Raw genomic sequence first — 72,089 nt, 5'->3', positions numbered from 1 at the left:
TTAAATAATTACTGATTTCTTGCAAATGAGGGCATTGCAAGATCTTAAGTGTGGGAAGGGGTTAAATTCTTTCGGATTTTAAAATTTTTTACTTTATACACTTGGTTACCATTAAAAATACTAGTAAAGCAGTAGTTGTATTAGAATCTAGTGCTCTCTGGTAATAAAGAACAGCCCTAGTCTTATATACTGACTACCCAATTCTAGTAAAATTTTTCAAAATTTTCAATTAAATGAACTCAAAATCATGTTTATACATATTTATGAACGATAAAACTAGGTTTTAACACCGAAATTATTGTTACCTCGGAAAGGACATAAATTGAGAAACAAACCAAAATGTTAAAATTCATTTAAAATGGAATAGAGGACGATAAAAAGGAAAATAAAAGCCAAGTGTGGGAAAATTTACCAAGTTATCTTAAACATATGTCACATATATCTGTAACAAATAACTGAAAATACTTTTGCTTTGGACTAAACTAAACTGTTTTACCCAATGAAAGAAAAGAAGAGATGGATCTACACGATGAATCAATTCCATCATTAAAAGGAAGTAAAGTCTTCCGAAAAAGAAACGCGCTTCTTGATTTAGGTCATGAAGTTGTCGTCCAGACCAGCTGTAGGTTGACGAAAAATCTAGAAAAGTCATCACTAAAATCAGCAGGAAATCCACGGACCTCAGCATTAAACAGGGTCGCCAAGTGGTCAGATTTATCCTAACCATGAGAAGGATTTATCTCGTACAATGGGGGGGCGCCATGTAAATTAGCTGGATAAGACTAATGAATCAGATCCCCAGAAAGGATAATCTCCTTAAAGATTAAAAATCAGCTTTTAAGACTGATATTATTCAATCCTAGAGATTGACCTTAAAGATTGAGAATTACAAACTCATGGAATTCAATGATATCTAAACTCGAGCTTGAACGAGAAAATATTTTGATCAAAATTACAAACCGATTTGTTTTCTGGAAACCCTATTTTCAATGCGTTCATTACCATTGAACGTAAAATCCTAGGAATTCATCTGGAATTCATTAGGTCACCTGAACCAAATCGGGTGTCAACCGTAAGAACGGTGGTTGCATAGTGGTCAAAGACAGGACCTTGTGCCATACCGAAAAATCATAAGGGTGAGCTTTACTATTGCTCCTACCAAGGATAGTAATTGCGTCCGACACGTTATAGACCATAATTAAAAGAATGTCAGGGGACATTGCCTTAACAGTTGCTTGTTCAACGCTTTCCTTTACAACCGGACGGTAGTTTACCGAAAGGTAATATACGGGACAAGTAAACTGGACGTGTTGATTTCCAAATACAAGGTTAGCAAGTGGGTGACACAAAACCATAAGTTTTGAGCTAAAATTTTCAAATCTGAAACCCACCAAACCCACAAAAATATTTTGCAAACACCGGTAAAGGGTTATTCCGGAAAACTTATCTAGGGTAAAAACTAGATTTAATTTCAAAAGATCAAATGTTTTCATAAAGATCCAATTTCCTTAATGGATCTAAATTTTTATAGTCATGTGGGACTGTAAACCATATCGTTACTACCATTGTTTATATCACCGTATAGAAATCACTGATGTACAAAGTGTGAAGAATAAAGAAGTGATTCTAGTATTTCAAGACGATATTGCTTGAGGACAAGCAACGCTCAAGTGTGGGAATATTTGATAATGCTAAAAACGAACATATATTTCATAGCATTATTCCTCAAGAAAGACAAGCTTTTAATTGCAACTGTTCTATTTACAAGTAATATTCGTTTAAATAATAAAAGGTGAAGACAAAAGACAGATTCGACGAATTGAAGACGCAAACGACCAAAAAGCTCAAAAGTACAAAAGACAATCAAAGAGGTTCCAATTATTGATAAGAAACGTCTCGAAATTACAAGAGTACAAGATTCAAAACGCAAAGTACAAAATATAAAATTGTACGCAAGGACGTTCGAAAATCCGAAACCGGGACCAGAGTCAACTCTCAACGCTCGACGCAACGGACTAAAAATTACAAGTTAGCTATGTATATAAATATAATATAATATATAATTAATTATATTAATTATATATATATATTATATATATATTATAAACCGTCGGTAAACAAAGAGCCAAACTCCTCTGAGCTGTAAAAGCAAACTCCGCGACTCGCGGAGTTTGAAGGCCAAAAAGGCCGCGAGTCGCGGAGCCCCCAGTTTTGAAACTCCCTATAAAGCAAACCGAATTCTGATCATTTTCATGCATCTTTTTCTTCTTCTCTCATATATACGTAAAATATATATATATATAATTTATATTTTAATTTTAATTTTAATTTTAATTCTAATAATAAGGATATGTTAGCGAATGTTGTAAGGGTGTAAGTCGAAATTCTGTCTGTGTAACGCTACGCTATTTTTAATCATTGTAAGTTATGTTCAACCTTTTTACATTAATGTCTCGTAGCTAAGTTATTATTATGCTTATTTAAAATGAAGTAATCATGATGTTGGGCTAATTACTAAAATTGGGTAATTGGGCTTTGTACCATAATTGGGGTTTGGACAAAAGAACGACACTTGTGGAAATTAGACTATGGGCTATTAATGGGCTTTATATTTGTTTAACTAAATGATAGTTTGTTAATGTTAATATAAAGATTTACAATTGGGCGTCCCTATAAATTACCATATACACTCAATCGGACACGATGGGCGGGGTATTTATATGTATGAATAATCGTTCATTTAACCGGACACGGGAATGGATTAATAGCCACTAGAATAATTAAAACAGGGGTGAAATTATGTACAAGGACACTTGGTATAATTGGTAACAAAATATTAAAACCTTGGATTACACTCAGTTGACAACCTGGTGTAATTATTAAACAAAGTATTAAAATCTTATTACAGTTTAAATCCCCAATTAGTTGGAATATTTAACTTCGGGTATAAGGATAATTTGACGAGGACACTCGCACTTTATATTTATGACTGACGGACTGTTATGGACAAAAACCAGACGGACATATTAAATAATCCAGGACAAAGGACAATTAACCCATGGGCATAAAACTAAAATCAACACGTCAAACATCATGATTACGGAAGTTTAAATAAGCATAATTCTTTTATTTCATATTTAATTTCCTTTATTTTATATTTAATTGCACTTCTAATTATCGCACTTTATTTATTGTTATTGTATTTAATTGCACTTTTAATTATCATACTTTTTAATTATCGCAAGTTTATTTTATCGCACTTTTATTATTCGAAATTTCATTATCGTTATTTACTTTATGCTTTAATTCAAGTCTTGTATTTATTTTTAATATTTTACATTTGGTTTTAACTGCGACTAAAGTTTTAAAATCGACAAACCGGTCATTAAACGGTAAAAAACCCCCCTTTATAATAATAATTTTACTTATATATATATTTGTATTTTTATAAAAGTAAACTAATATAGCGTTAAGCTTTGTTTAAAAAGATTCCCTGTGGAACGAACCGGACTTACTAAAAACTACACTACTGTACGATTAGGTACACTACCTATAATGTTGTAGCAAGGTTTAAGTATATCCGTTCTCTAAATAAATAAACATCTTGTGTAAAAATTGTATCGGATTTAATAGTATTTTCGCACTAAAAATAATACTATTTTGTATACACCCCCTACGACACCAATATTGAAATGTCCCGTTCTTATTGATTAAAAACGTTCCATATTAATTGATTTCGTTGCGAGGTTTTGACCTCTATATGAGACGTTTTTCAAAGACTGCATTCATTTTAAATCAAACCATAACCTTTATTTCATCAATAAAGGTTTAAAAAGCTTTACGTAGATTATCAAATAATGATAATCTAAAATATCCTGTTTACACACGACCATTACATAATGGTTTACAATACAAATATGTTACAACAAAATAAGTTTCTTGAATGCAGTTTTTACACAATATCATACAAGCATGGACTCCAAATCTCGTCCTTATTTAAGTATGCGACAGCGGAAGCTCTTAATAATCACCTGAGAATAAACATGCTTAAAACGTCAACAAAAATGTTGGTGAGTTATAGGTTTAACCTATATATATCAAATCATAATAATAGACCACAAGATTTCATATTTCAATACACATCCCATACATAGAGATAAAAATCATTCATATGGTGAACACCTGGTAACCGACATTAACAAGATGCATATATAAGAATATCCCCATCATTCCGGGACACCCTTCGGATATGATATAAATTTCGAAGTACTAAAGCATCCAGTACTTTGGATGGGGCTTGTTGGGCCCGATAGATCTATCTTTAGGATTCGCGTCAATTAGGGTGTCTGTTCCCTAATTCTTAGATTACCAGACTTAATAAAAAGGGGCATATTCGATTTCGATAATTCAACCATAGAATGTAGTTTCACGTACTTGTGTCTATTTTGTAAATCATTTATAAAACCTGCATGTATTCTCATCCCAAAAATATTAGATTTTAAAAGTGGGACTATAACTCACTTTCACAGATTTTTACTTCGTCGGGAATTAAGACTTGGCCACTGGTTGATTCACGAACCTATAACAATATATACATATATATCAAAGTATGTTCAAAATATATTTACAACATTTTTAATATATTTTGATGTTTTAAGTTTATTAAGTCAGCTGTCCTCGTTAGTAACCTACAACTAGTTGTCCACAGTTAGATGTACAGAAATAAATCGATAAATATTATCTTGAATCAATCCACGACCCAGTGTATACGTATCTCAGTATTGATCACAACTCAAACTATATATATTTTGGAATCAACCTCAATCCTGTATAGCTAACTCCAACATTCGCATATAGAGTGTCTATGGTTGTTTCGAAATATATATAGATGTGTCGACATGATAGGTCGAAACATTGTATACGTGTCTATGGTATCTCAAGATTACATAATATACAATACAAGTTGATTAAGTTATGGTTGGAATAGATTTGTTACCAATTTTCACGTAGCTAAAATGAGAAAAATTATCCAATCTTGTTTTACCCATAACTTCTTCATTTTAAATCCGTTTTGAGTGAATCAAATTGATATGGTTTCATATTGAACTCTATTTTATGAATCTAAACAGAAAAAGTTTAGGTTTATAGTCGGAAAAATAAGTTACAAGTCGTTTTTGTAAAGGTAGTCATTTCAGTCGAAAGAACGACGTCTAGATGACCATTTTAGAAAACATACTTCCACTTTGAGTTTAACCATAATTTTTGGATATAGTTTCATGTTCATAATAAAAATTATTTTCTCAGAATAATAACTTTTAAATCAAAGTTTATCATAGTTTTTAATTAACTAACCCAAAACAGCCCGCGGTGTTACTACGACGGCGTAAATCCGGTTTTACGGTATTTTTCGTGTTTCCAGGTTTTAAATCATTAAGTTAGCATATCATATAGATATAGAACATGTGTTTAGTTGATTTTAAAAGTCAAGTTAGAAGGATTAACTTTCGTTTGCGAACAAGTTTAGAATTAACTAAACTATGTTCTAGTGATTACAAGTTTAAACCTTCGAATAAGATAGCTTTATATGTATGAATTGAATGATGTTATGAACATCATTACTACCTTAAGTTCCTTGGATAAACCTACTGGAAAAGTGAAAAATGGATCTAGCTTCAACGGATCCTTGGATGGCTCGAAGTTCTTGAAGCAGAATCATGACACGAAAACAAGTTCAAGTAAGATCATCACTTGAAATAAGATTGTTATAGTTATAGAAATTGAACCAAAGTTTGAATATGATTATTACCTTATATTAGAATAATAACCTACTGTAAGAAACAAAGATTTCTTGAGGTTGGATGATCACCTTACAAGATTGGAAGTGAGCTAGCAAACTTGAAAGTATTCTTGATTTTATGTAACTAGAACTTGTAGAATTTATGAAGAACACTTAGAACTTGAAGATAGAACTTGAGAGAGATCAATTAGATGAAGAAAATTGAAGAATGAAATTGTTTGTAGGTGTTTTTGGTCGTTGGTGTATGGATTAGATATAAAGGATATGTAATTTTGTTTTCATGTAAATAAGTCATGAATGATTACTCATATTTTTGTAATTTTATGAGATATTTCATGCTAGTTGCCAAATGATGGTTCCCACATGTGTTAGGTGACTCACATGGGCTACTAAGAGCTGATCATTGGAGTGTATATACCAATAGTACATACATCTAAAAGCTGTGTATTGTACGAGTACGAATACAGGTGCATACGAGTAGAATTGTTGATGAAACTGAACGAGGATGTAATTGTAAGCATTTTTGTTAAGTAGAAGTATTTTGATAAGTGTATTGAAGTCTTTCAAAAGTGTATAAATACATATTAAAACACTACATGTATATACATTTTAACTGAGTCGTTAAGTCATCGTTAGTCGTTACATGTAAGTGTTGTTTTGAAACCTTTAGGTTAACGATCTTGTTAAATGTTGTTAACCCAATGTTTATAATATCAAATGAGATTTTAAATTATTATATTATCATGATATTATCATGTATGAATATCTCTTAATATGATATATATACATTAAATGTCTTTACAACGATAATCGTTACATATATGTCTCGTTTAAAAATTATTAAGTTAGTAGTCTTGTTTTTACATATGTAGTTCTTTGTTAATATACTTAATGATATGTTTAATTATCATAATATAATTTTAACTATATATATAACCATATATATGTCATCATATAGTTTTTACAAGTTTTAACGTTCGTGAATCACCGGTCAACTTGGGTGGTCAATTGTCTATATGAAACATATTTCAATTAATCAAGTCTTAACAAGTTTGATTGCTTAACATGTTGGAAACATTTAATCATGTAAATATCAATCTTAATTAATATATATAAACATGGAAAAGTTCGGGTCACTACAGTACCTACCCGTTAAATAAATTTCGTCCCGAAATTTTAAGCTGTTGAAGGTGTTGACGAATCTTCTGGAAATAGATGCGGGTATTTCTTCTTCATCTGATCTTCACGCTCCCAGGTGAACTCGGGTCCTCTACGAGCATTCCATCGAACCTTAACAATTGGTATCTTGTTTTGCTTAAGTCTTTTAACCTCACGATCCATTATTTCGACGGGTTCTTCGATGAATTGGAGTTTTTCGTTGATTTGGATTTCATCTAACGGAATAGTGAGATCTTCTTTAGCAAAACATTTCTTCAAATTCGAGACGTGGAAAGTGTTATGTACAGCCGCGAGTTGTTGAGGTAACTCAAGTCGGTAAGCTACTGGTCCGACACGATCAATAATCTTGAATGGTCCAATATACCTTGGATTTAATTTCCCTCTTTTACCAAATCGAACAACGCCTTTCCAAGGTGCAACTTTAAGCATGACCATCTCTCTAATTTCAAATTCTATATCTTTTCTTTTAATGTCAGCGTAGCTCTTTTGTCGACTTTGGGCGGTTTTCAATCGTTGTTGAATTTGGATGATCTTCTCGGTAGTTTCTTGTATAATCTCCGGACCCGTAATCTGTCTATCCCCCACTTCACTCCAACAAATCGGAGACCTGCACTTTCTACCATAAAGTGCTTCAAACGGCGCCATCTCAATGCTTGAATGGTAGCTGTTGTTGTAGGAAAATTCTGCTAACGGTAGATGTCGATCCCAACTGTTTCCGAAATCAATAACACATGCTCGTAGCATGTCTTCAAGCGTTTGTATCGTCCTTTCACTCTGCCCATCAGTTTGTGGATGATAGGCAGTACTCATGTCTAGACGAGTTCCTAATGCTTGCTGTAATGTCTGCCAGAATCTTGAAATAAATCTGCCATCCCTATCAGAGATAATAGAGATTGGTATTCCATGTCTGGAGACGACTTCCTTCAAATACAGTCGTGCTAACTTCTCCATCTTGTCATCTTCTCTTATTGGCAGGAAGTGTGTTGATTTGGTGAGACGATCAACTATTACCCAAATAGTATCAAAACCACTTGCAGTCCTTGGCAATTTAGTGATGAAATCCATGGTAATGTTTTCCCATTTCCATTCTGGGATTTCGGGTTGTTGAAGTAGACCTGATGGTTTCTGATGCTCAGCTTTGACCTTAGAACACGTCAAACATTCTCCTACGTATTTAGCAACATCGGCTTTCATACCCGGCCACCAAAAATATTTCTTGAGATCCTTGTACATCTTCCCCGTTCCAGGATGTATTGAGTATCTGGTTTTATGAGCTTCTCTAAGTACCATTTCTCTCATATCTCCAAATTTTGGTACCCAAATCCTTTCAGCCCTATACCGGGTTCCGTCTTCCCGAATATTAAGATGCTTCTCCGATCCTTTGGGTATTTCATCCTTTAAATTTCCCTCTTTTAAAACTCCTTGTTGCGCCTCCTTTATTTGAGTAGTAAGGTTATTATGAATCATTATATTCATAGATTTTACTCGAATGGGTTCTCTGTCCTTCCTGCTCAAGGCATCGGCTACCACATTTGCCTTCCCCGGGTGGTAACGAATCTCAAAGTCGTAATCATTCAATAATTCAATCCACCTACGCTGCCTCATATTCAGTTGTTTCTGATTAAATATGTGTTGAAGACTTTTGTGGTCGGTATATATAATACTTTTGACCCCATATAAGTAGTGCCTCCAAGTCTTTAATGCAAAAACAACCGCGCCTAATTCCAAATCATGCGTCGTATAATTTTGTTCGTGAATCTTCAATTGTCTAGACGCATAAGCAATCACCTTCGTTCGTTGCATTAATACACAACCGAGACCTTGCTTTGATGCGTCACAATAAATCACAAAATCATCATTCTCTTCAGGCAATGACAATATAGGTGCCGTAGTTAGCTTTTTCTTCAATAACTGAAACGCTTTCTCTTGTTCATCATTCCATTCAAATTTCTTCCCTTTATACGTTAATGCAGTCAAGGGTTTTGCTATTCTGGAAAAGTCTTGGATGAACCTTCTGTAGTAACCAGCTAGTCCTAAAAACTGGCGTATGTGTTTCGGAGTTTTCGGGGTTTCCCACTTTTCAACAGTTTCTATCTTTGCTGGATCCACCTTAATACCTTCTTTGTTCACTATGTGACCGAGGAATTGAACTTCTTCCAACCAAAATGCACACTTTGAAAATTTAGCGTACAATTCTTCCTTCCTCAATACTTCTAACACCTTTCTCAAATGTTCACCGTGTTCTTGGTCATTCTTTGAGTAAATAAGTATGTCATCAATGAAAACAATGACAAACTTGTCAAGGTATGGTCCACACACTCGGTTCATAAGGTCCATGAACACAGCTGGTGCATTAGTTAAACCAAACGGCATGACCATAAACTCGTAATGACCGTAACGTGTTCCGAAAGCAGTCTTTGGAATATCATCTTCTTTCACCCGCATTTGATGATACCCGGAACGTAAGTCAATCTTTGAATAAACAGACGAGCCTTGTAGTTGATCAAATAAGTCGTCGATTCTCGGTAGTGGGTAGCGGTTCTTGATGGTAAGTTTGTTCAACTCTCGGTAGTCGATACACAACCTGAATGTACCATCTTTCTTCTTGACAAACAAAACAGGAGCTCCCCACGGTGATGTGCTTGGTCGAATGAAACCACGCTCTAAAAGTTCTTGTAATTGACTTTGCAGTTCTTTCATCTCGCTGGGTGCGAGTCTGTAAGGAGCACGAGCTATTGGTGCAGCTCCTGGTACAACATCTATTTGAAATTCAACGGATCGATGTGGGGGTAATCCCGGTAATTCTTTCGGAAATACATCGGGAAATTCTTTTGCGGCGGGAACATCATTGATGCTCTTTTCTTCAGTTTGTACTTTCTCGACGTGTGCTAGAACAGCATAGCAACCTTTTCTTATTAGTTTTTGTGCCTTCAAATTACTAATAAGATGTAGCTTCGTGTTGCCCTTTTCTCCGTACACCATTAAGGGTTTTCCTTTTTCTCGTATAATGCAAATTGCATTTTTGTAACAAACGATCTCTGCTTTCACTTCTTTCAACCAGTCCATACCGATTATCACATCAAAACTCCCTAACTCTACTGGTATCAAATCAATCTTAAATGTTTCGCTAACCAGTTTAATTTCTCGATTCCGACATATATTATCTGCTGAAATTAATTTACCATTTGCTAATTCGAGTAAAAATTTACTATCCAAAGGCATCAATGGACAACTTAATTTAACACAAAAATCTCTACTCATATAGCTTCTATCTGCACCCGAATCAAATAAAACGTAAGCAGATTTTTTGTCAATAAGAAACGTACCTGTAACAAGCTCCGGGTCTTCTTGTGCCTCTGCCGCATTAATATTGAAAACTCTTCCGCGGCCTTGTCCATTCGTGTTCTCCTGGTTCGGGCAATTTCTAATAATGTGGCCCGGTTTTCCACATTTATAACAAACTACATTGGCATAACTTGCTCCGACACTACTTGCTCCGCCATTACTCGTTCCGACACCATTTGTTCCTTTCGTTCTATTAACCCCTGGTCCGTAGACCTCACACTTCGCCGCGCTATGACCATTTCTTTTACTCTTGTTGCAAAATTTGGTGCAGAACCCCGAGTGATACTTTTCACACCTTTGGCATAGCTGCTTCTGATTGTTGTTGTTGGGATGATTGTTGTAGTTGTTGTTGTTGTAGTTGTTGTTGTTGTTGTTGTTGGGCCGTTTGTTGTAGTTGCGATTGATGTTGCGATTGTTGGGATAATTGTTGCGATTATTGTTGTAATTGCTGTTGTTGTTGTATTGGTGATTCTTATCACCGTTTTCCTCCCACTTTCTTTTGACTTGCTTCACATTGGCCTCTTCAGCAGTCTGTTCTTTAATTCTTTCTACAATCTGGTTCACTAGTTTGTGAGCCATTCTACATGCCTGTTGTATGGAGGCGGGCTCGTGTGAACTTATATCTTCTTGGATTCTTTCCGGTAATCCTTTCACAAACGCGTCGATCTTCTCTTCCTCATCTTCGAATGCTCCCGGACACAATAGGCACAATTCTGTGAATCGTCTTTCGTACGTGGTAATATCAAATCTTTGGGTTTGTAACCCTCTAAGTTCTGTCTTGAGCTTATTGACCTCGGTTCTGGGACGGTACTTCTCGTTCATCAAGTGCTTGAATGCTGACCACGGTAGTGCGTACGCATCGTCTTGTCCCACTTGCTCTAGATAGGTATTCCACCATGTTAACGCAGAACCTGTGAAGGTATGTGTAGCGTACTTCACTTTGTCCTCTTCAGTACACTTACTTATGGCAAACACCGATTCGACCTTCTCGGTCCACCGTTTCAATCCGATCGGTCCTTCGATTCCATCAAATTCCAAAGGTTTGCAGGCAGTGAATTCTTTGTAGGTGCATCCTACACGATTTCCTGTACTGCTAGATCCAAGGTTATTGTTGGTATGTAGCGCAGCCTGTACTGCGGCTATGTTTGAAGCTAGAAAAGTACGGAATTCCTCTTCATTCATATTCACGGTGTGTTGAGTAGTCGGTGCCATTTCCTTCAAAATAGTCAAATGGAACAAGTTAATCATACAGAATATTAAGAGTAGTTAATAGTATTTCGTAGCATAATATGAACTCATTTATAAAAGCTTTTTCTTCATATTAGCATTTTATAAGTTTAAATTCGGGTAGTACCTACCCGTTAAGTTCATACTTAGTAGCTAATATACAATTCAACTACTACAATTCTATATGAAAAACTGATTATAATAATATTTCGCGTTCAAACTTTTATACAATATTTTACAAACTTACAATACCGCTTATTTTACATAAAGCATGAAATATAGCACACAATAACTTTGATACAAGATAGTTGTGAAGATAATTCTAGCTAGTACACAAGTCGTTCAGCAAAGGCAATAAAGACACGTAATTCATACGTCCAGAAACAAGTCATGCATTCTGGTTTTACTATGACTACTTCCCATCCTTGGTCTTGTGGAACATAACCGTTATGGCCGTTGATAAGACAACATGTTGTAATGTCGTCAAAGGGACGAGGGTTACGTAATGTCCAACAGTCCCGTAACAATCTAAAAACCTCATTTCTTACCCCAATTACCGACTCCGTCACTTGTGGGAACGTTTTGTTTAATAGTTGTAGGCCGATGTTCTTGTTCTCACTTTGGTGAGAAGCGAACATTACTAATCCGTAAGCATAACATGCTTCTTTATGTTGCATGTTAGCCGCTTTTTCTAAATCACGAAGTCCAATATTCGGATATATTGAGTCAAAATAATTTCTTAACCCATTGCGTAAAATAGCATTTGGGTTCCCCGCAATATATGCGTCAAAGTAAACACATCGTAACTTATGGATTTCCCAATGTGATATCCCCCATTTTTCGAACGAAAGCCTTTTATAAACCAAGGCATTCTTGGAACGTTCTTCGAATGTCTTACAAACTGATCTCGCCTTAAATAGTTGTGCCGAAGAATTCTGACCGACTCTAGACAAGATTTCATCAATCATGTCTCCGGGTAGGTCTCTTAAAATATTGGGTTGTCTATCCATTTTGTGTTTTTATACTGTAAAATAGACAAGAGTTAGATTCATAAAAAAATACTTATTAATACAAGCAATTTTTACATATATCATAAAGCATAAGCACACTATATTACATATATTACACCACACGAATACAACTATCTTATTCCGACTCGCTTGTTTCTTCTTCTTCGGTTTTGGTTCGTTTTGCCAAGTTTCTAGGGATATATGATGTTCCCCTAATACGAGCCGTCGTTGTCCACATTGGTTTAGAAAAACCTGGTGGTTTAGAGGTTCCCGGGTCATTGTTACAACTTAAGGACTTCGGGGGTTGACGATACATATAAAGTTCATCGGGCTTGGAATTAGATTTCTCTATTTTTATGCCCTTTCCTTTATTATTTTCTTTTGCCTTTTTAAATTCAGTTGGGGTAATTTCTATAACATCATCGGAATTCTCGTCGGAATCCGATTCATCGGAGAATTGGTAATCCTCCCAATATTTTGCTTCCTTGGCGGAAACACCATTGACCATAATTAACCTTGGTCGGTTGGTTGAGGATTCTCTTTTACTTAACCGTTTTATTATTTCCCCCACCGGTTCTATTTCTTCTTCCGGTTCCGATTCATCATCCGGTTCCGATTCTTCTTCCGGTTCCGACTCTTCTTCCGGTTCCTCTTCGGGAACTTGTGAATCAGTCCACGAATCATTCCAATTTACATTTGACTCTTCATTATTATTAGGTAAGTCAATGGGACTTGTTCTAGAGGTAGACATCTATCACATAATATCAAACACGTTAAGAGATTAATATATCACATAATATTCATATGTTAAAAATATATAGTTTCCAACAAAAATGTTAAGCAATCATTTTTAAAGAAAACACGGTCGAAGTCCAGACTCATTAATGCATCCTAACAAACTCGATAAGACACACTAATGCAAATTTTCTGGTTCTCTAAGACCAACGCTCTGATACCAACTGAAATGTCCCGTTCTTATTGATTAAAAACGTTCCATATTAATTGATTTCGTTGCGAGGTTTTGACCTCTATATGAGACGTTTTTCAAAGACTGCATTCATTTTAAATCAAACCATAACCTTTATTTCATCAATAAAGGTTTAAAAAGCTTTACGTAGATTATTAAATAATGATAATCTAAAATATCCTGTTTACACACGACCATTACATAATGGTTTACAATACAAATATGTTACAACAAAATAAGTTTCTTGAATGCAGTTTTTACACAATATCATACAAGCATGGACTCCAAATCTCGTCCTTATTTAAGTATGCGACAGCGGAAGCTCTTAATAATCACCTGAGAATAAACATGCTTAAAACGTCAACAAAAATGTTGGTGAGTTATAGGTTTAACCTATATATATCAAATCATAATAATAGACCACAAGATTTCATATTTCAATACACATCCCATACATAGAGATAAAAATCATTCATATGGTGAACACCTGGTAACCGACATTAACAAGATGCATATATAAGAATATCCCCATCATTCCGGGACACCCTTCGGATATGATATAAATTTCGAAGTACTAAAGCATCCGGTACTTTGGATGGGGCTTGTTGGGCCCGATAGATCTATCTTTAGGATTCGCGTCAATTAGGGTGTCTGTTCCCTAATTCTTAGATTACCAGACTTAATAAAAAGGGGCATATTCGATTTCGATAATTCAACCATAGAATGTAGTTTCACGTACTTGTGTCTATTTTGTAAATCATTTATAAAACCTGCATGTATTCTCATTCCAAAAATATTAGATTTTAAAAGTGGGACTATAACTCACTTTCACAGATTTTTACTTCGTCGGGAATTAAGACTTGGCCACTGGTTGATTCACGAACCTATAACAATATATACATATATATCAAAGTATGTTCAAAATATATTTACAACATTTTTAATATATTTTGATGTTTTAAGTTTATTAAGTCAGCTGTCCTCGTTAGTAACCTACAACTAGTTGTCCACAGTTAGATGTACAGAAATAAATCGATAAATATTATCTTGAATCAATCTACGACCCAGTATATACGTATCTCAGTATTGATCACAACTCAAACTATATATATTTTGGAATCAACCTCAATCCTGTATAGCTAACTCCAACATTCGCATATAGAGTGTCTATGGTTGTTTCGAAATATATATAGATGTGTCGACATGATAGGTCGAAACATTGTATACGTGTCTATGGTATCTCAAGATTACATAATATACAATACAAGTTGATTAAGTTATGGTTGGAATAGATTTGTTACCAATTTTCACGTAGCTAAAATGAGAAAAATTATCCAATCTTGTTTTACCCATAACTTCTTCATTTTAAATCCGTTTTGAGTGAATCAAATTGCTATGGTTTCATATTGAACTCTATTTTATGAATCTAAACAGAAAAAGTATAGGTTTATAGTCGGAAAAATAAGTTACAAGTCGTTTTTGTAAAGGTAGTCATTTCAGTCGAAAGAACGACGTCTAGATGACCATTTTAGAAAACATACTTCCACTTTGAGTTTAACCATAATTTTTTGATATAGTTTCATGTTCATAATAAAAATTATTTTCTCAGAATAATAACTTTTAAATCAAAGTTTATCATAGTTTTTAATTAACTAACCCAAAACAGCCCGCGGTGTTACTACGACGGCGTAAATCCGGTTTTACGGTATTTTTCGTGTTTCCAGGTTTTAAATCATTAAGTTAGCATATCATATAGATATAGAACATGTGTTTAGTTGATTTTAAAAGTCAAATTAGAAGGATTAACTTTCGTTTGCGAACAAGTTTAGAATTAACTAAACTATGTTCTAGTGATTACAAGTTTAAACCTTCGAATAAGATAGCTTTATATGTATGAATTGAATGATGTTATGAACATCATTACTACCTTAAGTTCCTTGGATAAACCTACTGGAAAAGTGAAAAATGGATCTAGCTTCAACGGATCCTTGGATGGCTCGAAGTTCTTGAAGCAGAATCATGACACGAAAACAAGTTCAAGTAAGATCATCACTTGAAATAAGATTGTTATAGTTATAGAAATTGAACCAAAGTTTGAATATGATTATTACCTTGTATTAGAATAATAACCTACTGTAAGAAACAAAGATTTCTTGAGGTTGGATGATCACCTTACAAGATTGGAAGTGAGCTAGCAAACTTGAAAGTATTCTTGATTTTATGTAACTAGAACTTGTAGAATTTATGAAGAACACTTAGAACTTGAAGATAGAACTTGAGAGAGATCAATTAGATGAAGAAAATTGAAGAATGAAAGTGTTTGTAGGTGTTTTTGGTCGTTGGTGTATGGATTAGATATAAAGGATATGTAATTTTGTTTTCATGTAAATAAGTCATGAATGATTACTCATATTTTTGTAATTTTATGAGATATTTCATGCTAGTTGCCAAATGATGGTTCCCACATGTGTTAGGTGACTCACATGGGCTACTAAGAGCTGATCATTGGAGTGTATATACCAATAGTACATACATCTAAAAGCTGTGTATTGTACGAGTACGAATACGGGTGCATACGAGTAGAATTGTTGATGAAACTGAACGAGGATGTAATTGTAAGCATTTTTGTTAAGTAGAAGTATTTTGATAAGTGTATTGAAGTCTTTCAAAAGTGTATAAATACATATTAAAACACTACATGTATATACATTTTAACTGAGTCGTTAAGTCATCGTTAGTCGTTACATGTAAGTGTTGTTTTGAAACCTTTAGGTTAACGATCTTGTTAAATGTTGTTAACCCAATGTTTATAATATCAAATGAGATTTTAAATTATTATATTATCATGATATTATCATGTATGAATATCTCTTAATATGATATATATATACATTAAATGTCTTTACAACGATAATCGTTACATATATGTCTCGTTTAAAAATTATTAAGTTAGTAGTCTTGTTTTTACATATGTAGTTCTTTGTTAATATACTTAATGATATGTTTAATTATCATAATATAATGTTAACTATATATATAACCATATATATGTCATCATATAGTTTTTACAAGTTTTAACGTTCGTGAATCACCGGTCAACTTGGGTGGTCAATTGTCTATATGAAACATATTTCAATTAATCAAGTCTTAACAAGTTTGATTGCTTAACATGTTGGAAACATTTAATCATGTAAATATCAATCTCAATTAATATATATAAACATGGAAAAGTTCGGGTCACTACAAATATCATGTCCGAAGGAGGATCCCGGAATGATGGGGATATTCTATATGCATCTTGTTAAGGTCGGTTACCAGGTGTTCAATCCATATGAAATATTTTTGTCTCTATGCATGGGACGTGTGTTTATGAGAAATGGAAATATGAAATCTTGTGGTCTATTAAAATTATGAAATGATTATTTATGTTAAACTAATGAACTCACCAACCTTTTGGTTGACACTTTAAAGCATGTTTATTCTCAGGTACGAAAGAGATCTTCTGTTGTGCATTTACTCATTTTAAAGATATTACTTGGAGTCATTCATAGAATATTTCAAAAGACGTTGCATTCGAGTCATTGAATTCATCAAGATTATTATTAAGTCGTTGATAGTCTGATATATTATGAAATGTGAAGCATGCATGTCTTTCAAAAACGAATGCAATGTTTGTAAAATGTATCATATAGAGGTCAAGTACCTCGCGATGTAATCAACTGTTGTGAATCGTTTATAATCGATATGGACTTCGTCCGGATGGATTAGGACGGGTCTCTACATGATGGCCGTAGTATCATGTTTTATCGCTTTCTAAAACCAGACACAAATATTGATTATGGATTAAAAGCACTAGGTGGTGATATTGATGTAATCAACATGATCCAGTATGTGCATGAGCATAAGAAAATATGGGTTTACATTGAACATGAGACCACCAATTTAAAAACTTATCAGAGCCCCAACAAAAAAAAAAATTTGTATTGTAAGAGATTGAAGAGGATGTAATTATGCATGTATTGACAAAGAGAAAAAAGTCAAAGATTCAGAAAAGATTAATGTTGGAATGGCATGTAGGTGAAGCTAGTGAAGAAGTTATTTTTGATAATAGTCAACAAGTTACACAAAGTATTGATGATGATGTTAACATACCTACTGTTAATGATGAATCATTATTTGAGAACATTCAATCAAGTATTGATGATGATGTTTACATACCTACTGTTAATACTGAATCATTATTTGAGAACATTCAACCAAGTGTTACAGTGAATTATGATGAAGACTTTGACCCATTTGTTGCACCAAATGTTGATGAAGATAGACTAACTGATGAATATAATGTAATAGAGGATCTTGTAGTGAATATGGGTGGATTTAATTACAATGGTAACCAAGAAAAGAAAACTGATGTGCCAGTTATAGAAGTGGAAGACTTAGACAATGAGGAGTTTGAAAGTAATTTTGAAGTGGATAACATTGAAGGTGAGTAGAGAAGAAGAATTAGGGAGTTAGAGAAAAAAGAAATTGAGAGAAGAGGTGTGAGTCAAACTTACTTTTTTGTTGGGCAGACATTTACTAGTGCAGAAGAGGCTAAAAAGACCATCAAGGTACATGCAATTGAAACTAGAAGGGATATTTTTTATAAAAAAAAATGACAAGAATTGAGCGCCCTTCTTCATTTCTAGGACCAAACCCAAAGCCCTCATGGACTCCCTCGTAACCTTCTGCCTCCGCTCCTAAGTGTCCATTCAGATCACCCCCTATAATCAGTCGATGGTCAGCTGGGCACCTCCTCACTACCTCATCTAACAATTCCCAAAAACTCTTCTTTTCCCCATCACTTAAACCCGCGTGAGGTGCGTATGCGCTAATGACCGTGAAAGTCTCCTCCTTAATATATAGACTAACCGACATAGTCCTATCGCTAAACCTACCCACGTCAACAACGTTATCCTTATGTAGTTTTCCCAAAAAGATACCTACCCCGTTCCGTGCTATCCTAGAACCCGAGTACCACAACCTATAGTACTTAATATCCATCGCCCCTTCACCCTTTCATCTAGTCATTTGAACACACCATATGTCCACATTACTCTTAAGAAAGGTATCAACGAGCTCAATCCTCTTTCCCGTCAAGGTTCCTATATTCCAACTACCCACTCTAATCCTATCAAGGGTGGCTACTCTACTACCGCTTCTAACCCCTCTAGGCCTGCCCACTCCTAAAGTAGGAGGACACGATCTCAAGTAACCATAAGTGTAGGGTCTATATTAACCTATATACCAAAACAAGCTAAAAAAAAGAATATGTTAAATAGTATAGATTTGTTAATTAAAATATTTAAAATTGAAAATGAAATAAATAAATAAATAAGTAGAAACACTGATAATATGAATATGAGGTATATATACGTAGATGACAAGTAGCACACATAATCAGTTAACCAAAACAAATAAAGGGAGTGGTAAAAGGTAACAGCCGGCGGCAATTGACGGGAAACGGTGAGGCCGGCGAGGACAAAAGTGGTTGTTTCTTGTGAGGAAAAACGTTCCTGAGCCCGATCCGTAGAAGGTGGTATCCCACTTGCCGGAAAATGGCGGAAAAACCCAGTTTATTAATGAATGTTAAATTAGTGAACATTTTGTAATAACCCGTCCTAATCCATCTGGACGAAGTCTTCAACAGTTGGTCCCATTGCGAGGTTCTGACCTCTATATGCCATGAACGACTTCATGTAATATGAGCAAATGCACAGCGGAAGATTTCTTTAATACCTGAGAATAAACATGCTCTAAAGTGTCAACTAAAAGGTTGGTGAGTTCATAGGTTTATCATAACAATCATTTCAATATGTTAATAGACCACAAGATTTCCGTTTATAAATATATGTACAATCGCAAGTGTATAAAAGTACTCTATAAGTTGTAGGCACCCGGTAACAAGCCTTAACGTTCATGTTTTACCCTCTGAAGTACACCAGACCAGGTGTGTTTAATATAACTTCGAAGTACTAAAGCATCCCATAGTCAGGATGGGGTTTGTCAGGCCCAATAGATCTATCTTTAGGATTCGCGCCTACCGTACATAGACAAGTAGTTTAATGTTACCAAGCTAAGGGTATATTTCTGGTTTAAACCCACGTAGAATTTGTTTTAGTACTTGTGCCTATTTTGTAAAACATTTATAAAACAGCGCATGTATTCTCAGCCAAAAAATATATATTGCAAAAGCAATTAAAAATGGAGCAAATGAAACTCACCATACTGTATTTTATAGTAAAAATACATATGACGACATTTAACAAGTGTAGGGTTGGCCTCGGATTCACGAACCTATATCATTTATATATATATATATATATATATATATATATATATATATATATATATATATATATATATATATATATATATATATATATATATATATATATATATATATATATATAAACACATATAATGGTAATCGAACAAATTTATATATTATTATGGATTAAATTTTTTTTTATTTTAATTAGGTGTTTCATTAATAACCTAATTAGTTATATTCATTAATATTTATTGTAAAAGTATTGATAAAATTATGTTATATGTAGTAGATATGGTTTTATATATCTAATAGTTATTTGATAAAATAATATTGATAATAAATAAAGAGTTGTTTTTATTTTACAATAATATTAATAATAGTTATTATGACAATAATATTGATACTAGTATTAATAATGATAATAATAATAATAATAATAATAATAATAATAATAATAATAATAATAATAATAATAATAATAATAATAATAATAATAATAATAATAATAATAATATAAGAATAATAATATTATTGTCAAAATAATAATAATGATAATAATAATAATAATTTTGACAGAAATGATAATTTTTCTAATATTGATAATGATAATAAAAATGATACTTTTAATAAAAATGATAGTTTTTAATAAAAATGATACCAATAATAATAATTAATAATAATAATTTTAATAATAATAATAATAATAATAATAATAATAATAATAAAATAATAATAATAATAATAATAATAATACCTTTAGAAGATAACAATTATGTCACAGGTTGGGATCGAATCCGCGACTTTTCGTTCAACAGACACACGCTCAACCACTGCTCCGCTAGTTTCTTTCTATTATAACCCACTCGATTAATTATTTATTAATTACGAAACTGTTTTATTTTCATCAATCTTTTATTATCATTATCATATTCATACCCAGTATCTTAACATGATTATCATCAACATTATTCTTATTAGCATCATCATCGTCATTAATATCATAACTAAACCATCATCATAATCATCATTATTAAATCATGATCATCATAATATCAATTTCATCATCATCTAACATTATTTAACTTAATTCTCATTATGATTCTTATCTAACTTAGCGGTTTCACCGTCACACATCACAATCATAATCATGTACTCATCTTGATCGACCTCATCTATAAACCGTAACCTTCATACTTATACTCATCTTTTTGGATCAACAGCAAAACTGCAGCCCAGTTCGTGACATAGCAGCCCAATCGGCCCAACAACAGAATACGGCCCAAGCTTTAAGTCCATGGGAAATCTAAGTGGCCCAAGGTAGTTTTTCAGTTCATAAAAAAAAAATAAACGAACAAGAAGCTGGAGACAGGAACATGGCAGCCCCACCTTTGATATACTTGTTTAATTAAATCCACCCACTGTAGCGTAGCAGCAACAATTAGTGTGATATAATAATGGTGTTTGGCTTCAGTTTTGCAACGGAAAAAGAAACAACACATAGGCAATGGTTCTTGATGACGCTTAGTGGTGTTCTCGAAACAGGAAGTAGAACCAAAGGTGGTGGGTTTCGATAACAAGGGAATGGTTTAATGGTGGTGAATCGTGGTTATGGTAGTTTCACTGCTACAACAGAAGTAGTAGTAGCGCACTACGAGCAGCAGCAAGAACTAGTAAGATATGTTGGTTGTAGTGATCGATGAAGTGGTGGAGTAGGGTGATGGTTTATAGTGGCGTTGAGTTATGGTGGTGATGGTTTCCGGTGAGAAAACGAAGATGGTGGTCGAAGAAAAGGAAAGAGGATGGTGGCTTGTCTTAATGAAGGTGATGGTGTTATTATGATGAAGAAACAGAAAACAAAGTGCAGTAGATAACTCAAAGGTGTTTGATTCTTGGCCTCGGTTCCACAATAGCAAGTGGGTTTCCGATTATAGATATGAAACCGTGATTGAGCAAAGTTTTTGTGGTTGGTTACACAGGTTTAAAGATGGTGATCTGGGTGGCCGACGGTTTCAAGTGGTGAGGGTTGAAGGTGATTGAAGGAGATGAAGTGGGTATGGTGGCGGAGGTCATGGTGTTTGAGGATGGTGGAAGGTGGTGATGAAATGGGATGGTTGATCGAGCAATAGAAGTGAAAACAAGTTGGTAGTGAAATATGGTTAGTGTATCTTTTATTTCTATATGTAATATGTATATATAATAAAGTGGTTAAGAATGAAAACAGTATTCTATCGATTCAATTCATTTGTATGGTGACAGGTGGGGTCTTGTATAAAGTATGGATAGAGATATAAAACACTAATGTGTACTATCATTTCCTAAATTGACGGGATTTCTTATATCATAAAATCTTTAAATTGAAAGGCATAGTATACAAAAGAAACATGACAAGTGGTATTTGACTTTGGGTGATGAATTGATGAATGTGGTACAATATGATTTATATAAAAGAGCTATATATCAGCCTAATTTACGGGAATGGTGATTGTTACTCATTTGTATGCATATAATATATAGATGTAGACATGTAATATAATATAATAATTATATTATTATAATCATAATAATTAAACGTACTAATGAAATGAAATCAATCACCACATAGTAAAGCCAACTTTAAATTTGAAATTTTATACCGACGGTTTTTCTACGAAGTGCTATATCGTACTCCGTTGTTATTCAGTGGCGGATAAAAGTCCACAGAATAATCCCAAATTTTTTAAATTAATTGTCTTTATTTATTTTGGTCATTATGGTGTAGAATTCAATCACTATCTATTAAATAAAAATTACATTAATTATTCACTCCCAACCCTAAGTTAAATATAAAAAGTTTTGAAATTCAACAAATAGTTTCTAATTATATTTTAAATAAGCCTATAATTGATATAACTCATGTTCGGATCACCGTTTATTTTAAAATAATATAAGTTTGAATTTAACTTGTGTAATATCCATCGAATGGCGATTGAGTGCTATTGTCATTTACTAAATAGATTCGAAATCACAAAATATATATTCTCATACATTATTTATATATATATGGATATGTTGTAAATAACAATTATTATAATATCCTATTTTTTTTTTATGTTTCATATTTCATTCTAATAACACATATAATATTTCAAATTATATTTCGAATTATTATTTATATATACATACACGCATATCTATTTACAAATAGTTGTTCGTGAATTGTCAAGAACAGTCAAAGGTCAATTGAATACATGAAACAGTTCAAAAAAATTTTAGACTCAACCCAACAGACTTTGCTTATCTTGTCAAAGATATTAAATCGTATCGAGAGTTTGGTTCAAAATTAGTCGAAATTTTTCGGGTCGTGACAGTACCTAACCGTTAAAGAAATTTTGTCCCGAAATTTGATCGAGGTCGTCATGGCTAACAATAAAAATGTTTTCATGACGAATATGAATTGATAAATAGAGTTTTATCATCATTGAGTAATATGGATAAAACAATTCGATTACTTGAAGCATATGAGTGGAACTATCACAAAAGATCGAGATAGAGATTTAACTTTTGACGTAGTCATGGTGAATTTCCGGAATTCATGGAATTTAAAGAAAATCTTCTAATCAGAAAGAAAATGAAATAGCACGATTTATTAGCAAACTGTTGGAATTACGGAAGAACATAAATATCGAGGAAATATTTCCGTGATATGCTTAGAGATTAAGTAGAATGAAAGAGTTATGTAATATGGCACATGATGACGTTATAGTCTGTGAATCATCATATTTCATTAGAATTTTCAGTATGACTTACTGTAATATAACCACGTTGGCCAAGTGTCATTATATTATACTAACTCATGCTCAAATTCTTAACACTTCTCCAGAATTCATTCATAATTTATACTTAGGTTTTACAGAAGTTTCTAATATAATGTAATACAGATGACACGAAGAGGTATATAATTTCGGACGAGAATATTTATGAAAATATCTTCAGAAATATCGAAGATATTTATGATGATATTTTGAAATTTCTAATTTCGAAAGTTGATGAAGAAAAATTTTTCGCAAGATTTTAACATGACTTCGGAGCAAGATATTCTCTAAAGATTTCATCGGATCCAGAATTACCTGGATTCTTTGAATATAGGGTTTGGTCCCTGTATTTGTCCTTGGTCTCCTTCATGGTTAGCTCAATCCGTTTTTCATTACCAAATTTTCTATCGAGCGTTCCCAACACTCCATTCTTTTACCATCACTTTTGGCCATTAAGACCATCTACAACATGGTGCTTCGTCAGCATTTTCAAAGTTAACGAATCTGGATCATCGGTTATCAAACCGAGGGTTTTCAAGAATATTGAAGGTTTTTAGATGATTAAACGCTTATTGTAATCGTCAAGATACAAATGAGGTTTAAGATGAAATCAAGTGGCAAACTTGAAGAAATGTTTAGTTTCATATATTATAATCAATATTTTAATACATTTTAATTGTCCAATATTAGTAGTCCAATGTTAGTAGTCCACAGTTAGTAGTCCACAGTTAGTAGTACGTATATAGTTAAATATATAATCTTAAAATTAATCGACATATCGTGACCCATTGTACAACTTATTGTCTCAGAATTAATCCGACGTATTGTGTACATATGTCCCGATTTATCCGACGATATGTAAAGTGCGTAAAATAAATAACAGTATTTAAATGACGATAAATAAAGTGCGTAAAGTAAATAACAGTATTTAAATGACGATAAATAAAGTACGTAAAATAAATAACAGTATGTAAATGACAATAAATAAAATTGCGAGAATTAAAATTGCGATAAATAAATTGCGATAAAATAAAATGTAATAAGGAATTAACAGTTAGCTGGGAACAGTTAGCTAGGATTTTGTTAGCGTGAATTCTTGACAAAATTTCTCATAGTTAATTTGTTTGTTTCTAACAAATTTTATTTTGTCCGATGTTTTCTTCATTATGCCACTTGTTGAATTCTGATAGGTCAAAATCCAAATATGAATTTGAATGAAAATGATTATTCTGCGGTGAACGGATTCGTATCTCTGTGGATGTAAGTAGGATAGTAAATGACTGTTGAATTAGATTCGAAGAATGTACAGTGTAACTTATTAATGTGAAATCTAAATATTCCTCGGGTATTACCTACCCGTTAAAATATTTTTACCATTAACAGTTTGTACAAAAGAATTTTTAATTACAATCTTTATGAAAATATATATACATATATATTTTCTTCAGATGTAATCATGGATTTAATGAGTCAATAAGATATTAAACTCATTTGATTTATCGTTAATACTAGATTACATAATCTCTAAAACTTTAGAAATTATATAATCGCCATGTCGAGCGAAGATAATCGATGTAAAACGATATTTAGAATGAAGATAAAGTAGATAGAACGATACGTAGAACGATGATTATGCTCGAGGTACAGAATGAGATGTTGAGGCATGTGATGTTGAAACTTGGGTTATTGGTGGTACTGGTGTTGATGTTGGTGGTACTGTTGGTACCGGTGATGTTGCTGGAGCTGTTAAGTTTTGCACCATATTCTCCAAAGCCACTACTCGAGCGCGAAGCTCGTTGACTTCTTTTATTACTCCGGGATGATTGTCGGTCAGAACGAGCGGATGAATAAGGTTTAGAATTTTAGATAGAAGATAATCGTGACGAGCTACCCTAGAGATGAGGCTAAAAATGGTGTTTCGAATAGGTTCACCGGTAAGTGCTTCAGGTTCTTCGCTGAGGGTGCAGGTTGGTGGGTGGAAAGGATCTCCTTCTTCTTGTCTCCATTGGTTAAGTCGACTACGAACCCATCCCCATTTCATCCAAAATAGGTGATGGCTAAGTGGTTGATCCATTCCGGTTACACTACTTTCGGAGCTCAAGTGGATATCCATGTCGGAATAGCTGTCGAAATCTGAGGAACTCGAACTGGTTGAGGAATCCATTTCGTACGATCAGATGAAGGATTTTTGATAAGAAATAGATTATAGGATGTAGATTAGTATCCTGCATTACAAAATTTATATATGCATATATAATACTAAAATCCCATAAGTTACGGAGGAATCTACGAAAACTGCCAGGCAAAGTCTACAGTAACAGATACGCTAAGATACAAATTTTGTCTATACACTATCGATGCAATAGTGGCAGTAAGACGTGTGTAAACTTAAGGATGGTAAGCAAGTAATTTCTAACAAGAAATGATAAGCAAAACTTATAATATGCGGCTAAGGTCGAAGTCCAGACTCGTTAATGCATCCTAACAACTATCAGTTAGACACACTAATGCAAGACCTGGTTCGCTAAGACCACCGCTCTGATACCACCTGTAGTAACCCGTCCTAATCCATCTGGACGAAGTCTTCAACAGTTGGTCCCATTGCGAGGTTCTGACCTCTATATGCCATGAACGACTTCATGTAATATGAGCAAATGCACAGCGGAAGATTTCTTTAATACCTGAGAATAAACATGCTCTAAAGTGTCAACCAAAAGGTTGGTGAGTTCATAGGTTTATCATAACAATCATTTCAATATGTTAATAGACCACAAGATTTCCGTTTATAAATATATGTACACTCGTAAGTGTATAAAAGTACTCTATAAGTTGTAGGCACCCGGTAACAAGCCTTAACGTTCATGTTTTACCCTCTGAAATACACCAGACCAGGTGTGTTTAATATAACTTCGAAGTACTAAAGCATCCCATAGTCAGGATGGGGTTTGTCAGGCCCAATAGATCTATCTTTAGGATTCGCGCCTACCGTACATAGACAAGTAGTTTAATGTTACCAAGCTAAGGGTATATTTCTGGTTTAAACCCACGTAGAATTTGTTTTAGTACTTGTGCCTATTTCGTAAAACATTTATAAAACAGCGCATGTATTCTCAGCCCAAAAATATATATTGCAAAAGCAATTAAAAAAGGAGCAAATGAAACTCAACATACTGTATTTTATAGTAAAAATACATATGACGACATTTAACAAGTGTAGGGTTGGCCTCGGATTCACGAACCTATATCATTTATATATATATTAACATATATAATGGTAATCGAACAAATTTATATATTATTATGGATTAAATTTTTTTTTTAATTAGGTGTTTCATTAATAACCTAATTAGTTATATTCATTAATATTTATTGTAAAAGTATTGATAAAATTATGTTATATGTAGTAGATATGGTTTTATATATCTAATAGTTATTTGATAAAATAATATTGATAATAAATAAAGAGTTGTTTTTATTTTACAATAATATTAATAATAGTTATTATGACAATAATATTGATACTAGTATTAATAATGATGATGATGATGATGATGATAATAATAATAATAATAATAATAATAATAATAATAATAATAATAATAATAATAATAATAATAATAATAATAATAATATAAGAATAATAATATTATTATTTATTATCAAAATAATAATAATGATAATAATAATTTTGATAGAAATGATAATTTTTCTAATATTGATAATGATAATAAAAATGATACTTTTAATAAAAATGATAGTTTTTAATAAAAATGATACCAATAATAATAATTAATAATAATAATTTTAATAATAATAATAAAATAATAATAATAATAATAATACCTTTAGAAGATAACAATTATGTCACAGGTTGGGCTCGAATCCGCGACTTTTCGTTCAACAGACACACGCTCAACCACTGCTCCGCTAGTTTCTTTCTATTATAACCCACTCGATTAATTATTTATTATTTACGAAACTGTTTTATTTTCATCAATCTTTTATTATCATTATCATATTCATACCCAGTATCTTAACATGATTATCACCAACATTATTCTTATTAGCATCATCATCGTCATTAATATCATAACTAAACCATCATCATAATCATCATTATTAAATCATGATCATCATAATATCAATTTCATCATCATCTAACATTATTTAACTTAATTCTCATTATGATTCTTATCTAACTTAGCGGTTTCAGCGTCACACATCACAATCATAATCATGTACTCATCTTGATCGACCTCATCTATAAACCGTAACCTTCATACTTATACTCATCTTTTTGGATCAACAGCAAAACTGCAGCCTAGTTCGTGACATAGCAGCCCAATCGGCCCAACAACAGAATACGGCCCAAGCTTTAAGTCCATGGGAAATCTAAGTGGCCCAAGGGAGTTTTTCAGTTCATAAAAAAAAAAATAAACGAACAAGAAGCTGGAGACAGGAACATGGCAGCCCCACCTTCGATATACTTGTTTAATTAAATCCACCCACTGTAGCGTAGCAGCAACAATTAGTGTGATATAATAATGGTGTTTGATATAATAATGGTGTATCTTTTATTTCTATATGTAATATGTATATATAATAAAGTGGTTAAGAATGAAAACAGTATTCTATCGATTCAATTCATTTGTATGGTGACAGGTGGGGTCTTGTATAAAGTATGGATAGAGATATAAAACACTAATGTGTACTATCATTTCCTAAATTGACGGGATTTCTTATATCATAAAATCTTTAAATTGAAAGGCATAGTATACAAAAGAAACATGACAAGTGGTATTTGACTTTGGGTGATGAATTGATGAATGTGGTACAATATGATTTATATAAAAGAGCTATATATCAGCCTAATTTACGGGAATGGTGATTGTTACTCATTTGTATGCATATAATATATAGATGTAGACATGTAATATAATATAATAATTATATTATTATAATCATAATAATTAAACGTACTAATGAAATGAAATCAATCACCACGTAGTAAAGCCAACTTTAAATTTGAAATTTTATACCGACGGTTTTTCTACGAAGTGCTATATCGTACTCCGTTGTTATTCAGTGGCGGATAAAAGTCCACAGAATAATCCCAAATTTTTTAAATTAATTGTCTTTATTTATTTTGGTCATTATAGTGTAGAATTCAGTCACTATCTATTAAATAAAAATTACATTAATTATTCACTCCCAACCCTAAGTTAAATATAAAAAGTTTTGAAATTCAACAAATAGTTTCTAATTATATTTTAAATAAGCCTATAATTGATATAACTCATGTTCGGATCACCGTTTATTTTAAAATAATATAAGTTTGAATTTAACTTGTGTAATATCCATCGAATGGCGATTGAGTGCTATTTTCATTTACTAAATAGATTCGAAATCACAAAATATATATTCTCATACATTATTTATATATATGGATATGTTGTAAATAACAATTATTATAATATCCTATTTTTTTTTTTATGTTTCATATTTCATTCTAATAACACATATAATATTTCAAATTATATTTCGAATTATTATTTATATATACATACACGCATATCTATTTACAAATAGTTGTTCGTGAATTGTCAAGAACAGTCAAAGGTCAATTGAATACATGAAACAGTTCAAAAAAATTTTAGACTCAACCCAACAGACTTTGCTTATCTTGTCAAAGATATTAAATCGTATCGAGAGTTTGGTTCAAAATTAGTCGAAATTTTCTGGGTCGTGACACATTTGGTACTTCCTATTTAATGTATACCTAAACAAACACCTTAGTGGAATAATTGAAGATATATCATCTTGGGGGTCTTATGCCTACATTGTTCAATGTAAAGACCTCGATAGTTTTAACAGAATGACATTAGGTCCCTCATTGAATGCATTGGAATTTTTGGAAGTCATTCCAATGATCCAACGAAAAAACAAATTTACAAGAATCACAAAAGTTGCAATTAGAGGCATACCTTTTGATTGTTGTTCTCCTGATAGCATAATCGAAGCAGTTAAGAACGTTGGAAGAGTGATACATATCGATCATAATACCCATCACCTCAAACACCCGGACGTGATGTACGCTCTCGTCGAAGCTTACGATCCTGGTCCAATTGGCAAATACGTATCTGCAAACGTTGAAAACAATTCCTTCTGCAAGTTGTGGTTAGAAGAATCAACACCCAAGGATTCTATCAAAGTGGTGTGCAACGATTTGATAAAGGAATACAACGAAGTTTTAATACGATCGTCTAAACAAAATGAAGAACATTAGAACCAAAAAAAGCATATGTCAATCTCACCAGATTTAAATCAGGTACCGGAATCTCCACCGGTGCCGGAAACTCAACCGGAGCTTGCTAACAATCTAGCCGTTACAGATGATGACAACCCGAATTTCAAAACTCCAGCAAAAGTAACTGGTTTGTCTGCTGTGGTTCCCAAAGTAATCCACTTTTCCTTGGAAAAAGTCAACTTTGCCCTATCTAATGAAAAAGCAAAAGTGGCAGAAGAGATAAAGAAAAGTCTGTTTGTCCCCAAAACCTATTAACAAACAACCCTCACCATTGACTAATCAAGGTTTCCCTGCCTCCACCCTCTCACCCAATAAACAAAAGACTCATTTCAATTTCAAATCTAATGACTATCCTACCCTTACTAACAATTCACCAAAAGTCTCTTCCAATTCTTCTCATTATGCTTTCTATCATCAGGTTCCTGTTACAACACCACATCTTAAAGATCAATGTTTGGGTACTTCATGTAAGAAAACGTGTCAAGAAATCAAAGATAGATGTCTACCGGTGGAAGAGCCTTTACAACCTTTTGTTCATCACAAAAAAGATGGAAATAAAAAGACGTCTAAAGTTAATACCAATTGTTGGACGGATGAGGTTCCTAATCTCTCTGGCTTTTTCGACACTTCCAGCGAAATCAACCATGTTGTAGGTACTTCTGTAAAAGCCAAAAAATCCAACACAATCGGTCATCAATTCGGTTCTAAAAAGTTAACATATAAGGAGGAATTGCACAATTTTGGCGTGCTAATGGATAGTATGACGGATGACGATACGCCTGTTAACAAACTTAAATCACGTGGTTAATTCCTGTCAATTTCTTTCATTTGATTTTCATTCTTATTTCAACATTAATCTTACAGGTTTGTTCTTCGGCTTTTTTCCTTTACATCTCAGCCTCCTCTCCTTTGTCGTTTGCCGCTTCCTTATTTTCCTCTTTCCCTTCGCCTCTGCCATTCTATTCCATCTTCTCCCTTTCTTTGATTGGGACTTGTTCATCCTCGTGCTTCCCGTTTCTGCCTTCTCAATCGTCGATGTTTCTTTGTCGATTGGAGTTCATCGTGCTTCAATTGATGTTTTTTACTAATTTGGGAATCGCTCCTTCTTCCGTTTGATTTGGTTTCTGGGTGTTTCGTGCCCCAATTTAGATTGGTACTTTGATTCAATTCTGCAGCGTGTATCCTCAGATTTAGATGTTTATCAGCTTATTGGGCTGCTGTATTGGACTTCTGAGCCCACTGTCTAGATTGAGTGTCTTACAGCCGTTTTCTATTCCTTTTGGGCTTCTAAGCCCAGCAAGGTGGATGGGATTCTTGCAACGTTTGGGTTTCTTAGCTCGGTTAGTGGCAGGCTTTGTGTTTCAATGCATTCTCATTTTCAGTTTTTTCTTTTAGGCTTACAAGCCTCTTCCAATGTATCGTTTTATATTCTTCATTGTTCCGATGAAGGTTTTATTAATATATTAATTTTTCGCCGTAAAAAAAAAAAAAGTGGAATAATTGAAATTCGAACGAATTCTGTGAACCAAACAAAACGTTATGGAAAAAGGTAATAATTAGTGACAAATTTTGTGAACCAAACACAACCTTAATGGAGGAAGTTAATTATTGGTGACATAGTGATCTTTTAGTCTATCTGTCCAATAGAAAAAGATACAAGTATCGAACTTATGACCTAAACAAAAGAGTTGGGCAACCACTGTTTCCAACATCTGGTGATAATTGGTAACAAACATAAACATTTATAATGTGTTGTATCAGATACAAGTTACAATACTACCTAAACAGACACCACTGAGATATAGTTGAACCAATATAAACCACAGGCTAAATAAAAAACAAACTGAAGCTAGCCTCGGGCTAACAATTGGTCAAGAAAGCTGAACCTTTCTCGAAATTTGACAAGACTAGCAACTGAATACATGTTTCTAAATGTTCCTCAAAACTTAACCGGGATGTTACTGTTCCTGCTCCTCCTGCTCCCATCCCCCTAATCTCAACCCAGGGTCATAGTTGGTGAATAGTCGGAATTCATTTCCAAGCTTGCTAGAGTGCTGTGGGCGAAACCCACATGGGCGCAAGCCTAAGAGTTGTGCAGCTCTCTCATGCTGCACTGCACCTGAAGATATATAAAATCCATTACATATACAGCATAACATTGTATACAAATAACACAACAGGATTATTGAAAATTCTTCTTGATTGATCAGGTTTACAGTTGCTGAAAGTGACAATCTACTGAGATGATCGGCATCTAAAAAGCCCAAAATGCCCCAGTCAAACTGAACCATCTTACACACGAATATCAATGAATCAGGTGTTAAGAACGCATGAAGGCATGGAGTATTAGACTAAATGTATATATAGAAAAAACCACTAAAGACGGGTTACTGTGACATCTATTATTAAATAGTTAATGCGGGTCAAATGGATAAAACAGAAAATATTAGCTGATAAAGGAAGCATTTTGAACATGTTTAAGGTCGCCTAAACTGTATAAAATACTCCGTACATTATTCAGAATTATATATTATTGGTGTACCGATTAGTTAAAGAACATTGAGTGAAAAAAATAAAGTTACTGCGGATTTTGAACTGGAAAAAGCAGTTCCCATTGTAACCCATAGTGCCGCCTCTATGAGACACGATATAGAATATTTGTTTCGCACAAGGGGGTAGAAAAAAAACAAAGATGAGAGAAGCAAGTTAAGAGAGAAAAAAGGTCTGACCTGTGAGTAAAAGCAAATACGATTCTCCAGGCTGCTTAAGAAAACCAACAGTTTCAGATACTTTTTCCAAGCACTCCTGGCTCTGCCCATCATAAGTACCAACAGCAAAATTGAACTCACTTGAGTGCATAAAGGGATAACAATGAAACAAAAAAAATGCATAGAAAAAGTTTACAACGCATCTGATTTAGAACTAAATTTTTGATGATTCCATTTTTAAGCAAGATGCTTACATAAAGAGGGAAACTTCGATTAAATGTGTTCTCATAGTAACCCTGATGTTTAACTTTCTTTTTCCGTCCATAACTCGAATGTCATATCAGAACAGAAGCTATTATAAAGATCAATTAACGTTGTTCACCAAAGTTGTCCCAACTTTGATCGAATAATTCCAACCATGAACAACGTTGTCCACCATCGACCAACTTTAAATTAGATTAAGGCTAGTCAAGTAAGAGTAGCCCTAAGTCCCAACTAATCCGAGATTGACCCCGACTTTTACATCTCTGCCATAAACATGCAACATAAGAAATCATATGCTACATAGTCATGACCATATGTCATTCTTCTTGACATGAAGCATCCCACTTTTGATCGTATTACACTTAACTTTCTTGGGTGTACCTTTAACTTAAATTATATTTTTCCAAAAATTCTATAGCATTTTCTCCATGTTACTAACTTCGTTGGGTTTTACGAAAGTACAAGACGAAGTATGAACAACAAAGCTCTTTATATAGATTGCAACAATTAGTCACCAAGGTTATGTCTAGTTTGAGCATATTGACATAAAATGTGGTACTCTAGTACACATACGAAGTACACATACGACACTAGTGTTCACTAAGAGTGTTCTAATATTTGTAACACTTAGCCTAATGTACGAGTAACAATTACCAGGTAAGGAGGATCTGCAATAATAATACGGAAAGAATGCTTCATAGAGGACGGTAGCTCTAGCGGTTCATTATAGTCATAGAAAGTGAATTCACTTCCGTATTGCTCGAATCGCTTATCATATTCCAAAAGCTGCACAGGTAAATCACGATGCATTTTCTGAAAGAAAATTGAACATGAACACACAAATTACAAAATATTAGCTTCAAAATTAACCTTTACATTAACCGCTTGCCTGAGTGACCACCGAGTTACCGAATGAAGCAAGCACACCGGTTGGTTCAATTACTACGGGCTATGCCAAATTGTTTGAAAAAGGGAGTGACTATAGGGTGCCCATAATGCGCAGTTCAACAGGTAATAGGTCTCGCGCTCGGGGGCTTGATTACCCGAGACTATACCTTCTAAGGGAGTCAAATAGTCAATGTGCTCGTTGGTCCTCGCTTACCCAAAAAAAAAAAATTACATTTGCTCAAATCGCTTATCATAATTTAATATTGCACAGGCAAATTATGATTTCATTTCTGTAGATGATATAAACACGTATATTTATATTTATTACTCCGTACATGAGTGTATATACCTTGAGATAGGCGTAAAGGGTAGGGCACGCAATGCAAGCAACAGAAGGTTTAGAATCCATAGAAGTAAATAACGCGTGAACTTCACGTGCCACCGTCTCCGCAGTTTCACGGTCGTACCAGAACTGACTGAGATTCCAATTTTCCGTTACTAACTTCACTTCTTTATCATCCTCTGCTGACGTTGTCCCGTTGTTGCTTGCAGTGGATGAACGATTTTGCTCCGATAGAAACTCTTTGAGAGCTTCTAGCGCGTGAGCACTTAGCGCGGGAGCTTCGTCGTCGCAGACGTCAGCGCCGGTATTGTGGTCTCTCATTTCCTCCATTTTCTAGGGTTTGCTAAATTCGAGTTGTTTTATTTTGTGCTTGAGGTATAAATATGGTTGACGCCTTGACGCAAGCAGCCATTAACTTTAATCTATAGTTAGTGTGTTTGTTTAGAGTTTTAACGTTTAACATTCAATTTGTTTGTTTTCGACATTTGAATGATACTGAATCGTTAAGATATCCGGTACTCAACTATTCAGAATCTCTTAACGATTAAGCACTATTTATGTAATATTTTTTTAAAATTATATTAAAAGCACTTACTAAACAAGTATATTTTAATCATTATTCATATAAATGTTAATGGGGTTATTTTACATATTAACATTGTTCATTCAAGATTATCAAACAGTTTATAGTTATTCAGAATCAAACTCATTCATAACCTTTGAATCATTCAGATTATTAACCCTTTAGCGCTTAACCATTCGGCACTTAACTATTCAGTTTTATCAAACACACCTTTAGAATTTAATTTTTATAAGTAAAAAAATACTTATGCTTACTTGTTAATAAATAATAATCGCCGAATAAAATACACTAACCACTTTGTAAAACATATTAATACACAATGACGACGACACCGTGAGTTGTCATAGAATAAATTCAATAATATTCAAGTGACGATTACTATTAAAAAAAGGAGTACCTTCATCGAATAATGAAATACTCTAACTGGTACAAACAAGATGGTTCGCAAAGGCTCGAAACAAGTAAACGTTACAAATAGACGCTAACTTCAACCGAACCTAACCGAAACTAAAATCGCTATAACTAAACGAGCAAACCAAGAAACAAACTGCTAAAATACACAAACCAATGTCAATACAAGCCAAAAAAGACTGCACCAAACTAAACTAAACAGCCTAAAAACATATGTAAGCAAGACAGATTAACCATTCTTGGAAGGGCCTATTCCGTTTCTTTCACCGGACGATTAGTAATCCCGTCAACTTTTTCGAGGTGAACACCTTTACCTTTTCTTGCTATAAGTCCTTAACACCGGCAACATTAAGAAGGAGCCATTTAAAGCCAAGATAAATGGTGAAACAAGCTACAATGTCTATTTTAATCGTCACTTTAAGTGAGAGCCACTTAAAACGAATACCAGTATACTTTGGTTCACGATTACATGCGTGAACACTACATTAGATTTAATTTACACACAACTCACAACATGATGAATCAAATTAAGAGCCTAAAAGTGTAACAGTAACGACACAAACAGATAAATCGAATGACATATGAATATACGATATAAATATAATGTCTGAAATAGGGATTACATCGGGCCGGTTTTGGGCCGAGTTTAGGTAATTCTAAACCCAAACCCAATTAAAAAAGCTTGTCATAAGACCCAAATCTATCGGATCCCCATTTAGTTACTAACTAGCAGGTAACCGAGTTTCCCCACGGGTATTCAAGTCCCAATTTGCTTACGATCTATCGGATAAACGGGTTTCCTCATGGGTATTCGAGTCTTTTGTCGGGTATACGGGGTGAGTAATTGGTTTTACTGGTCGGATTATCGGTTTATGAGCCGGGTATATGGACTCAGATCTTTTTTCGATTATACGGGCTGGATAATCGGGGTTGTGTTTAAAACCATCTCTGGATCCGGACTCGTTTAAAAGTTAAAAACTATTCCCATACCCGACCCTAAACCCATTTACCGGAACCAAACCCAATCCAAAACTATCGAAATCGAATACGGGTTTTTTTGTTAAAATCAGGGTGAAAAGGGATAGATTATCATGCTATTTGGGCCAAAGCAACTATAGCACTTTTGTTGGTCTAAGATATCTATCCTTATTGCTCAGACACTATAATTCAGCTTGTTAACTAGGCCGTAGCCCATAATAAGCCTAAAATAAGCCCTAAATAAGACCAAAACAAGCCCAAACTAAGCCCAGCACATTTACCTGCGATTCTGCGAACATTCGGTTGAATTATCATCACACCGGGATCAGAGAACAAAAATAGCAACAACCGGTGACTGTAACGTTCAGAACAAACTACCAAATTCGTCCCTGAAACAATGAGATCAAATATTGTCACTGAGGTAATTCATCAAACACCTTGTACTCATTTCTTTACTATTGCTTCAGTTAGTCATATTTAGTATACAGTTGATCAGATCCAATTGTGTATGTGTATACAGTTGATCAGATCCATATTTAGTCATATTCATGTATAAAGCAAAAAATGAAAGTATATATAGTAGGTAGTAACTGATTTATCCCTAATTTGATAAAAAAATTTAAAATTAGGAACCTGTAGTAAGGTTTTTGAATTGGCCGTATCACAAATATTAAATGCTTAGTTAATTTTTAGAGAAATCGGATGTTATCTTCTAGTTTTTAGTATATTTAAGTCTAATTGATGTGCTAATTAAACTTTAAGCTTGAGATTCATTAATCTGTGTTGGATATACAAGATTCAATGGAGTGATTTTTTAGGGTTTATTGTCAGTTTATGCAGGCCTGGGAGTCTATAGGGTTTTAATGTGTCTATCGAATGCCGAAATCTCATATCAGTGAGAGTGTGTGTGTGTGTGTGTGTGTGTGTGTCTTTTTGTGGTGTGTAGTATGTGTTTTTGTGGAGTGTTGGTGTTAATGTGTTTATTTATCGTGGAAAGTTTGATTAACGAAGTTTGAGAGTAGACTTACAATGAGATATCAGTACTTTATGTTTAAAATTTAATCTAGGATTTAGAATTTAGATTCGTCTTGTTCTGTGTAATCAAAATATCACTGATATGAGATTTCGGCATTCGATAATATCCTGATAAAGGGGAAGTTTATAGATAAAGTGGAGATGGATAATCAAAAAGATAGGTATATGAATAATGAAGACGTTTATGCATAAATTGATTATAAAGTGCTTCTTCATAACAAATTTTACCATACATCAGAAATACTTCACTTACAATGTCAAAAGTAAAAGTGTCATTCATTATTCACCACACATCAAAAGCAATTAAGCAAATAAGTGCCACTCCATATTATACACCGAAGTACGATAAAAAACAGCGATTATTTAAGCTAATATGTAGTCTTTAGTATAGTAAGTTAGTAATATCTTTTGATAAAATAATAATTCCAGCATCTCTTCAATTTAGTGTTTCAAACTTTGGATACTTGTGTTAGATCCGTTTAGTGGTTTTAGGAACGTTCACTTAGGACAGATTAGCATATCTGGCTTGATATTGAATAATCAATATTGACTAAAGGACTAAAAGAAAACAGCGTGTTACAGCTTAGTAAAAAGAAGTACCCAATTACTTGTAGTAAACTTGCTAATTACACAAGGCGCCTAGTGCCTATGCGTGCTTTTTTAACCATGGTACTAAATAAGTTATGGTTTAAACAGGCAGGGCTGCCTACAAGATTTAAGCAATGGTGGGAAGGCATACCATTTCTTACTTCGATGGTCATTGCAGTTTGTGCCGCGATTTACTTGGTTTGCCTTTTGATTGGATACGATTCATTTGTAGAAGTATGTTTCTTGCCCTCAGCCGTCATTTCAAAATTTCAAGGTATGTATCGGTTTCTAAATTGTCATAGTTACTATTCACAATAATATGTGCATCATTCAATATATGTCTATTTGTTAATTTGGTTTGTTTGTATGCATGTGCAGTTTACAGGGTCTTCTCATCTATATTCTTTCATGGTTCTATACTTCATCTCGTATTCAATATGTTGGCTCTGGTTCCGTTAGGATCAGAGCTGGAAAGAGTTATGGGTTCGATCCGTTTGTTGTATATGATTATTTTGTTGGCTACAACCAGTGCTATATTTCATCTTTTAATTACATTAATAGCTGCGTACAACCCGGTCTACTCATATTACCATTTTATGGACGAGTGTGCGATTGGATTCTCTGGTGTTCTGTTTTCTATGATTGTTATAGAGACGGGCTTAAGTGGAGTCCAATCTAGAAGGTTGGTTTCTTTAATATTGTCTGGAGATAGATATAGATATTTTTGTTACTGATATATTTTTTATTTTTCTTTGTGTAGTGTGTTTGGACTTTTTAATGTGCCCGCTAAATTGTAAGCATTTGTACTTATAATCGCATAATTTTTTTGTGATTACACTTTTTGAATTTTTTTATACACTTCATGATCACAACATGTTTCAGGTATCCGTGGATATTACTGGTGGCATTTCAACTACTTATGACAAACATATCATTGCTTGGACACTTATGTGGGATTTTATCCGGATTTGCATGTATGATTTTTATTTTTTAACTTCAGAGTCATGAGTTTGATTCCGTCTCTTTTTTGTTATTATGTCACATTTTTTGATTTCAGATACTTATGGTTTATTCAACTTTATGATACCGGGGAGCTCTTTCTACTCTGGCATAGAATCGTCTCCTTGGCTTGTAAGTATCACTTGGGGATCATTTTTAGTTTCAAATCAATAGCACAAGTATTCTATTTTGTCAATTTTGGAAGGTACATTGAGGTTGTGCAATACATAATTAATAAATAATTTATAATATCAATTAATTCAGGTAAGAAATTATATGTATTTGAAACATTGAAATCATATCAAAATTTATATCAGATATGGTTTACATTCAATTATCATCACTTAATGAATAAATAACTAAAATTAGGAAGAATATTAGTTCTGAGTTAAGATAGAGCAAGTAAACAAATCCGTATATCTGAATACTTCATATCCACATATACAACATCTCTGATACTTTTACCATGCTGATATCCGTGTTCTAATTTGTGCGTTTTGCAGTCAACTTGTGTGCGTAGACCAAAATATATAATGTGCACTGGTGGTGATCCTTCTGGATACATCCCTACGTATTCTACTCGTAATACATCATCCAGGTAATTGTCCCTTATCTCACAATATAGTTTTTTTTTTTTTTTTTCCTTTCTATTTTCCATATCATCTCTATAACGTAAGTAAAATTCTCAGTGGAATGCTTTCTGGGAATATATGGACAAACTTGTCTTCATGGATGCCACGGAGAGAAGTGCCTCCCCAGGTATGCTGTCAGTCAGCTGAGGGGTGTTGACTTTTTCGTATATCATTTGTATCTCGAATCTCTAGATCGTTATGTGTAGATATTTTTTTTAGGATACTTGATAACCATAACAGGCCGTACAATTTATTGGTAAAATTGTAAAGTATAATTTGGCGATTATAAACCATGAATGTGCCAGTACAAGTTTGATACAAGTATATCTGATGTTATTTGCAGTCAACAGAAGACAATAGCAGGTTCCCGGGACGAGGAAGAACACTTGGTGCAACTCAAACCCAAACGGTTTCAGCTAACAATTCTGACTCGAGCCTACAGGCTAGACTCTTGGAAAGTGGCAACAGCCCCGTCCACCCTTCGAGTCAGGAAGCAATAGTTGCAGGACAACAGAGAAACGATAGAAGGTAACTCAATTCTTTTGTGGTTGTGATTCACTTTTTGGTTATGTTAGAGGTGAAAAATTGGGTGGTTAGGGCAATAGGTGAAATTTGAAAGTAATTCATTTTTTTACTGAATGGGTTTCGTCGAGTTGACTCGTAAAGGCGCGAATATTTTTTAGTCCATTACTACGATCTTATCTATGAATAATAAATAACTAATGTATGTAGACAAATACTATATTATCTCGATTATGATTCAGTTTATACTAACAAGATGGTTCAAGAGGTTGTATGATCCAAATCAACTTATATTGCCAACCCAAATGGTCAAATCAACCCATCTAGCTATCTATAGCATTAAAAGGAAAATAGTAATCATGCCTATTCTGTTTTTATACTTGTTTTTTGTTGGATGCTGATCTAAGGCACCTAACAGGAGCAAACCGTCCAATTTGTTTAATCATATTAAAAGTTGTTGAATCATCTTTGTTGTGTTTTTGTGGTATAGGCAATCAGGGCTCGATACCACTGCAGCAACAACTATCGGCACCCCACTTAGTCAGGTTTATATCCCATTTTTGATCTCAGAATGTGAAAGGGTAGATATATTATTATACAAATTTTTACAGCTTGATTTTTTTAATGAAGGGAATGGTTCCATCTGAAGAAGAGATTCAAAAGCTTGTAGCAATGGGCTTCGATAAGGTAAAACAATGATCCACATTACATATTCCTTCGTTCCTTTTCCCCGCATCTTAAAAAGTGGTTCGGGTGTGTTTCAGACACAGGTGGAGGTTGCAATAGCAGCTGCAGATGGTGATTTGAATGTAGCTATTGAAATACTCATGACCCAACAAGTAAGTATCTAATTCTAATTTAATAGCTATTTTAAAATTTAAAATACAAAATCGGTCCTGGGCTTAGCTATAAAAAACTGGCCACTTTAGGTTTAGTTTAAAGCCTGGCTAGGAATAATGAATGTCATGTCTTAGACTCTTTTTAACCGCTGAGGTGTTCATTTGGGTGAAAAAGTGACTGAAGTTTTTGACTTTGACGTGGCAATGAAGCTTAATAGTGGTGAGTATTAAATTTGAGTGAGTGAAAAGAATTTGGGTGATGTAGTAAAATATGATTGAAAGTTGGGTATAAAATAAATAAATTAATATTAATACTAATATATAAAAACTAATGGTGGATACTGATTGGTTGAAAAACCCTTGACGCGTACGTTTTTTTCTATCAGACCATTTTTAACCTTGCCTGTGACGTCACAGGCAGGTTGTACACTTTTTGGCCAAAAAGTGCAATCTGCCTCTGACGTGGCAGTGTCACCATCTGACACCAAAATAACCCTGACGCCCCTCCAGTGTCAAACAGGTCCCACCAATTTATTTTAATAATATATAGAGTTTTAAAAAAAAAAAAAAAAAAAGTAAAAAAAAAAAAATAGCCGTTGTGTAACGGCATAAAATATGAGCGAATCAGAGAAAGCCACGTCGCCCTGACGCCACCCAACTGTCGCGTGAAAACGGTGACTGACGCCCCACCTTCGTCAGCGGTAACGCCCCACTAGGGGCGTCAGAGGGCGTCACCGGACGCCAGCGCGTCTGACGGGACCCCTCTGACGCCTGGTTAAAAATGGTCTCAGTTTTGTGGCTTGTCAGCCACATCATGGGCGTCAAGTTTTGTGCCACCTCACTTGTCAACTCAGATTTTGGCATTAAAAGGGGAATCTGACGCTTCGTTAATGCTAGTCATAAACATTAATTTGGGTTTTTAAACTTATTTTAATTAATTAGTACTACAATTTTGTTGGGTATGTGCAGGGATGACTTGTACAGGCTGGTTTGATAATTATATGCCGCAGCTCAAGAATGGTCCGGACCTGCTAACCTTTGGGTATCTGCCACTATATCCAATGAATCTTCTAACTGTACCTTCTTATATATCTTTAGTTTTCGTGTAGACGATTGTATACAGTAATCTCTGAACAACGAAACAATTAGAACTTATCGTGTTTATGATTAAGTAGTGCTGTATATTAAAAACTGTACTTTTCATGCACTTAAAGTGGGAAACAACATAAACAGTCAAAGATATGTCACACTACGAATAATTCACATTCACATATATTATAATCCAAAGACTCGAACATTAACTCGTTCATAACATACATACCCCGACAACATAATTTCAATGCGCACACATTTACTACCACGACACTATATGTGGTTTACAACATATAACCATAACACGAATAACACCAAACATACTTATAGGACCCAATGAAAACAATCATTCAGAACTTAGTTTTTGTGATCCTTTTGGAGGACGAACGATGAGAACTGGACATTTCGCATGATGTGCACAATAATCGCTGATGCTTCCAAGTACAGCCCTGCATATACACCATTTACCGATTATTAATATGACACGTTTTAGTCATATTCATAATTTTAATTGTTATTAGACTTTTGGAAATGTTTTAGGTTACCTCTTTATCTGGCCAAGACCTCTGCTGCCAACAACAAGAAGATCAACATCCATCTGCTCTACAGCTTCGACCAGTATCTCCTTCGGGTTGCCCTTTAACACCAAATACTCTGCTTTTATCTGTTGAAAAATATAACACACTTTTTTTTTTTTTATATGTTCATATATTTGAAAAACTATAGACCTTAACATGTAGACATTAATGATCATAAATGAGTTGCGACAGAAACACAAGTAACCTTATGCTGGTCACATAATTCTTGAGCACGAGCCAGGATTTTAGCACCACTTTCTTCTTCTGCTTTAGCAACCGATTCTCTCATCCCAGATGTCGCAAACAAAACTGTTGCAAATACAATGTTATTTTTAACATAGTTTTAAGTACTGTATAATTCTTGTGAACTCAAACAACAAGAAAATTTGAAGTTTTAAAAGTTAAAGTTATGTATATCTAGCTCAACTGCTTACGTGGGCCAACAGGAGTGGCGGTATAAGTCGGTTGAAAAGGCGGTTGGACATGAACCACAGTGACCGTGAAAGGTGGCTCGTGGTCATCCATTGTGGGATCATGTTGAAGGAAAAGATGTTGAAGAGCCCATTTGAGAGCGTAGAAGCTACCATCACTCTCGTCGACAGCTATCCATATTTTCATCGTGATCTTCTCCTCGGTTGTCTCCTCCCCATTTTCCGTTGTGTTCGTTATCTTCTCGACTGATGGCATGGTGGTTTCGACACTTCCGTTTGGTGTCTCCATATTTCTCGGTGTCTGTGAATTCAAAATGAACACCTTTGGGAGTTGTGATTTAATGTAGAGAAATTTGTAACGGGTTCTATGTGTATATATAGAAAATTGGTGACCTTCAAGTGGACTCGATATCGTCATAATGTTTCCCCAGGTGAAAAGTTGGTTTGTCCAAGTAAAAAGAATATAGTTTTTTTTTTTTAACTCGGAGTTAGGAAACTTACACAGCGAATCCATACGGGCATCGCGGATGGTAAAACCCCTCGAGTGAGGCTCGAACGCAAGACGTCTGCAACCACCGAGGCCTATAAATTGGACATGTAACCTCAAAGGAAATATTTTGCAGCTAATGGGGATCGAACTCCTGACCTGCATTATGGAAAGTCAGGTCATCACCAATACACCAACACCTTGAGGTTAAAAAGAATCTAATTTTACTTGGTTATAGGTGAAATGTTTGTGATTTTAGTGTCATCTAACATTCATTTTAATTAATTTGGATTTACTTGAATGCAAGAGTTAGTTAATTATACTTAACAATGGGTTCGGAGAGTGTGTAGTATACGCCCGTAAGAATTAGCTACTAACTGTCGCGTAATTTGCGGGGGTCAAGGGGGCCGCACCCCCTTGCGGGTTCCAAGGGGCAGAATCAAGCCAAGTGTTATAACTTTTCGTATAACAGATTTTCCCTCCTGGATAAAGAGTTACACCCTTTCATTTCCTAACTGCCAATTTAACAGTTTTCTTATCCGTTATTTAACATTCTCCATTCATTCAACAACAATAGAAAAACGCACATTTTCTCTGACAATTTGATTAGTGATTTCATTGTCAAAAAACACTAATTGCGTTCTTGTCTTATCCCTTTAAAGATTTTGTGAAACCTAGACAACAATTGGGTCGAAATACTTTATCGAGAAAGTGAAAACACGATTCAAGAATCAATTCGGACATTCAAATCATACCCTATTTCTAACATGAAATTCAAAGTATAGAAGTTGTTGCGAGCGTATAAGATTTTTTTAAGTTATACGGGGAGATGTGTCGTTTTACTTAGATGTATATGTTGAGTTATTCGGTAATTGTTTTCGGCACTTCCTTTAGACCCCGTTTGGCTCACGGAATTCAATGAGATTCTAGCGGAATTAAAAATTGAATTTAGACACGCGTCGTGTCTAAATTCAATTCTAATTCCGTCAGAATCTCATTGAATTCCGTGAGCCAAACATGGCCTAGTTACTTTAAAATATGATGATGAGACTCTTTGTAAGTATATCAAGACATCAATCACTAAACTATCTTGAAATGAAGTAAGTATAGAAACTAAAATTTGTTTGGTTTTTTTCAATAAATACTAATAAACAAACTAATATTTGATCAAATTCCGTGTAAACTCGACTTTGTATATTTGATGAATTGATGACACACCTATTCACGTATGCATGAATAAAATAAATGAATTTTTTCTTTATTTCTTTTCTTATCACCAACAAAAGGAAATATGGTCCAATTTTCTCTTTATATCATCTTATAATAAGTTTATAAAGTTGACACATTGCTTATTTGCTTTCCTTTCACTTAATTGCCTTTCTATATTAGGTGTATATCTTTTACTATTCATATCATTTTGCAAGTTTTGGTGTATTTTCATAGTTAACTTGTATGTATTGTATTTGTATTGCACAAGTAAAACTAAAGTGTATGTCGGTCAAGCATTTGCCATAAAAAACTACTTTAGGCATTATTAATTAACAAAGAAAGATTGTTGCAAGAAAGATTGTTGCCTGTAAGCAAAAGACATTACAAATAAAATTTGTTAGCCCTTATAATGAATAAAATTTAAATGAATATGTTTAGGCTATCTGAAAAAGAGAGGTATTTTCTTCATATGTAAGCGGTTTAATCGAATAATTCAATGACGACTTCTGACCTTTTTCCATGACACATCAATATATGTTGATGTTGAGATTTGAACCTGAGAACTCTTGTGAAATAACTTAATAAAAAAATGCTTCGTCATTTTGCCCATAACTTTTTCACACAAACTTCAGTTTAGTTTATTAAAAAATTTAAATGTCCTTAACTCAAAGGACCCTCCTTGCCTTCATAATGTATGCTCAATAAATGAGTCGTTCGCATACTTTTTGGGCGAGTACCATTACTAAACAAAACTTTGAATTTGAACGAGTAATTTTGTTATATCGCCGACTTGATTATAATACATATATTGTTCTGAACTTGCGGGCATAGCCTAACGGTTCACCCCATGTACTTCGTGTCATGGGATAGGGAAATGTCATGGGTTCGATCCTTAGGAATGACATGATTTTCTTTAAAACAATTGAACACCAATAATAGTGGTATAATATTGACCCTATAGGGAGGTATTACCGGATTCGTTCACGGACCTCTACCCAGGAACACTGCCCGCATGGATGTGTTACCGGGTATCGTCGATCGGGTTCGGGTTTCCGCCCGAATGTGTGTTATACGTGCAAATGATGAAGGTCGTTGAAATAAATGATCTACTGATGCCAAAATAAATCGCCGTTAAAAAAAATACATTTATTGTTCCAGTTTTGCTTAAAAAAAGACATAAAATATCAGACAAAACAAGACTTTCACACATAAATATGCCTGCTTTGCACACGTCTAGGGCTTGTGCGAGTTCACTACTCCTCGGGTGTGTCACACCCCCAAAATGGACCAGGGGTAGTTGTGACTAATCATATCATAACATAGTTGTATAAATGAGAACGACTCTATATGCGACTTTTTAAATAAAACCTTTGTTAATAAAACAGTGGAAGTAGTAACAAATGTTTACATTATTATTAAAATGTAAAATAAATGTTTATGAACTAAAATATAATATGCGATGTGGACTCCATGCAAGCATCAAATCTATCATCACAAAGTTGCAAACAGCTAGCTCAATCATCACCTGAGACAAAACATGCTTAAAGTGTCAACCAAAAAGGTTGAGTGAAATTCACAGGTTTATAAATAATATCCAAAGTTTTAGACCACAAGATTTAGTTTAAAGTTGATCAATATAGATATATCAATCTAAAAGTGTTGCTGCAGTTTGTAATATCGCTACTAAACAATTTACCCTATGACACCTTGTAATGTCAGTGTCGTGGAATCATTATTATGTAACCAAAGACCAACGGTCGAATGGTTAGAGGCGTTACTCTCAATAGGCCTACTCACAATAATTAAGTTTGCATTTATACGTAGCAATTAACGATATTACGGTAGGGATTCATCATGAATCAAAGCAAGATAGTATAGTTAACAGTTGAGTACTTGTGTCTAAGCGTAAAATAGTTTAAAAGCAAGCATGTGTCTCACCCCAAAGTTGTAAAACAGTTATGAAATAGTAAAAAGTGGGGCTATGAAGTTCACCTTAGTAGCAAGTAAGTTATTCCACGCAAAGAAGAATGAACGGAGTAAGTGATCGGAGATCTTAACCTAAAGATATAATCTTTGATTAGTTAATGTCTAACAGACATAAAGTTTGTTTATTAATATAGCAACTATATTAACAGTGACGTTTTTCGAGAAAAGTTCCTATTTCTCAAAAGTTACTATTTTTGGAAACCTACTATTTATGGAAAACTTCCACTTATAGTAAGCTTCTAGTTTAAGAATGTTCAGGTTATAATCCTCAACAAAGACGTTGTACAATCTCGCCCAAACTTCATTGCTAACATGCAAGTCACTCGAATGATCTATTGTTACCGAGCGGCCCAGGATCTCTTGACCAGAATCTAAGTCTTGGCATTCGAGATCCACAAGCGTCCCATAATGGTAACAAGGATCACCCTTGTGACAACTCGGAAATTTCCGAGTTGATTTAAACAAAAACTTTATATGATTTCATTAAACTTCGACTGTTTCCGACGATTCACGAATAACCGATTATAAAAGATATGTAAATATAATTGTGTGTGTATATACATCATTATTATTATCAAGTATTATAATAATAATAATTATTATTATTATTAATTATCATTATCATTAATATAATTACTAATATATTATTAATATATTAGTATTAGTATTAATATTAACATTAATATTAAAATAATGAAATATCATTATTATTATTATTATTAATACTATTATTATCAAATTTATTATTATTATCATTTATCATTTATTATTATTATATGATTATTAGTATCATTAACATAATCTATTATTATTATTATTATTATTATTATTATTATTATTATTATTATTATTATTATTATTATTATTATTATTATTATTATTATTATTATTATTATTACCATTATTAGTATTATTATTACTAATATTATTGTTATACCTATTATCATTATTATTGATATTATTATTAATTATCATATTATTCTCATTATTAATTATATTTATTATTATTATTATTAATATAATTATTAGGATTATTATTATTAACACAATTATTATTATTAACTTTTAATCAGTAATTAGTAATATTTAATAATGGAAAACACGACAGATACCTAAATTAGGTATTCATTCAGCTTTTTAATTTTATATTTGTATATATTAATCGTAATCTGCTTCCATCTTTTTAGGTATCTGTTTTATTTTTTTTATTTCATCGTGATTGTTTTTTATTTTTTTATTTTTCTTCTATGCTGTAATCTAGTCAACACACACTCAAATTTGCATATAAGTTAAATCATACAAATGTTTCATCAACAATTATCAAATACTGCAAGTTGTAAAAAAAAAATAAGAAAAAAAGAAACTGCAGCTCTTTCTTCTCTGTTCTTATTCATTTTTCCAAAATCACGAAAACGAAATCCATTTCAAAAACTAGAAGTGCAGTTGTGTTAGGAATCTCCTACTTAATCTATCTGCAAAATCCCAAGCTTCAATTCTTTCCAACGAATTCAAATTTTTGAGTCAAAGTTCTTGAAATAAAAAGTCAAACGATGTTCTTTGATCGAATTCGAGTTCGTGGTGATGTTTTCAGTCAAATTGATGGTTTGAAAAGTTTCAAGGAATAATTTGAAACATAATTCGTGTTGAAATTGTTGTTTAAAACAATCCCAAAATCAAAATCAATATATTTTTTTTTCAAAACAGCGAGCTGCAGAAGCAGCTGTTTTAATTTTTTTTTCTATTTTAAGTAGCACAATCAATCTCTTAAATCGTTTCTGTGTCAATTTCATCTTCTAAAATGAATAAACCATATCTCTTTTATAATTAAGTGATCTCTGATTGATTGGTTCGGGCCTGCTAATGTAAAGAAGAAGATGACAGATACAAACAAATTATATAATTAATACGGGGTATAAAATCAGAAAAACAAAAGACGGATCAGTGGTTTGAGGTGTTTACGGGTGAGCGAGAGGTCACGGGTTCGAGCCCGACTTTGGGCATTTTTTTTAAGAAAGGCCTTTTAAGGTAGTTTTCCATTTCTAAATTATTATTATTATTATTATTATTATTATTATTATTATTATTATTATTATTATTATTATTATTATTATTATTATTATTATTATTATTATTATCTTTATTATTATTACTAATGTTATTATAATTATTGTTATTATAATTATTACTAGTATTAAAAGTACTATTAGTATTACTAGTATTATTATTATAATTATTAGTATTATCATTGTCAATAACATTATCACCACTAGAATCATTATTAAAGTTATTAATCTTAATACTAACATTATTATTTTATGATTTTTATTGCTAAAACTAAAATATTTTTCTAATATATTAACATTAATAAGTTACCTTGTTAAATTAATATTAAGTACTTCAATTACTAAAAAATAAAAAATAAATATATTTAAGTCATGTTGAATTATTATCAGTATTACTATCATTATCGTTAGATTAGTGTGATAAATATTATTTTAAACAAATAAAAATCATATAAAAATATATTTTTCATCTATATTAATATTATATACTATTTTGTTTTAGTAAAATGTTATTATAATTAATTTGCAAATAATCTATGTATATATTAAATTGAACCATATATATGTATATTAATATATCAAATAATATTTTAAACATCAATATATGATATGTATAATAAATGACATAATATTTGATATATGTATAAATATTAAGTATTTAATGAATATATCTAATTTATTAAAAATTATTAATATAAGAAGTATATTAATAACAAATATATAAACTGGTTAATTGTTATTATACGTTTTAATATATACATAACTGATATAGGTTCGTGAATCCGAAGACAACTCTGCACTTGTTCAGTACCATCATACACATATATACTACAAACTATCATACAGTATCGTGAGTTTTCATAGCTCCCTTTTTATCCATATTTTTGGGCTGAGAATACATGCGTAACTTTTATAACTGTTTTATACGTTAGGCACAAGTACCAACTATTAAACTGTGATATGTTGGGCTATGACCAGCAAGTCCCCAACCGACAAGTATAAACGATAACTTGTTACGGGGCAAACTTGAAAGTCTAGTCTAAATATCAGTACCAACTATTAAACTATGCTATACCCGGCTATGTCCGACTAAGTCCCTACAGTGATATTTTTAATTGCTGCGGCATTCTTAATTATTGGGGATAGGCCTATCGGGAGTAACGTCCCCGATACATTTGACTAAGTCTTTGTATTACTTGATAATGAAATTAAACAGCAAGGACAGAACAACTTGTCACGGGGCAAACAACGTTTAGTCTAAATATCACGCACTGGCATAACTTTTTGATCCTGTGGGAGATCAACTTGACTGGATCTGAGTGATCTACTTATGAAAACAAATCTTGTGGTCTAACACTATTACTGAAATCATTATTTATGACAAACCTATGAACTCACTCAACCTCGTGTTGACCTTTTTAAGCATGTTTATTCTCAGGTACTTAAGTATTGCTTCCGCTGTATATCTGCTGCTTTAATGATGATTGCTTGCTATGCTTGGAGTCTTCATTACATATCATATTAATTAAAGACATTTAATGTTCTAAATACAATGTAATTTATTTATCTTCCGCTGCAAAACTCAATAAAACGTCTCATATAGATTCGTTCTCCTTTATACAACTGGGATTTGATATAATTAGTCACAAATACCCCAGGCCCTATTTGGGAGTGTGACATATTGGTATCAGAGCAGGTTGTTGTAGAGAACCAGGATTGCATTTTATGTGTGCCTTATACAATTAGGTACCTTAGCAATGTAGGACTACAACTATCCTTGACCATAGTGCCTTTAATTGTTGCCTTTAACTGTTAAATGCTATACTATACTTTAGAAACCTTACTTATCTTAGAATGCCGTGCCAATCTAAGAACAATGCTCATTCTCCTAAGTACTATCAAATTCCGCCACCATATTTAAATGCGACACCATGATTTCTGAAATTCTCGACATTCCTTGTCATCTATCATGGTTTTGTGTATTACATATGTATTACATGAAATGTTATCAATGATTCTTGAAATCTCTACTATTCATATTCATTATTTTCAAAATCTTTGCTTTCTCGTTATTTTTGATCATTGAATTTTCTTGACGGATGGCGTCTACGAAACTCTAGAATGGAAGGGTTTGGATTACCGATTTAAAGGATCCTATAGCTCAAGCCCCTAGACCTGAATAGGCCATCATGAATTGAAAGTCTTTAATCGAAAGTTTATCTGATTACATACTTATCATTTTAATCTCGACACGTCATACCACCATTTTTACATAAATGGAGTATAGACAAATCATATCTTATCATATCTATCCCAATAGACTTTGTCTAACGCTTTTCCTAAATTCCCTCCGTAAATTACGGAAATCTTTTTGCTATATATACGTATTCAAGAAGATGAATATATCATTCAGCATTCAACACCCATTTCATATCAAACCCTATCCCAAACACATAATATGGATTTCTCGAACTCTTCGAGCTCCAACAACAGCGTAACCGGAACAAACGAACCAATCAGCCATAACCTTTTCTGGATGAATTTGGGATGGGTTCGTAGCCGACTCAATCAATGGAGGCAAGAAGAAGGTGATCCCTTCCACCAACCGAATTCACCTCTTGGTGAAGAACTTGAAGCGCTTACCGGCGAACCAGTCCGAAACACCATTTTCTCTCTTCTTTCCAGGGTATCCCATCACGAATATATAATATCGAAGATTCTAGATCTTATTCACCCCCTTGTTCCAATCGCCAATTATCCCGGAATAGTAGAAGAAGTCAATGAGCTTCGCGCTCGAGTGGTGGCTCTGGAGAATATGGTGCGAATTCTATAAGCATCAGCAGCACCAACATCATAACCAGCATCACCACCAGTACCAACAGTACCATCAACATCACCACCAACAGCATCAGCTTCATTAACAACAACATCCGCATCTCACTCGGTACCTCAGATATCAACATCATACGCCCATAGATACCAAGGAATATTAGTAATAATGAGTTAAGATGTATTGACTCATTCTTCGTGAAGAATTATATATGTATACCTTATATATATGTGACGATCGCTCCAAATCCATATGGACGAACACATCATTCATCGATTTCATTGCGAGGTATTTGATCTCTATATGATACGTTTTGTAAACATTGCATTCTTTTGAAAAGGCACACCATAAATGAATATTTAAATCAAAGGTTTTCGACATCTGATGATTTCTACATATAGACAATCACCGTAAATAATAGTTTACAATAGTAATTCCGTTGACGATGCAGTCAAAATAAGATACATGGTGATGATTTGGTGAATGCAACGTTTCCTTGATAAATATGCCATGTAAGACTCCATGCACATAGCTTGTCTAACATATAAGCGAACAGCGGAAGACTTCTAGGGAACCTGAGAATAAACATGCTAACAAGTGTCAACACAAAGGTTGGTGAGTTCATAGTTTTAGTGTTTCGCATAATCTGTATATAAAGGTGGATCACAAGATTTCAGTTGTTTCATTCAGAAACATTTATCAAAATATTCTATAAGATTGAGCACCCTGGTAACTAAGCTTTAACGTTTATCTAATAAGTACCCCTGTGTTTAACATGCAACCAACATGTATGATACAATCAAATAGCATACGTCTGTTTTATAGTTCAGGCTAGGGTTTCTATACCTGGAACAGACGGGGATGTCAAGCTCTATGGATCCATATATAACTACTCGCGCCCACCAGTTCTTATAACCGGCAGTTACTAGTTACCAAAGCTAAGGGATTTTCGGTTCAAACTCGGTGTAGAATTTAGTATGTACTTGTATCCATTGCGTTTAAAATAAAGTGCATGTATTCTCAGCCCAAAAATATAGATTGCAAAAGCAATTAAAAAGGGAGCAAATGAAACTCACCTTAGCAGCACATAAAGTTGTTCATCGTAATGTGACCGAAACTCGGAATATCAAATAATCGTAGATCTCAACCTAGAGAACATATGTTGGTCAATAAATGTCTATCAAGATAGGTCAGGTCATAGTGTATCACAATCCTAATGCTCGATATCAACATACAAAAGTTATCCAATGTTGTTTCAAAAAGTCAATTTTGACAATAGTTCAACAAACGAGACGTACCTTATATAAGGATTCATTTACTCGGCTGGTAATATTTAAAAATCCATTTTATCAATCTTGTAAACAAGTTGTTTAAATCTTAATTGCAAATTCAAAAGCAATTTCAATTAACGTCAATCATAATTCAGTTGATCATATATTTTAATCCGTTCATCGAACTTATTCGATATCTAAATGAAAAGTTATTGATTTTTCGTCAACTTTCCAAAAACATGTATGTCATATACCTTTTACTAGTAATATATGTATTTAATTCGTGATTCATTATAAACTGTTTAACGACGAAATTTAGCATACTGGCATGCCTAAACATATATACTCGAGCACTAGACATGGATACACAATTAATATATAAAAGATAAGATATGAATGCTTACGTATCAATATTGTGATTTCATATCTCAGGAAAGTACGTAGACGCAACGAAGATGATAAACACTAGGTTTGACTCACAAATATACCCCCGAACATTACCCATAACCTCCTTGGCAATAACCCATAATTTCCTTAGCTCTATCCCGCTCGAAAACCCATTTCAAAAGTGACCCGCTCTTGGCCTCGTCGTAGTATTTTATGTACTAATACTACTAATAATAATAGGATTAATAATAATATTAATCTTAATAATAATAATAATAATAATAATAATAATAATAATAATAATAATAATAATAATAATAATAATAATAATAATAATAATAAATTAAATAAAATAAATAATATACGGAGTAATGATGGTGTAACACTGAACCAAAATTCGATGCTTTTATAGGATGTGGCCTGCAACAGTACCCCATGCGATCGCATGGGGTTTAGCCTCCTTGGCCATGCGATCGCATGGCTAGAGGATCCAGCTCACAAATTTTTGTCTCGTTGTTTGTCGACATATTATTTATTTATAAATATAATATAATTAATCTATATAATTAATTATATATTAAATTAAATTCACGTGCATAGTGGACTTGTAATTTTTGTTCCGATAAGTCGTACGTTGTCACTCGACTTATGTCCCGGTTCCGGTTTCTCGAACGCATTTTCGTACGCTTAGAAAACTAATACTTTACGTTTCATGACACGTACCTTTGTCAAAATATAGCCCTAAATTATCCCTAAATTATATCACTCAAAGTGTATCTTAAATTTTCGAGTGTTTTGGTCATTACTTCTATAAATCATTGTCTCGTAGTATATACATATACATATATACATTTTCATTTTAAAATAGTGTTTTACTGTAGCAAAGTTTTTTTACTGCAGCAAATAGTGATTTTTGAAAACACTGTAGCTTTTCGGATACTGTAGCAATTCAAAAATACTGTAGCAAATTAGTGTTTTACTGGTTCATCTTAAACGTTTTAGTTAACTTATCTAAATATCAATCAGATAATCAAACCAATAAGGTTAATGCACAGTATCATTTTCATAACACTTTGTTACGTTTTCAAGTTATAGTATATATATGTATCTATTTACATATAATTGTTCGCGAATCATTGAGAACAATCGAAGGGTATTTGAATAGTTCAAAATTTTGAGATTCAACTTCATAGACTTTGCTTATCGTGTCGGAAACGTTAAAGATTAAGTTTAAATTTGGTCAGAAATTTCTGGGTCATCACAGTACCTCCCCGTTAAAGAAATTTCGTCCTGAAATTTAAGTGAGGTCGTCATGGCTAACAATAAAAATGTTTTCATGACGAATATGAGTTGATAAATAGAATTTTTATCACCGTTGAATAATATGGATAAAACAATCCAATTACTCGAAGCGTATGGGGGAAGTTATCGTAATAGAGTGAAATGGAGAATAGAGATGCGTTTTTAACTCTTGACGTAGTAACGATTGATTTCTGAAATTTAAGGAATAGAAAATCTTCATAATTTAAATAAGATTTGATTCTTCGAAATTTAAGGAAATTAGGATTTCCTTTGATTAAATGCGTAATCTGCCTCCTGTAGTGACCCGAACTTTTCCATGTTTATATATATTAATTGAGATTGATATTTACATGATTAAATGTTTCCAACATGTTAAGCAATCAAACTTGTTAAGACTTGATTAATTGAAATATGTTTCATATAGACAATTGACCACCCAAGTTGACCGGCGATTCACGAACGTTAAAACTTGTAAAAACGACATGATGATATATATATGGATATACATATGGTTAACATGAGATTATGATAAGTAAGTATCTCCATAAGTATATTAACAATGAGTTATATACATATAAACAAGACTACTAACTTAAGGATTTCGAAACGAGACATATATGTAACGATTATCGTTGTAACGACATTTAAATGTATATATATCATATTAAGATATATTAATATATCATAATATCATGATAATATAATAATTTAACATCTCATTAGATATAATAAACAATGGGTTAACAATATTAATTGAGATCGTTAACTTAAAGGTTTCAAAACAACACTTACATGTAACGACTAACGATGACTTAACGACTCCGTTAAAATGTATATACATGTAGTGTATTTAGATGTATTAAAATACTTTTGGAAGACTTCAAGACATATATCAAAACACTCATACTTAACGAAAATGGTTACAGTTACTTTCCCATTCTTTTCTTTCATCAAGAATTCTAGTCGTATTCTTACCCGTATTATACACAGCTTCAAAACGTACTTACTATGGGTATATACCAATAGGAACTAGCATGGGATTCCACTCTAGATTATGTCATGTATGACTAATCAATTTTAACTTCTACCATGAGCTAGTCAACTAACTAGAACTCCTTTTAACCCCACTCACCACTCACCAATTAACACTCATCATTCACTCCATTTCACTTCCAAATCTCTTTCTAATTCTCTCTCAACACACCCACACTATTATGAACGTATTTTTCCAGTAGTTAATCATCATCTTCATCAAAAATCACTTCAAGAATCAAGCTATAATCATCATAGGAAGAACACTTTAAGAATACTTCAAAAATCCCTTTAAGTTTACTAATTTACTTCCAAGCTTTCTAATCCATTCCAAGTAATCATCTAAGATCAAGAAACCTTTGTTATATACAGTAGGTTATCTTTCTTATTCCAGGTAATATTCATATTCAAACTTTGATTCAATTTCTATAACTATAAACTATCTTAATTCGAGCAAAAATCTTACTTGAACTTGTTTTTGTGTCATGATCCTACTTCAAGAACTTTCAAGCCATCCAAGATCCTTTGAAGCTAGATCATTTCTTGTCACTTCCAGTAGGTTTACCTACTAAACTTGAGGTAGTAATGATGTTCATAACATCATTCGATTCATATATATAAAACTATCTTATTCGAAGGTTTAAACTCGTAATCACTAGAACATAGTTTAGTTAATTCTAAACTTGTTCGCAAACAAAAGTTAATCCTTCTAACTTGACTTTTAAAATTAACTAAACACATGTTCTATATCTATATGATATGCTAACTTAATGATTTAAAACCTGGAAACACGAAAAACACCGTAAAACCGGATTTACGCCGTCGTAGTAACACCGCGGGCTGTTTTGGGTTAGTTAATTAAAAACTATGATAAACTTTGATTTAAAAGTTGTTATTCTGAGAAAATTATTTTTATTATGAACATGAAACTATATCCAAAAATTATGGTTAAACTCAAAGTGGAAGTATGTTTTCTAAAATGGTTATCTAGACGTCGTTCTTTCGACTGAAATGACTACCTTTACAAAAACGACTTGTAACTTATTTTTCCGACTATAAACCTATACTTTTTCTGTTTAGATTCATAAAATACAGTTCAATATGAAACCATAGCAATTTGATTCATTCAAAACGGATTTAAAATGAAGAAGTTATGGGTAAAACAAGATTGGATAATTTTTCTCATTTTAGCTACGTGAAAATTGGTAACAAATCTATTCCAACCATAACTTAATCAACTTGTATTGTATATTATGTAATCTTGAGATACCATAGACACGTATACAATGTTTCGACCTATCATGTCGACACATCTATATATATTTCGGAACAATCATAGACACTCTATATGTGAATGTTGGAGTTAGCTATACAGGGTTGAGGTTGATTCCAAAATATATATAGTTTGAGTTGTGATCAATACTGAGATACGTATACACTGGGTCGTGGATTGATTCAAGATAATATTTATTGATTTATTTCTGTACATCTAACTGTGGACAACTAGTTGTAGGTTACTAACGAGGACAGCTGACTTAATAAACTTAAAACATCAAAATATATTAAAAGTGTTGTAAATATATTTTGAACATACTTTAATATATATGTATATATTGTTATAGGTTCGTGAATCAACAGTGGCCAAGTCTTACTTCTCGACGAAGTAAAAAATCTGTGAAAGTGAGTTATAGTCCCACTTTTAAAATCTAATATTTTTGGGATGAGAATACATGCAGGTTTTATAAATGATTTACAAAATAGACACAAGTACGTGAAACTACATTCTATGGTTGAATTATCGAAATCGAATATGCCCCTTTTTATTAAGTCTGGTAATCTAAGAATTAGGGAACAGACACCCTAATTGACGCGAATCCTAAAGATAGATCTATTGGGCCTAACAAACCCCATCCAAAGTACCGGATGCTTTAGTACTTCGAAATTTATATCATATCCGAAGGGTGTCCCGGAATGATGGGGATATTCTTATATATGCATCTTGTTAATGTTGGTTACCAGGTGTTCACCATATGAATGATTTTTATCTCTATGTATGAGATGTGTATTGAAATATGAAATCTTGTGGTCTATTGTTACGATTTGATATATATAGGTTAAACCTATAACTCACCAACATTTTTGTTGACGTTTAAAGCATGTTTATTCTCAGGTGAATATTAAGAGCTTCCGCTGTTGCATACTAAAATAAGGACAAGATTTGGAGTCCATGTTTATACGATATTGTGTAAAAACTGCATTCAAGAAACTGATTTCGATGTAACATATTTGTATTGTAAACCATTATGTAATGGTCGTGTGTAAACAGGATATTTTAGATTATCATTATTTGATAATCTACGTAAAACTTTTTAAACCTTTATTTATGAAATAAAGGTTATGGTTTGTTTTAAAAATGAATGCAGTATTTGAAAAACGTCTCATATAGAGGTCAAAACCTCGCAACGAAATCAATTAATATGGAACGTTTTTAATCAATAAGAACGGGACATTTCAGTTGGTATCAGAGCGTTGGTCTTAGAGAACCAGAATTTTGCATTAGTGTGTCTTATCTAGTTTGTTAGGATGCATTAGTGAGTCTGGACTTCGACCGTGTTTACTTGAAAAATGATTGCTTAACAAATTTTGTTGGAAACTATATATTTTTAACATGTGAATATTATGTGATATATTAATCTCTTAACGCGTTTGATATTATGTGATAGATGTCTACCTCTAGAACAAGTCCCATTGACTCACCTAATAATAATGAAGAGTCAAATGTAAATTGGAATGATTCGTGGACTGATTCACAAGTTCCCGAAGAGGAACCGGAAGAAGAGTCGGAACCAGAAGAAGAATCGGAACCGGAAGAAGAATCGGAACCGGATGAAGAAATAGAACCGGTGGGGGAAATAATAAAACGGTTAAGTAAAAGAAAATCCTCAACCAACCGACCAAGGTTAATTATGGTCAATGGTGTTTCCGCTAAGGAAGCAAAATATTGGGAGGATTACCAATTCTCCGATGAATCGGATTCCGACGAGAATTCCGATGATGTTATAGAAATTACCCCAACTGAATTTAAAAAGGCAAAAGAAAATAATAAGGGAAATGGCATAAAAATAGAGAAATCTAATTCCAACTCCGATGAACTTTATATGTATCGTCAACCCCCGAAGTCCTTAAGTTGTAACAATGACCCGGGAACCTCTAAACCACCAGGTTTTTCTAAACCAATGTGGAAAATAACGGCTCGTATTAGGGGAACATCATATATCCCTAGAAACTTGGGAAAACGATCCAAAACCAAAGAAGAAGAAACAAGCGAGTCGGAATAAGATAGTTGTATTCGTGTGGTGTAATATATGTAATATAGTGTGCTTATGCTTTATGATATATGTAAAAATTGCTTGTATTAATAAGTATTTTTTTTTATGAATCTAACTCTTGTCTATTTTACAGTATAAAAACACAAAATGGATAGACAACCCAATATTTTAAGAGACCTACCCGGAGACATGATTGATGAAATCTTGTCTAGAGTTGGTCAGAATTCTTCGGCACAACTATTTAAGGCGAGATCAGTTTGTAAGACATTCGAAGAACGTTCCAAGAATACCTTGGTTTATAAAAGGCTTTCGTTCGAAATATGGGGGATATCACATTGGGAAATCCATAAGTTACGATGTGTTTACTTTGACGCATATATTGCGGGGAACCCAAATGCTATTTTACGCAATGGGTTAAGAAATTATTTTGACTCAATATATCCGAATATTGGACTTCGTGATTTAGAAAAAGCGGCTAACATGCAACATAAAGAAGCATGTTATGCTTACGGATTAGTAATGTTCGCTTCTCACCAAAGTGAGAACAAGAACATCGGGCTACAACTATTAAACAAAACGTTTCCACAAGTGACGGAGTCGGTAATTGGGGTAAGAAATGAGGTTTTTAGATTGTTACGGGACTGTTGGACATTACGTAACCCTCGTCCCTTTGACGAAGTTACAACACGCTGTCTTATCAACGGCCATAACGGTTATGTTCCACAAGACCAAGGATGGGAAGTAGTCCTAGTAAAACCAGAATGCATGACTTGTTTCTGGACGTATGAATTACGTGTCTTTATTGCCTTTGCTGAACAACTTGTGTACTAGCTAGAATTATCTTGTATCAAAGTTATTGTCTGCTATATTTCATGCTTTATGTAAAATAAGTGGTATTGTAAGTTTGTAAAATATTGTATAAAAGCTTGAACGCGAAATATAATTATAATCAGTTTTTCATATAGAATTGTAGTAGTTGAATTGTATATTAGCTACTAAGTATGAACTTAACGGGTAGGTACTACCCGAATTTAAACTTATAAAATGCTAATATGAAGAAAAAGCTTTTATAAATGAGTTCATATTATGCTACGAAATACTATTAACTACTCTTAATATTCTGTATGATTAACTTGTTCCATTTGACTATTTTGAAGGAAATGGCACCGACTACTCGACACACCGTGAATATGAATGAAGAGGAATTCCGTACTTTTCTAGCTTCAAACATAGCCGCAGTACAGGCTGCGCTACATACCAACAATAACCTTGGATCTAGCAGTACAGGAAATCGTGTAGGATGCACCTACAAAGAATTCACTGCCTGCAAACCTTTGGAATTTGATGGAACCGAAGGACCGATCGGATTGAAACGGTGGACCGAGAAGGTCGAATCGGTGTTTGCCATAAGTAAGTGTACTGAAGAGGACAAAGTAAAGTACGCTACGCATACCTTCACAGGTTCTGCGTTAACATGGTGGAATACCTATCTAGAGCAAGTGGGACAAGACGATGCGTACGCACTACCGTGGTCAGCATTCAAGCACTTGATGAACGAGAAGTACCGTCCCAGAACCGAGGTCAATAAGCTCAAGACAGAACTTAGAGGGTTACAAACCCAAGGATTTGATATTACCACGTACGAAAGACGATTCACAGAATTGTGCCTATTGTGTCCGGGAGCATTCGAAGATGAGGAAGAGAAGATCGACGCATTTGTGAAAGGATTACCGGAAAGAATCCAAGAAGATATAAGTTCACACGAGCCCGCCTCCATACAACAGGCATGTAGAATGGCTCACAAACTAGTGAACCAGATTGAAGAAAGAATTAAAGAACAGACTGCTGAAGAGGCCAATGTGAAACAAGTCAAAAGAAAGTGGGAGGAAAACGGTGATAAGAATCACCAATACAACAACAACAGCAATTACAACAATAATCGCAACAATTATCCCAACAATCGCAACATCAATCGCAACTACAACAAACGGCCCAATAACAACAACAACAACAACAGCAACTACAACAATCATCCCAACAACAATAATAACCGCAACAACAACAACAATCAGAAGCAGCTATGCCAAAGGTGTGAAAAGTATCACTCGGGGTTCTGCACCAAATTTTGCAACAAGTGTAAAAGAAATGGTCATAGCGCGGCGAAGTGTGAGGTCTACGGACCAGGGGTTAATAGAACGAAAGGAACAAATGGTGTCGGAACGAGTAATGGCGGAGCAAGTAGTGTCGGAGCAAGTTATGCCAATGTAGTTTGTTATAAATGTGGAAAACCGGGCCACATTATTAGAAATTGCCCAAACCAGGAGAACACGAATGGACAAGGCCGCGGAAGAGTTTTCAATATTAATGCGGCAGAGGCACAGGAAGACCCGGAGCTTGTTACGGGTACGTTTCTTATTGACAATAAATCTGCTTACGTTTTATTTGATTCGGGTGCGGATAGAAGCTATATGAGTAGAGATTTTTGTGCTAAATTAAGTTGTCCATTGACGCCTTTGGATAGTAAATTTTTACTCGAATTAGCAAATGGTAAATTAATTTCAGCAGATAATATATGTCGGAATTGAGAAATTAAACTGGTTAGCGAAACATTTAAGATTGATCTGATACCAGTAGAGTTAGGGAGTTTTGATGTGATAATCGGTATGGACTGGTTGAAAGAAGTGAAAACAGAGATCGTTTGTTACAAAAATGCAATTCGCATTATACGAGAAAAAGGAAAACCCTTAATGGTGTACGGAGAAAAGGGCAACACGAAGCTACATCTTATTAGTAATTTGAAGGCACAAAAACTAATAAGAAAAGGTTGCTATGCTATTCTAGCACACGTCGAGAAAGTACAAACTGAAGAAAAGAGCATCAATGATGTTCCCGTCGCAAAAGAATTTCCCGATGTATTTCCGAAAGAATTACCGGGATTACCCCCACATCGATCCGTTGAATTTCAAATAGATCTTGTACCAGGAGCTGCACCAATAGCTCGTGCTCCTTACAGACTCGCACCCAGCGAGATGAAAGAATTGCAAAGCCAATTACAAGAACTTTTAGAGCATGGTTTCATTCGACCAAGCACATCACCGTGGGGAGCTCCTGTTTTGTTTGTCAAGAAGAAAGATGGTACATTCAGGTTGTGTATCGACTACCGAGAGTTGAACAAACTTACCATCAAGAACCGCTACCCACTACCGAGAATCGACGACTTATTTGATCAACTACAAGGCTCGTCTGTTTATTCAAAGATTGACTTACGTTCCGGGTATCATCAAATGCGGGTGAAAGAAGATGATATTCCAAAGACTGCTTTTAGAACACGTTACGGTCATTACGAGTTTATGGTCATGCCGTTTGGTTTAACTAATGCACCAGCTGTGTTCATGGACCTTATGAATCGAGTGTGTGGACCATACCTTGACAAGTTTGTCATTGTTTTCATTGATGACATACTTATTTACTCAAAGAATGACCAAGAACACGGTGAACATTTGAGAAAGGTGTTAGAAGTATTGAGGAAGGAAGAATTGTACGCTAAGTTTTCAAAGTGTGCATTTTGGTTGGAAGAAGTTCATTTCCTCGGTCACATAGTGAACAAAGAAGGTATTAAGGTGGATCCGGCAAAGATAGAAACTGTTGAAAAGTGGGAAACCCCGAAAACTCCGAAACACATAAGCCAGTTTTTAGGACTAGCTGGTTACTACAGACGGTTCATCCAAGACTTTTCCAGAATAGCAAAACCCTTGACTGCATTAACGCATAAAGGGAAGAAATTTGAATGGAATGATGAACAAGAGAAAGCATTTCAATTATTGAAGAAAAAGCTAACTACGGCACCTATATTGTCATTGCCTGAAGGGAATGATGATTTTGTGATTTATTGTGACGCTTCAAAGCAAGGTCTCGATTGTGTATTAATGCAACGAACGAAGGTGATTGCTTATGCGTCTAGACAATTGAAGATTCACGAACAAAATTATACGACGCATGATTTGGAATTAGGCGCGGTTGTTTTTGCATTAAAGACTTGGAGGCACTACTTATATGGGGTTAAAAGTATTATATATACTGACCACAAAAGTCTTCAACACATATTTAATCAGAAACAACTGAATATGAGGCAGCGTAGGTGGATTGAATTATTGAATGATTACGACTTTGAGATTCGTTACCACCCGGGAAAGGCAAATGTGGTAGCCGATGCCTTGAGCAGGAAGGACAGAGAACCCATTCGAGTAAAATCTATGAATATAATGATTCATAACAACCTTACTACTCAAATAAAGGAGGCGCAACAAGGAGTTTTAAAAGAAGGAAATTTAAAGGATGAAATACCCAAAGGATCGGAGAAGCATCTTAATATTCGGGAAGACGGAACCCGGTATAGGGCTGAAAGGATTTGGGTACCAAAATTTGGAGATATGAGAGAAATGGTACTTAGAGAAGCTCATAAAACCAGATACTCAATACATCCTGGAACGGGGAAGATGTACAAGGATCTCAAGAAACATTTTTGGTGGCCGGGTATGAAAGCTGATGTTGCTAAATATGTAGGAGAATGTTTGACGTGTTCTAAGGTCAAAGCTGAGCATCAGAAACCATCAGGTCTACTTCAACAACCCGAAATCCCAGAATGGAAATGGGAAAACATTACCATGGATTTCATCACTAAATTGCCAAGGACTGCAAGTGGTTTTGATACTATTTGGGTAATAGTTGATCGTCTCACCAAATCAGCACACTTTCTGCCAATAAGAGAAGATGACAAGATGGAGAAGTTATCACGACTGTATTTGAAGGAAGTCGTCTCCAGACATGGAATACCAATCTCTATTATCTCTGATAGGGATGGCAGATTTATTTCAAGATTCTGGCAGACATTACAGCAAGCATTAGGAACTCGTCTAGACATGAGTACTGCCTATCATCCATAAACTGATGGGCAGAGCGAAAGGATGATACAAACGCTTGAAGACATGCTACGAGCATGTGTTATTGATTTCGGAAACAGTTGGGATCGACATCTACCGTTAGCAGAATTTTCCTACAACAACAGCTACCATTCAAGCATTGAGATGGCGCCGTTTGAAGCACTTTATGGTAGAAAGTGTAGGTCTCCGATTTGTTGGAGTGAAGTGGGGGATAGACAGATTACGGGTCCAGAGATTATACAAGAAACTACCGAGAAGATCATCCAAATTCAACAACGGTTGAAAACCGCCCAAAGTCGACAAAAGAGCTACGCTGACATTAAAAGAAAAGATATAGAATTTGAAATTGGAGAGATGGTCATGCTTAAAGTTGCACCTTGGGAAGGCGTTGTTCGATTTGGTAAACGAGGGAAATTAAATCCAAGGTATATTGGACCATTCAAGATTATTGATCGTGTCGGACCAGTAGCTTACCGACTTGAGTTACCTCAACAACTCGCGGCTGTACATAACACTTTCCACGTCTCGAATTTGAAGAAATGTTTTGCTAAAGAAGATCTCACTATTCCGTTAGATGAAATCCAAATCAATGAAAAACTCCAATTCATCGAAGAACCCGTCGAAATAATGGATCGTGAGGTTAAAAGACTTAAGCAAAACAAGATACCAATTGTTAAGGTTCGATGGAATGCTCGTAGAGGACCCGAGTTCACCTGGGAGCGTGAAGATCAAATGAAGAAGAAATACCCGCATCTATTTCCAGAAGATTCGTCAACACCTTCAACAGCTTAAAATTTCGGGACGAAATTTATTTAACGGGTAGGTACTGTAGTGACCCGAACTTTTCCATGTTTATATATATTAATTGAGATTGATATTTACATGATTAAATGTTTCCAACATGTTAAGCAATCAAACTTGTTAAGACTTGATTAATTGAAATATGTTTCATATAGACAATTGACCACCCAAGTTGACCGGCGATTCACGAACGTTAAAACTTGTAAAAACGACATGATGATATATATATGGATATACATATGGTTAACATGAGATTATGATAAGTAAGTATCTCCATAAGTATATTAACAATGAGTTATATACATATAAACAAGACTACTAACTTAAGGATTTCGAAACGAGACATATATGTAACGATTATCGTTGTAACGACATTTAAATGTATATATATCATATTAAGATATATTAATATATCATAATATCATGATAATATAATAATTTAACATCTCATTAGATATAATAAACAATGGGTTAACAATATTAATTGAGATCGTTAACTTAAAGGTTTCAAAACAACACTTACATGTAACGACTAACGATGACTTAACGACTCCGTTAAAATGTATATACATGTAGTGTATTTAGATGTATTAAAATACTTTTGGAAGACTTCAAGACATATATCAAAACACTCATACTTAACGAAAATGGTTACAGTTACTTTCCCATTCTTTTCTTTCATCAAGAATTCTAGTCGTATTCTTACCCGTATTATACACAGCTTCAAAACGTACTTACTATGGGTATATACCAATAGGAACTAGCATGGGATTCCACTCTTGATTATGTCATGTATGACTAATCAATTTTAACTTCTACCATGAGCTAGTCAACTAACTAGAACTCCTTTTAACCCCACTCACCACTCACCAATTAACACTCATCATTCACTCCATTTCACTTCCAAATCTCTTTCTAATTCTCTCTCAACACACCCACACTATTATGAACGTATTTTTCCAGTAGTTAATCATCATCTTCATCAAAAATCACTTCAAGAATCAAGCTATAATCATCATAGGAAGAACACTTCAAGAATACTTCAAAAATCCCTTCAAGTTTACTAATTTACTTCCAAGCTTTCTAATCCATTCCAAGTAATCATCTAAGATCAAGAAACCTTTGTTATATACAGTAGGTTATCTTTCATATTCCAGGTAATATTCATATTCAAACTTTGATTCAATTTCTATAACTATAAACTATCTTAATTCGAGCAAAAATCTTACTTGAACTTGTTTTTGTGTCATGATCCTACTTCAAGAACTTTCAAGCCATCCAAGATCCTTTGAAGCTAGATCATTTCTTGTCACTTCCAGTAGGTTTACCTACTAAACTTGAGGTAGTAATGATGTTCATAACATCATTCGATTCATATATATAAAACTATCTTATTCGAAGGTTTAAACTCGTAATCACTAGAACATAGTTTAGTTAATTCTAAACTTGTTCGCAAACAAAAGTTAATCCTTCTAACTTGACTTTTAAAATTAACTAAACACATGTTCTATATCTATATGATATGCTAACTTAATGATTTAAAACCTGGAAACACGAAAAACACCGTAAAACCGGATTTACGCCGTCGTAGTAACACCGCGGGCTGTTTTGGGTTAGTTAATTAAAAACTATGATAAACTTTGATTTAAAAGTTGTTATTCTGAGAAAATGATTTTTATTATGAACATGAAACTATATCCAAAAATTATGGTTAAACTCAAAGTGGAAGTATGTTTTCTAAAATGGTTATCTAGACGTCGTTCTTTCGACTGAAATGACTACCTTTACAAAAACGACTTGTAACTTATTTTTCCGACTATAAACCTATACTTTTTCTGTTTAGATTCATAAAATACAGTTCAATATGAAACCATAGCAATTTGATTCATTCAAAACGGATTTAAAATGAAGAAGTTATGGGTAAAACAAGATTGGATAATTTTTCTCATTTTAGCTACGTGAAAATTGGTAACAAATCTATTCCAACCATAACTTAATCAACTTGTATTGTATATTATGTAATCTTGAGATACCATAGACACGTATACAATGTTTCGACCTATCATGTCGACACATCTATATATATTTCGGAACAACCATAGACACTCTATATGTGAATGTTGGAGTTAGCTATACAGGGTTGAGGTTGATTCCAAAATATATATAGTTTGAGTTGTGATCAATACTGAGATACGTATACACTGGGTCGTGGATTGATTCAAGATAATATTTATTGATTTATTTCTGTACATCTAACTGTGGACAACTAGTTGTAGGTTACTAACGAGGACAGCTGACTTAATAAACTTAAAACATCAAAATATATTAAAAGTGTTGTAAATATATTTTGAACATACTTTAATATATATGTATATATTGTTATAGGTTCGTGAATCAACAGTGGCCAAGTCTTACTTCTCGACGAAGTAAAAATCTGTGAAAGTGAGTTATAGTCCCACTTTTAAAATCTAATATTTTTGGGATGAGAATACATGCAGGTTTTATAAATGATTTACAAAATAGACACAAGTACGTGAAACTACATTCTATGGTTGAATTATCGAAATCGAATATGCCCCTTTTTATTAAGTCTGGTAATCTAAGAATTAGGGAACAGACACCCTAATTGACGCGAATCCTAAAGATAGATCTATTGGGCCTAACAAACCCCATCCAAAGTACCGGATGCTTTAGTACTTCGAAATTTATATCATATCCGAAGGGTGTCCCGGAATGATGGGGATATTCTTATATATGCATCTTGTTAATGTTGGTTACCAGGTGTTCACCATATGAATGATTTTTATCTCTATGTATGGGATGTGTATTGAAATATGAAATCTTGTGGTCTATTGTTACGATTTGATATATATAGGTTAAACCTATAACTCACCAACATTTTTGTTGACGTTTAAAGCATGTTTATTCTCAGGTGAATATTAAGAGCTTCCGATGTTGCATACTAAAATAAGGACAAGATTTGGAGTCCATGTTTATACGATATTGTGTAAAAACGGCATTCAAGAAACTGATTTCGATGTAACATATTTGTATTGTAAACCATTATGTAATGGTCGTGTGTAAACAGGATATTTTAGATTATCATTATTTGATAATCTACGTAAAACTTTTTAAACCTTTATTTATGAAATAAAGGTTATGGTTTGTTTTAAAAATGAATGCAGTATTTGAAAAACGTCTCATATAGAGGTCAAAACCTCGCAAAGAAATCAATTAATATGGAACGTTTTTAATCAGTAAGAACGGGACATTTCACCTCGATTGCTATGTCTGATATTTTGCTATAAATTGACCTCTTTCGTTTCATTTATTTTCACCACTCCTATAATCTTCTTTCTTATTTCATACTTACAAAAGATTTGTGAAAATGCTTCATCCAGTTCTGATTCTTGATATTTTCTTGGCTATCATATCATTCATTCTTCTTTTTCATCTGCCACCAGAGGAGGTTATTTTCTTCTACTATTACCTTGGGGTTATATTGTTTTTCATTCTCCCGTGTCTTTATATTGCTATACGCATTGATATACACGGTTTGTAATTTCGGGGTTGTTTTCGGGCTTTATATTTTCCATTATATTTCGGAGCTTCATGCTTTCGTTTTCTCTTCCCGACTTTAAGTCAAGCGAATAATGGTCCAGAATTCGTAGGTATGAATTTCAGAATGAACATAATTAATGTTCTAAGAAAGAAATGGTAATGGCACAATCTGACTTGTCAAATTACCAGAATACCTCGAAAAAGACCGAATCATCAAGAAAAATATTTTCTTGATATGTTTAGAGATTAAATAGAATGAAAGAGTTATGTAACATGGTTCATGATGAGGGTATGATCTGTGAACCTTTATCACGTTCCATTAGAAACTCAGCATGACTTACTGTAATATAATCACGTTGATCAAGTGTCATTATATTATATACTAACTCATGCTTCAGTTCCTAACATTACTTCAAAACATCCATTTTTTCGAATTTTTCAAATTTTAGAAACTAAAATAGTTTCTTTTATGATGTAACACAGATAGTGCGAAGAGATGAATGATTTCCGATAAGAATAGGTATGAAGATATCTTCAGAAATATCGAGGATATTTATAATGAAAGATACGATGATATCTTAGAATTTCTAATATCAGAGGATGATGCGGAAAATCTGTCCGTGAAGGTTTAGAATAAGAAGTAAGGTTCTTACTAATGGTTTCAGCAGTCACTGAATCATTTGGATTCTTTGAAGGCAGGTTCAGTCTTTGTGATTTATCCACAGCCTCTTTCATACTTTACTCAATCCGTTTTTCAGTTCCAAACCTTCTCTTTTTCTCAGCTTTACCACCATACTATTCTTTATCATCAAACTTTTGACTGTTAAGGTCGTTTACAGTTTTTGCTGCTTCATCAGCATTTTTCCAATTTTAGAGAACTAGTTCATAGTTTGGGATGTTTTTCAGAAACTTCACATTCGAAGTATGTAAGTCTAGAAGATAGATGTTATCTATATTTAACTGTTGTCGTAGAAAATGCTGCGAGATTCAAAATACTGATTGCTAATTCCCGGTGGTTGGTATGGAAATTATTGTTACAAGATGTGGATGAGTACATGATAGGGTTTCAATGAGTATAAGGATTTTTCGAAAGGTCAAGGATTAATAAAGTTGTTGGTAAATTTACTGCTAATGTGGTGAAACATGAAAGGTTCCCCAGTAACAAGAACGTATATGTCAAGGTTATAATAAGGTTAATTTGAAAAGTCGAAGTTGACTGGTTGAAAGTGTGGTAAAACTGGATACTTTGAAAAGGGATTGCAATATTATTTTCAGTAATAACAATGCTAAAGGATCTTTCACATTTTTGAAGTCAAAGTATAGCTTTGAAAGATGTAGAGATCTAAGAATGATGTCACCCGTTAAATCTTGACTTAGATTCTGATCCATCAATATCAGAATATGTAATTGAATTTGTATGGGAACGATTGTATATCGTTGTGAGCATAGTTAATAATTTTTTTGAATCAAAGTTGAAGAATGTATAGTATAACATATTAATTGCGAACTTATATATTTCCCGGGTATTACCTACCCGTTAAAGATTTCACAATTAATACTTTGTACAAAAGAATTTTTATTACCGTCTTTATGAAAATATATGTATGTATATTTTCTTCAGATGTAACACAGATTTAATGAGCTAATATCATATTAAGCTCATTTAATTTTCGGCTTGACTTAGAAATGATTAATCTCTAAAATATTAAAGATTACATAATCTTTGCTGAGTATTTCGCTAATGTAATCGATACTTCATTATTTATTCTTATTCCTCGGTGAAGGATGTTGATGCTCGTGGAATTTTTGTGAACCTTACAAGGCACATATGATGTTTTCTGGAAAGTTTCGAGTACATCGAAAATGAAAATGTAAAATCAATTATGTAATTGAATAATACACTTGGTTTATTATGAAATGGAATTCATTAATTTGAAACAGAGATTGTAGTTAACAATGGTTAAGTTGTTAAGGAAGGATGTACATCATTGCATATTAGTAATATGAACTAACCGAGTAGTACCTACCAGTTAAGATTCACACGTAATAGCTTAGCACGAAAAGATTTATTTTGATTTCAAAATTCATATATATTAAATATACATAAAATTTCTTCAGGGGAAATGAGTTAATACTTCATCGGTTATTGTTGCTGGTATTTCTTGGTAACTACTATGCGTATGACGTTGATGTTCAAGGTACATATTGTGATGTTGAGGCTTGCGGTGCAGATGTTGTTGGTGGTGGTAATGGTACTGTTGGTGTTGTTGTCGCTGGTACTGTTGATGTCGGTGATTCTGCTGGTGCTTGTAACCTTTGCACCATATTCTCCAAAGCCACTACCCGAGCGTGAAGCTCGTTGACTTCTTCTACTACACCTGGATGATTGGCGGTTCAGACGAGCGGATGAATAAGATCCAGAATTTAAGAGAGTATATGATCATGACGAGATATTCTGGAGATGAGAGAGAAAATGGTATTACGAACAGGTTCACCGGTAAGTGCTTCAGGTTCTTCACTAAGAGGGCAATGTGGTGGATGGAAGGGATCGCCTTCTTCTTGTCTCCAATGACTAAGTAGGCTATGAACCTATCCCCAATTCATCCAGAATAGATGATGGCTAATTGGTTGATCCATTCCGGTTACACTGTCTTCGGAGTTCAGGTGAATATCCATATAGGAATAGCTGTCGGAGTTTAAGGAATTTGAACTAGATACTTGATCCATCTTGTATAATTAGAGGGATGATTTTTGAGAAGAAATAGATTATAGAATTTAGATTGGTACTCTTCAACACATAATTTACATATTTATATATAATACCAAAATCCCGTAAATTACGGAGAAATTTTCGAAAGATGTCAGGAAAAGTTTACAGTAACATATACGCTAAGATATGAATTTTTGTCTATACACTATTTATGCAATAAATGCAGGAAAACATGTCTAGACTTAAGAATGATAAGCATGTAATTTCCGACAAGAAATGATAATCAAAACTTTTAACATGCAGACACGGTCGAAGTCCAGACTTACTAATGCATCTTAACAACTATCAGTTAGACACATTCATGCAAGACCTGGTTCGCTAGGACCAATGTTCTGATACCAACTGTGACGATCGCTCCAAATCCATATGGATGAACATGTCATTCATCGATTTCATTACGAGGTATTTGACCTATATATGATACGTTTTGTAAACATTGCATTCTTTTGAAAAGGCACACCATAAATGAATATTTAAATCAAAGGTTTTCGACATCTGATGATTTCTACATATAGACAATCACCGTAAATAATAGTTTACAATAGTAATTCCGTTAACAATGCAGTCAAAATAAGATACATGGTGATGATTTGGTGAATGCAACGTTTCCTTGATAAATATGCCATATAAGACTCCATGCACATAGCTTGTCTAACATATAAACAAACAGCGGAAGACTTCTAGAGAACCTGAGAATAAACATGCTAACAAGTCAACACAAAGGTTGGTGAGTTCATAGTTTTAGTGTTTCGCATAATCTGTATATAAAGGTGGATCACAAGATTTCAGTTATTTCATCCAGAAACGTTTATCAAAATATTCTATAAGATTGAGCACCCTGGTAACTAAGCTTTAACGTTTATCTAATAAGTACCCCTATGTTTAACATGCAACTTGTAGTGACCCGTCCTAATCCATCTGGACGAAGTCTTCAACAGTTGGTCCCATTGCGAGGTTCTGACCTCTATATGCCATGAACAACTCCATGTAATATGAGCAAATGCACAGCGGAAGATTTCTTTCATACCTGAGAATAAACATGCTTTAAAGTGTCAACTAAAAGGTTGGTGAGTTCATAAGTTTATCATAAAATAATAAAATTCATCATTTTGATAGACCACAAGATTTAAATGCTGCATGGTACAAATGGGCCCGAATCCTATACCCACCTGTAATGTACATGCGATATCTTTTAAATACAGTACACCTTTCTCGTGTACGAAATCATCTTTTATAAATTTTTGTAACCGTACACATATCTCGTGCACAAAATAACATACACATAACCTGTGTA

At 33.6% G+C, this 72,089-nt stretch overlaps 4 protein-coding genes and 1 long non-coding RNA gene across 8 annotated transcripts; 1 reads left to right on the top strand and 4 right to left on the bottom strand.

Moving 5' to 3' along the window:
- Nucleotides 1–18,151: 18,151 nt before the first annotated feature.
- Nucleotides 18,152–18,568, bottom strand: LOC139842047 (uncharacterized). Its single transcript, XM_071832225.1, has one exon. The coding sequence runs from the start codon at nt 18,566–18,568 to the stop codon at nt 18,152–18,154; it is 417 nt and encodes a 138-aa protein (XP_071688326.1).
- A 7,616-nt stretch (nt 18,569–26,184) lies between these two features.
- On the bottom strand, nt 26,185–31,084 carry LOC139844714 (uncharacterized). 3 transcript variants are annotated; one of them, XR_011758076.1, is made up of 5 exons: nt 30,799–31,084; nt 30,516–30,595; nt 29,944–30,358; nt 29,614–29,794; nt 26,185–26,310 (listed from the first exon to the last, which is right to left on the bottom strand). It is a non-coding gene; the product is annotated as an uncharacterized lncRNA (long non-coding RNA). The 3 variants fall into 3 exon arrangements; XR_011758077.1 differs by having other exon boundaries at nt 29,614–29,769; XR_011758075.1 differs by having other exon boundaries at nt 29,614–30,358.
- A 540-nt stretch (nt 31,085–31,624) lies between these two features.
- LOC139844209 (uncharacterized) lies at nt 31,625–34,508 on the bottom strand. Its single transcript, XM_071834430.1, has 4 exons — nt 34,146–34,508; nt 33,563–33,721; nt 32,666–32,747; nt 31,625–32,055 (listed from the first exon to the last, which is right to left on the bottom strand). Exons 1-4 carry the CDS (start codon nt 34,467–34,469, stop codon nt 31,895–31,897), a joined length of 726 nt encoding a protein of 241 aa, XP_071690531.1. The 5' UTR covers nt 34,470–34,508; the 3' UTR covers nt 31,625–31,894.
- Nucleotides 34,509–36,426: 1,918 nt separating this feature from the next.
- On the top strand, nt 36,427–41,897 carry LOC139844207 (rhomboid-like protein 15). Of its 2 annotated transcripts, XM_071834427.1 has the most exons (13): nt 36,427–36,532; nt 37,843–38,008; nt 38,113–38,416; nt 38,495–38,527; nt 38,617–38,708; nt 38,792–38,865; nt 39,237–39,331; nt 39,423–39,492; nt 39,709–39,893; nt 40,378–40,432; nt 40,518–40,574; nt 40,652–40,726; nt 41,696–41,897. In XM_071834427.1, exons 1-13 carry the CDS (start codon nt 36,509–36,511, stop codon nt 41,699–41,701), a joined length of 1,236 nt encoding a protein of 411 aa, XP_071690528.1. In that variant the 5' UTR covers nt 36,427–36,508; the 3' UTR covers nt 41,702–41,897. The 2 variants fall into 2 exon arrangements, with proteins under 2 accessions (XP_071690528.1, XP_071690527.1); XM_071834426.1 differs by lacking the exon at nt 41,696–41,897 and having other exon boundaries at nt 40,652–40,738.
- Nucleotides 41,898–41,958: 61 nt separating this feature from the next.
- Nucleotides 41,959–43,182, bottom strand: LOC139844208 (uncharacterized). Its single transcript, XM_071834429.1, has 4 exons — nt 42,831–43,182; nt 42,602–42,705; nt 42,364–42,482; nt 41,959–42,267 (listed from the first exon to the last, which is right to left on the bottom strand). Exons 1-4 carry the CDS (start codon nt 43,114–43,116, stop codon nt 42,165–42,167), a joined length of 612 nt encoding a protein of 203 aa, XP_071690530.1. The 5' UTR covers nt 43,117–43,182; the 3' UTR covers nt 41,959–42,164.
- Between the last annotated feature and the right edge of the window lie 28,907 nt (nt 43,183–72,089).

The sequence above is a fragment of the Rutidosis leptorrhynchoides genome, chromosome 4, assembly GCF_046630445.1.
Source record: "Rutidosis leptorrhynchoides isolate AG116_Rl617_1_P2 chromosome 4, CSIRO_AGI_Rlap_v1, whole genome shotgun sequence".
In the NCBI taxonomy this organism is placed as follows: Eukaryota; Viridiplantae; Streptophyta; class Magnoliopsida; order Asterales; family Asteraceae; genus Rutidosis; species Rutidosis leptorrhynchoides.
Note: the sequence above shows the minus strand (reverse complement) of the source record. Positions and strands in the feature narration are given on the sequence as shown.

Coding starts and splice junctions, on each gene's coding strand:
- LOC139842047 (XM_071832225.1), bottom strand. CDS start 18,568: ATGGATATTAAGTACTATAGGTTGTGGTACTCGGGTTCTAGGATAGCA.
- LOC139844209 (XM_071834430.1), bottom strand. CDS start 34,469: ATGGAGGAAATGAGAGACCACAATACCGGCGCTGACGTCTGCGACGAC. Junction 32,748..33,562: donor TTGCAGATCCTCCTTACCTG/GTAATTGTTACT, acceptor TATGATGGGCAG/AGCCAGGAGTGCTTGGAAAA. Junction 32,056..32,665: donor GTATTTGCTTTTACTCACAG/GTCAGACCTTTT, acceptor ATATATCTTCAG/GTGCAGTGCAGCATGAGAGA.
- LOC139844208 (XM_071834429.1), bottom strand. CDS start 43,116: ATGGAGACACCAAACGGAAGTGTCGAAACCACCATGCCATCAGTCGAG. Junction 42,706..42,830: donor CGCCACTCCTGTTGGCCCAC/GTAAGCAGTTGA, acceptor TATTTGCAACAG/TTTTGTTTGCGACATCTGGG. Junction 42,483..42,601: donor AATTATGTGACCAGCATAAG/GTTACTTGTGTT, acceptor ATTTTTCAACAG/ATAAAAGCAGAGTATTTGGT.
- LOC139844207 (XM_071834426.1), top strand. CDS start 36,509: ATGAGATCAAATATTGTCACTGAG. Junction 38,009..38,112: donor CGTCATTTCAAAATTTCAAG/GTATGTATCGGT, acceptor ATGCATGTGCAG/TTTACAGGGTCTTCTCATCT. Junction 40,433..40,517: donor TCGGCACCCCACTTAGTCAG/GTTTATATCCCA, acceptor TTTTTAATGAAG/GGAATGGTTCCATCTGAAGA.